Here is a 72,089-nt window from a genome sequence, read left to right as displayed (position 1 = left end):
CATTTTCTGCAGGTAACACATACTGTGGGGTCTGATTGTGTGGAGCCGAACCCTTAAAAGTCATATCTGGAGAGTAGTATTGGCCATCATAAGCATGAGATAGCGGCTCGATGTTTGGCCTCGTCATAATATTTGGTCGGGGGATTGTATACACAGGCGGACCAGAAACGACGAGAGGTGTGTTCCTAACCGGTGCGGCAGAAGGCTGCGCATTAGAGATACCAGGGACGGTATGGAAGCTGTAGTTTGGCATATACCCTGGTGGTAGAATGTGATCGCTTGTTGCAGGGAGCAGTCGTTGAGTAGCCTGAGGTATGGTGGAAGTTCCCTCAGAGGGACCCTGAGGCGGAGGCTGACCAGAGACCCAAGCCCGATACAAATAACACAGTTGATGTTTCAATCTTCTTACTTCCTCCGACTCTTGATCAACCGATTGACCTAGAGGGTCATCACTAACCAACTCAATTTCATCATTATTAGCCATCGCTACCTTCCCCTTAGATCTGGTCAAGTAATGATGTGTTGCCAGTTTCACCACAAACCAACCACCTTAAGCTTACTGGATAAGAGGCAACAAATGTGTTAGGGTTAAGCATTTTATAAATACGAATCACACGTAACTATGCTATGCTCCTAACATTATCACGTCTCTAACATGCTTTTGGAAGGCTTCATGTTTCATTCTGGCTTATAAGGTTGCTGCTTATTAACACTCTTATTTATTCCTCTCTTCTTCTTCTTTTTCCTTTTTTTTTTACACCTTGCCTTATTTTAGAGCCGTTGAAAAATATCTCGATCGAACCTTTTGGGGTTTGCCTACGTATCATGTCGCCGCATGAATCAGATCATTACGTAGTTCAAGGACATGACCCCTTTTTTTTTAAATTAACAAAACAAAGTTTTCCTTTTTTTTATGTACAAAAAACAACATTTTTTTTTGTGGTTCATTTTCGAATTTTCCTAAAACAAAATCTTTTTCATTGATTTTTGATGTTTGATTGATTTCTTTTTTTTTGGTACAAGACAAAGGAAAATTACATAAAGATACAACCCAAAAGACGAATATTTAAACAAGACCGGACTTGACTCAAACAAGACGAATATTTAAGCAAGACTCAAAACACTAAAAGACTCTTACAAACTTGATGACTACAAATGAACAATCAAAGTGGACTGCCAACTAAAGAAGACTCTAATCTCTGAATGAGAATCCACCGGCATCACTGTAGTTAGGGTGCTTATTCCTGCGGCTGACCTCCCATATCATGGTATACGCGCCTTAAGTCTGTGGCAATGTGGCGTGCGAAGTTGGGCGCTACCGTAGCAAATTGCTCTCGGGTCAAACCCTGACAAGTCACACACCCTCGAGCGGTATAAGTAGCCACCTCATAGACCCTCCTTCTAACATGCTCCTGGCTCCGACTTAAAAATTGGATGTCGCTCATGGTTATTGGCTATGTCTGATATATCCGCCTCGCGTTGTGACGCCAGATTCAGCTGGTTCTGGACCCTTGCTAGCTCATTCTCTAGCTGGTTCTTACTTGATTCTGCAGCCTTGGCCCGAGCCCTTAGATCATGGATGATAAGGTTGTAATGCATTTCTTCGTGCTTTGGAATGGCCGTTTGTTGCTGAGTAGCGCTTCTATTCTCGCTTTTTGAAGTTGTGCTTGAAGCGCTTGAACCTCATGTATTAATTTGGTTTTCTCCTCTTTAAACTCAGTATACTGCAAATCCCTATTCACGTTGGTGATACTTATATCCCTACGTAGTTCGCGGATGATGGATTCATAGTCTCTTGCTATTTCCTCCTTGGCCTGCCCCACTCTTGTTCTAATTTCAGTCTCCCATTCTGTCGTGCTCTTCAGAATTGTCTCTTGCCCAGATCCAAAAGCATCTTGGTCATAGAACCACTCAAAATATGCGGGGTCTAACTCTCCTTGATCTTGATCTTCTATCATAGTGTGAAATTCAAGCACCTTAATTTCATCCCAAACCTGCTTAGCATAGGCCTCACGAACAGGATCCTCCGATGTTACCTCCCACATGAATCTTTGCATGTGCTTCACTGTGGGCACGACTTGTTTTCGAACTGATTGGCGTAGGGCTCTCATAGGCACATACGGCTGGAAACCTCGAAGACCCATAAAAATAAAAAACGAATGGTGGTAAGACCTGTATATGACCTCTTTTGGTGAGAATGAGTGGTATTTCCATGTGATTCTAGTAGTAGTCAACTTTTGAAGATACCGTCTCCATACTTCGACGCCCTTTGGGAAGTTACTATCTTCGGTCAAAACTTTAGACCTATCTTCAAGCTCATTGTTGCACCAATGGATGCTAAAATTTACCCGTACGGGGTGAAGGAGAAGGTGCTCTAAAAACCATATCTGGAGTATGATGTTACAACCTTCAAAGAAATCTTTCCCTTCCTGACATTTGGTTAGGGCACGGTAAATATCTGACAATACCATAGTAATGATAGTGACATCCTTTCCACGCAATAAAGCGGTAACTATGCCAGATAATCGAATATTAATATTTTTGTTATGCCTCGGGAAAACCATCATCCCTAGAAATGCCACTAGGAAAGCTCTCCGCCCATGGCTTTGCCAAGCTTTGTATCAAATTTTATTATCAAGCTCTTTCCCGTGTTTTGAAAATCCACCCGGACACCCATACCTGTCGTACAAGAAATCTAATCGAACGTGCCCTCGTTCCACACTTGCTATTTTATTTTGGCTGATTGTCATCTGCTCAAGGAACTTACTGCCAGTGACATCCCTCGGGGCCAAGAGTCTCTTCTTTCGAAGCTCATCGCCTAACTTTGTGTATCCAGCAAACTCCTCTAAAGTGGGAGTCATTTCGAAACCATTAAAACGGAATACATTGTTATTAGGATCCCAGAAATGCACCAACGCCTCGATTAAGTTCCCCCTTGGGTTGATCTCCATAATATTCACAAAGTTACCCAGATGGTCCTTTTATCTTTTCCTGCTCACAAACGCCCATATTTTTCCACCATTGCCTCAGCAATCGGGGTGTTTTATGAACAAGCCAAATCTGCAAGGGCTCATCATCTTTTGGATTTTTATCGGGTCTTCCACTTACTGAATTCATATCTTACCTGGATAAATAAAAATGTGAGGTCAAGTCCTAATATAAACTCGAAGAAATGACACCAAGCATACTTTTGGATAAGACAATGAACAAACTTCTTAGTGGAGAATTCCTCATATTGAAGGATCGGTCAACTAAGACCCAACTGATCAGACTTGATTGATATGCCAAATTTGGACGAAAAGGACCAGACTCTAGGATGACTAACCACGTATCTCACCGAGGAAACAAGACATGATAAAAACCGGCCGACCGAGGACAAAACGATAAAAGGTGACAAGAGGGACAAGATGGTTATTCTTAAGAAAATGGTTCTTCAGTACTTCGAAGGAAATTACTATGGCTGTCTCGGTAAAAACATCCGTACACATGGATAAACGGGTAAAAGCAGACAAAAAATTCATTCTTTTACAAAAACAGCCATTGTGGTACTCCAAAAAAAAGTTTTAAAGTTGACTCGGCTAAGATGGCCGGAAATAAGGGCAACACGGTAGAATATGAAAATAAATAAAGAAAATGAATATTTTGCGAGAATAGCTCCTCGACGCTTCCAAGGAAGGCTGTCCTGGCTAAACAGCCGGAATACAAGGGCAAAACAGTAAAAGGTGACCAATAATAGCATTTTTTTTAGTATTTTTTTTTCGAAAATTTTATGCACATGCGTAACTTTTATGCTTTTTTTTAAAATAAAAAAAAATATGGGCTAAACCCGATGGAGGTTACGTACGTATCTCACTGGGTAGTGAGAATCAAGCCCGCGTAGTTCGATGAAACCGACTATTTATTTTTCGATTTTTATGAAAATTAATCATTACACCTCACTTCAGACTACTTCAAAATTTTAGTAAAAAAAGGATTATTTATACTAAACTAGGAGAATTTTTTTTTTGTTCTTATTCCGCTCAACTAATTTTCTAAAGCCAGTCAACAATGCAAGCAAGCCTTCCAAATGATGTAGCAAATAGCACATAAGTGAGCATGATAGTCTCAAAGAGGATACATGTCCTATACGGACCCGGCTCCTATGCCAAGCTCCGCTAAGTCAAATATACGTGATGCAAAATAAGGCAAACCTACTAGGGATATCCGGCATGAGGTTTAGTTTTCTGGGTTTAAATCCTAGTGGAGAATGTATCTAGACTGGCTCACTCGAGCAGACAACTCGAGTCGAGGAGGTTCAGCGTACCGGTAGCATTGCTTTCCGGCTTAGCTGGTGGTGCTCCCCGCCTAAAACATGTGTGACTAAAATCCTTCACCGGGTGACAAGCACCTCGGCTATCTCAAAGAAAGCAGGCTATGTCAAGCAAATGCCTAATTTTTAATTTCAAGAAGACTCAGAGGGGGTGCGTGAGAAGACAGTTTATATGTACAGTTCAGCAATATAAAAGCGGTAAAAAGCAAACAAGTAGCACATTATGCCCAAATAAATCACAGTATATACAAATTAATAAAGCCAAATAAAACTCAACATGTACAAGCTCGAATTCTGGTTTTCCCCAGCAGAGTCGCCAGAGCTGTCACACCCCTTTTTCTACCCCCAAAAAATAATATGTGTATGGGTTTGTGGGTTAAAAAGTTTTTTCAATTAAAGTGATAAATTTGAGTAGAGATTATTTTATTTACAGAGTCGCCACTTGGAATTGGTTTTCGGTGTTCCAAGTCACCTTTTATTTGAATCCCTAGTCAAAGGAAAGTTTGACTCTATTCTTATCGGTCCGCGAAAACAAAGTACGGGTAAGGAATTCTGTTGACCGGGGAGAAGGTATAAGGCATTACCCGAGTCCCGTGGTTCTAGCACGGTCGCTTTATTGACTTAAAACTTGGCTTGAATTAATTTTGGACGAACTGTGATTTATATGTATTTTTATGTTTTACCTATCCGCTTTTAATTATTAAAGTTGTTAAACAAAAGTATGATATAAATAGTATAAAATTGTCCTGACCGCGCTATGAAAGCGAATGTGGGACCAAAACGAATTTTATTAATTTTGTCGTAACAGCGCTACGCAAGCGTATCCGCAGTTATGACAAAGGATTATTAGCACGCTATTATTTTCAGAAAAAATTACTATATTTGTGCTTTCAGAAAATTATTTATTTAAAAGGTTACTATCGCTATTAAAAAAGTTACTATCGCGCTACGCAAGCGAATCCGCGAGTATGGTGAAAGGATTAGAAATTTAACTAAAACTATAGATATAGTATGAGATTAGTGAATTAAATTATTGAATGTTAAATATCATGCCACGCAAGCGATTCCGTGAATGAAAAGATTTAAGCGTGCCTACTAATTGCCTAGCGCTTCAACTAATAAGAAAGAAAATGTGTTAATTAATTAGTAACAGAAATTTGATTTTATTATTATCTTCTAGCCTTATGGTTGGTAAAATTATGCAAATGAATGTTGGACCAACTCAATCTATTTTAAAGAAATAGGCCAACTTCTTATTAAAAAGGAGAAATAGGCCAGCTTATGGATTTTAGAAGATGGGCCAGCTATTTATTTATTTCTTAAAAGAGAAAAAAAAATGGGCCACCTAGCTTAGTTTTGCAATGGGCCTAAAGAATTGAGTTTTTGGCCCAACTTCTTTGTTTGCTGAAACATTCAGCCCTTTCCCACACCCCTTTATCTTTTATTCAGTTTTATTTATTATTTGACTCCTAATTAGTTTACTGATTCATGCCCGCTCATCACAATGACTAAAGGTACAATAACAACATAAACACTTAATAAAAATAAATAATAAAAGGAACTACATATGAAATAAACTTNACTTCTTTCAACTTTTAATATAAGAAACTTACTTCAAACACCAATTCTAAGAAAAAGATAAATTAAACTAACATTACTTTATTGCGACTTGTAGCCAAGTAGACATATTTCGGAATTCAAACCACATGTCGAAATTGAAAACTAAAGCATTTCTTGACATAGCCAGCATTTATACACAATGCGCACTTACCATTTCATAAACTAGAAAATATGCATTTTGTAATTAACAAAGAGCTCAAGTTAAAGCTTTGAACTTTATTACATCAAATTTAGGATAATCTGAGTGCTACATAATTGAGATGAATACCTTGATAGCAAAAGAATAAACAGTAGTGAGGTGGGCAGAAACAACGGCAGAAATAGCAGAAAAAACAGCAACAACCAGCAGTGAATCCGTGTTAAAACAGCCCAGAAATCTTACTAACAGTAGTGATTCTTTGGGAGAAGGAACTCAAGAATCAAACTCTAAGACTCTTATATGTTTTTTGAAAGATTTTCCACTCTAAGACTCAACTACAACTCATGATTTTCAGCTTACTATTCATGTGTTCAACTGCTGAAATTTTTATGTTTTTGTGTGTTCAAGCAATTCTAAAAAATGTGTATGGAAGTGTGATGGAGTCCCCCTAATAATGAAGAAAGGGCAGCCCTTAAATAGGCAAAGAAAAGCCAACTTTTTGGACAGATTTTGGTTCACCAAAAATCTGTCCAAAAGAGGCTGAATTTGTGTGCTAAATGTTGTCCAAAAGGTGAAAGGATAGCCTGAAATCTGCTATGGCAGGAGCCAAAGGGTCACTTCAGCCACCCTACTAAAAGCAAGCTACTAGTACCCTAGTTTATGATAAAAATATCTAAATTTCAGATTTTAACAACACAAATATCAACCTATTGATTCAAATTAAACCAAGATAGAAAAACACAAAACTAGACTTAGAAATATGAACTATAAATCAACTAAGGGAAACTCAGAATCTAATAACTAAAAATCAAACAAAAACAAGTATATTATCTAGACTAACTAATTGAAACCATCAACTTAATATATCACATACCAACTAATTGTTTCATTATAACAACTATGACTAAACAACATACTTGAATAAACAGAAAATCAACACATTAACTACTAAATAGCCCTAATGACCAAGAGACAAACAACTGTTAATCAAACTAATAAACAAGTGATTACACGAGATTACTACGAACATAGACGAAATAACAATGAATTTTATACTATAATAAAAACTAAAATCAATCAGTAGGAAACAACAAGAATAACCAAAGAAAGAAAAAAAATCAGAAACATGGGGAAAATATTAGGGGTTGAGTTTACCTAATTTTAGGGATATTCGAGGGCGAATCGAGCGACGAAACGATACCGGAACCTTCAATTAGCGGCTGCCCGACCCCGAAACGCGCGTTTCTTTTGAGCGGACACTAAAACAAATGAGTTTCGGCGTCTTGCAAAAAAGAAAAGGGCGTCTTTGAGTCGAAAAGTGGACTGAAACGGAGACGTGGTGGATGGGTGCTACGGCAATGGTGGTTTTGGGTTAGAGATAATAAAAGAAGAGGAAAAGAGGAGGAGGAAGGTATAAATTTTAAAGGAGTTGGGGCCACCGGCCGACGATGGAACGGCGGCGGCTGTGGGGCGGCCGGCGATGGTGGACGACGTCGTTTATGGGTGAAATTAGGGGGGGAAGTGTATGTATCATGGAGCTCTAATCATCCATGTATGTGTTGTAGGGTGATGGCGACCGGAGCTTCAAGAATTTGGGCAAACAAAGTGGCAGCTAGGGTTTCCTAGATCTAAAATACAGGGAGTTTGAGCGAGTTTTGAGGGATTTGTGTTGGAGATTTGGAAAGAGGAGGTTGAGGGGATTGTATGGTGAGATTTTGGGGTGATTTGGATGACGGCCGCCGGCGGCGGCGATTTCTGGCCGGCGGCGGCGATTTCCGGCCGGCGGCGATGGGCGGCGGATGGACGGTGCTGGCGGAGCTGAGAGGGAGAGAAGAGAGAATGATGAGAGGAGAAGAAGAAAGGAAATAAAGGGGAAAATGGGGAAAAAATTTTGGGGTTTTAGGCTTTAAATACCTAGGATGAAGATCAAACTAGGACCGTTGGATCAAGTCAAGATGGGTGGCCAAGATTAAATCTTGATTCACTTAACGAAACGACGTAGTTTTGAGGCAAAACTACGTCGTTTTAAATCCTTTCAATGGCAGCCCTTTATCTTGCACTCTTGGCCACTTTTTCTTTCAAATTTGGCCAAATTTCTTTCTTAATCCTACTTATTAAACTATATTTATACAAACACATAAATTAATTAAATAACTTATTCAAATGATCAATTAACTAGATTGATTCACCAATTGAAAAGTTAGTCGATTCCTAAAATGCACAAATGAAGGAAGAACTATTATTTTTTGATATTTTCATGATAAAAATATGCAATTAAAGGCACAAAATTTGAGAAAAATAATTAAAATAACAAAAATACTAATAACTTTAGGAGGTGTGCTCGATTTATTATCCAACTATCATCAGATCAGAGTTAGGCCTGAAGACATTGAGAAAACTGCTTTTCGCACTCATGAGGGACACTGCGAGTTCTTGGTGATGCCCCTTGGGCTATCCAATGCTCCCTCAATAATCCAGGCTACTATGAACTCGGTCTTTCGACCTTACTTGCGTCACTTTGTGCTTGTTTTCTTTGATGATATCTTAGTTTATAGCCAAACCTGGGACCTTCACATAGAGCATCTGACTAAGGTGCTCAATTTGTTACGACAACATCAGTTGGTTGCCAAAATGTCCAAATGTACGTTTGGCCAGGAACGAGTGGATTATTTGGGCCATGTTCTGTCGTAGTAAGGCCTATCAGTGGACCCTGCTAAAATTGCTACTATACAACAATGACCAGTACCACGGAACGTGAGGGAAGTACGTAGTTTTCTTGGGCTTGCTATATATTATCGACAGTTCATTCGTCATTACACCATGATTGCCAGCCCTTTAACTGATCTTCTCTGACATGAATCATATTCTTGGACAGCTCAAGCTCAAAAGGCCTTAGAGAATTTGAAGCAATGTCTCAGCTCCACGCCAGTGTTGGCACTTCCTGATTTCGCTCAACCCTTCCAAGTTGAAACAGATGCTTCTGGAACAGGCATTGGAGCGGTATTGTCGCAGAAGGGTCATCCAGTTGCCTACTACGACCAAAAGCTATGCCCTAGGTGCAGCGCACGTCTACTTATGTTCGTGAAATGTTTGCTATCACCCAATAAATTGGGAAGTGGAGTCAATATCTACTCGGTCATCGTTTTACTATCATCACTAACCAGCAAGCGCTAAAGAATCTCACTAACCAATTTATACAAACTCCGGAGCAGCAGAAATGGTTGGGGAAATTAGTGGGTTTCGATTTTCATATCGTGTATAGGCCAGGAAAACATAATCTCGCAGCTGATGCTCTATCTCGATTACCTACTGCCTCATACATGGGCTTATCCAGTCAGTCATTTCGTTTGTTTGAGCAACTGAAGGAGTTGAACAAGGTCCATCCTGAATTACTTGCTATCCACCAAGGGTTGCAAAATGATCCTAATACATTTCCTGACTATCAGCTCCGAGATGAGATGCTTTTTTTAAGGGTCGCATTGTGCTCCCATCAGATTCTCCATTGCGACTCCATTTGCTTCAAGAGTTCCATTCCTCACGCTTGGGGGGACATTCCAGCACTGTGCGCACCTTCCACCAGCTGTCCTCGAACTTCTTCAGGAAAAATATGCATCATGATGTCAAGACCTTCATATCTTCTTGCCCCACCTGCCAGCAGATGAAGGATGTTCAGCATCATCCCGTCGGGCTGCTTCAACCATCATCAATTCCAAAGCAGGTATTCGAGGAGATCACAATGGATTTTATCACTTGTCTTCCTCCATCACGATTTAAGACCACTATCATGATTGTGGTTGATAGACTCTCCAAGTACGCCCACTCCATTCCCTTACCAGCCATGTTTTCTGCCATCACTGTAGCAGAAGCATTTGTTGCTAATATTCTGAAGTTACATGGCCCTCCTATATCCATCGTCACAGATCGTGATCCTCGTTTCTTTCACTCTTTCTGGCAAGAGCTCCATCATCTTCAGGGTACTACATTGGCTATGAGCACAACCTATCATCCTCAAACGGATGGGCAGTCCAAGGCTCTCAATAAATGTGTTGAAAAATACCTTCGGTGTTATGTGGCTGATTCTCCAAAAGATTGGGTAGGCATGCTGCCTTGGGCAGAATACTGGTATAACACTTCATTCCAGACTTCAGCGGGGATGTCACCTTTTCAAGCGTTATATGGTCGTGACCCTCCAACTCTTGCTCTCTATACTCAACATAGCAGTTCTCATGAGCTTGTTGAGGCATACTTCCTTCGCAGAGATGAGGTTCTGGAGAAGCTTAAGCGGAATTTGTTACAGGCCCAACGTAGTACGAAAAAGATTGCTGATCGCAAGAGGACTGAGGTCACATTGCAAGTCGGGGATTAGGCTATGTTAAGCTTCAGCCATATCGTCAGCATTCACTGCGTCATTAGACACCCCACAAGCTGGAATGCAATTACTTTGGGTTCTTTAAGGTTTTGAAACAAATTGGACCTGTTGCATACAAGTTGGAATTGCCGGGAGCTGCACAGATTCATCCTGTGTTTCATATTTCAGTGCTTAAGAGATGTATGGGATCCACATATCAATAGGTCACGCCACTGCATTTACGCGATACTACCCCATCATATGATAATCTGAACCTTGAGGACAAGGATTTTTTTGGGGACAGAAGTAATGTTATGAACACTTCCGATACCCAATTAGCTATCCTAGTCAGCAGCCACGTCATGGATCCTCAAGAAACTGGAAACGTGAGGCGCAGCACGAGAATTCAAAAAATGCCAAAAGCTCTAACTGGTTTTGTTTGGCAACCTGGGCAGAGAACGTGTAAGTAGGAGCAAATTCTAGAAGAGCAACAACTATAAATAAGAAAGTAGTAGTTGAAATATGATAGACTATGATCTCTGATTTCCTCTCATCCCCCTTCTGTATCTGTTCTTCTCATCTCCCTTCTGGTCTATATCTTTAGATACTAATTTGTCTCAGTAATTCCTATTGTAATTCCATTATTGAATATTGAGTTTGTCACCTAAATCAGAAATTGAGATTGTTACTGTCATATTGAGGAGTTGGGTTTACTAGTTGTCACATTTACACTAAAGTCATACAACTTTATTTTGTCAATAAGAGTTACAACACCATTCTCATGGTCACCAAATGATCACAATAGCCAAAAATGTACACTTTTGGTGGGCTTAAATAATTTTTTGTTTTATATTAAATAAATAATATGCTATAATTTTTAGTTATAGAACTTAGTCGCATTTGAATTTGATTTCTAAATGGAATTTAAGTTATATACACAAGTAGTGTAATATAATTTTTATATTATCAAATCACCTTGACCTATTATACGTAGCACGTAATTTTTAAATGGAGTTTAAGTTATCTCCTTATTAGTTCTTCCATCATGTTTTGCTTCTCTATCATATTGTCAAGATCGGCCTAGAAGCAAATGACAAGCTTGCATTGGCACTACATCACACCAAACTTCATCATGATACTTTCCGATTGAACTTTATCAATACTAGCTTTGTCAGTTTGAGTTCCCCACACTTATTTAACCATTGTAGTCTATATGGTGTATGATGCTTCCTTATAGGAAAATTCAACTGCTCCACTACTTGCCACGTTTGCACAACTTTCATTATCAATTATCACTGAGCAAACATCTCGCATAATCTTGCATCTAGCATGAAAAAGATTCTCCCTTTGATTTAGTTCTTCCTTAGCCAGTGCACCCATAAGTCTTCTTACTACCAAGTAGTGCTTCGGGTCTTCTTCTTCACACTCTCCATAGCCACTTTCACTATCCTCTTCAACATATTCACCATGGTCACTATCTCCCGTTTGATATCCTCCATCTTTCGTTGCAATGATAACTCTCCGGTTTGGACAATCTCTCATGTAATGACTAAAGCTATGGCACTTATGGCACTAATATTAGTAGGAGACTTGTATCGAGCATTATTTTCTCCTTCTTTAGCCTCCACCTTAGGTTTGGATTTTTCAACTAGATTTTTGAAATCTTGTTTAGTCTCTTTAGGCTTGTCCTAATGGCTTGAAGATTTTCAAGTCTCTTTTCTCTTGCTCCATGAAGAAATAGTGTTCTTGGACTTGTAGCTTTTCTCACTCTTAAGCCCCTTTTTAGCTCTCAAAGTTGCTTGGTAAGCATCCTCTAAGTAATCATACTTGTGCAACTTCATAGGAGAAGAAATTTCCTTGTTCAATCCCGTAAGGAATCTTGGAACAATAAGATCCTCTCTATCATGAAAGTTGGCTCGCAGCCTTTTCTTCTCAAACTCTTCAAAGAATTCATCAATATTCTTACCACCTTGCCTCAAAGTGTAGAATTTTGAAAGAATGTCTTCTTGAAAGTAATCTGGTACAAACCTTTTCTTCATGACACCTTTCATTTCATCCCAAGTAGTAATAAGATTAGTAGTCGTTGTTCCCTTTGCCTCTAGTAAGACTCCTACCAAGTAGAGGCAAATCCCTCAAATTGGGTGATAACATACTTGATCTTCAAGGCATTAGGCACATTGTTAACTTGAAAGATGCTTTCACTCTTGATTACCTAATCCAAATATTCTTCTGGGTCACGACTTCCTTTGAAAGGTGGAAGGGTGATCTTGATGGTGTTCAATCCTCTTTCATGCTCATCATGGTTGTATCTTAGTTGCTGATAACCTTTCCAAGCTTGTTGCCTCATTGCATTTTGAACATGGTCTTCTTCTTCCTCAAGATTGATGTGCTCTTCTTGTGGTGGTTGCCGATTTTGTGGATTGACCCTCCTTTGTTGCAGTTGGGGTTGATTTTCATGGAATGGAATCCCTCTTTGTGCATAAATGGCTTGATCATGGATCCCTTGTTGCATTAGATTAGGATCCAAAGGAGTAGAAGGAGTTGATGGAGAAGCACTAGTTCCAATACCTTGTTGATGTGGGGGAGTTCCATTCACCAAGGAGTTCACTTTTTCCTCTTGAACTTGCATCCTATTCTCCATGTTTGTGAACCTTCCATCAATCATATCAAATCTCTTCATCACGGCCTCAAACATTTTTTCCAAGTTGTTGGAAGATCCCTCACCCATATTGAACTTTCCTACAAAATGAACAAACAAGTTAGTGATTAACGTCCTCAACAAGTCGCTCCCTTAGTGTATACACTCAAATTATATGTCACCCAATCACTCGTGTTTCACTCTTGAAAATTGACTTTTAATTCCCTCTTTTAATCTCACTCTCTCTAGCCTTTTTCCGCTCAAAAGGTAAAACTCAAAGTTGCCTCCAAACTAGTACCCGCGACTTTACAACTTTCCGTCTTCGAGATTTTAAGCAAATTCAGACTTGAGCCCAGAAAATTCACAACGAAATAAGAAAGAAAAGCACAAAGAAATTAGCACGAATTAAGTAAACAGACACAAGAATTGGATTAACTATTAATATGAACTAATATTAATGTTATCTAATCAAAGAAGTTAAAACAAAAGTAGAAATGAATAAAAGAGATTCAAGTTCAAGGTTGCAAGAATTTTCTTTACACCGTTCACTGTTCTTATTTCTTCCCAGCTGCAACTTTCTTTGTCAAACAAATGGTAGCTCAATTTTCAATTCAAAAGAAAAACTTAGAAACAATTTCCATCAATAATTTCGTCCAATAACAAGAAATCTTAGCATCCAAAGGTGTTCAATTTGAAACTGTGGATAGTGAACTCAGAGACCAAACAAATGGAACTCTTTCTTTCTTTTTTTTTCTTCTTGGGAACGTTTTTTCTTTTCTTTTTTTTTTTCTGTTTTTTTTATGGTTCAAAATCAGAGAAAAAATTGAGTATTAGAATACCCAATTACGCAAAGCTCTTGATACCAAATGATAACAACCAAAATGCAAGAACAAGAAGTGGGACTTGAAAAGCAAATAAAGAAAGGGGAAGCAAGACACAAATATTGATGAGATATTAGTAATAACTAGAATTAAATCGTAATCACCCCTAATACAATCAATAAAAGCACCTACACTAATGCCCCCAGGGCCTAGCTCAAGTGGCAAAGGGTGGTGGATTTGTGTCTTAGTCACAGGTTCAAGCCCCCACGCCATGCAAAGCAAAGCCTAGTATTTAAGTGGAGAAGGGTAGAGGGGCGGGCCATTATCCATCGAGTTTCGAAGGTTGCGGTTGGTCCAAAGGATCGGCCCCAGACGGATTTCTCGGTCATCAAAAAAAATAAGCACCCACACTAATAGAATCCTCAAGAGGAAAACAAACCTCTTGCATATTCTAGGGCTAGTTCAAAGGCAACCACAAGTCTATCTTCAAGCTCACAAAATACATAGCAATATTCAATATAGTCTAAGAAATGAAAGATGACCTAATATTTTCTATTTATACTAAGGTCTACATAATGACTAAAAAGACCCATAGGTGCTTGGGCTCTCCACTTGTAATTGGCCTCTTCACATGAACTCGGGCCACCATCCTTGAATATCACTTGGATGAAATTGTAGATTCTAATAGGCTTTTTCAAAAGATCATCCAAATCTTCCAACTTCATTAAATGCATCCCAATAATTTGAAGGTCCCTGGCTTGACTCCTTGTGAACGGTCTTGAAGGCATAGGCATAATGTGATCATGTACTTTTAAAACGAAAATATTTTGCATTTATGTATGGACGATTAAAAAATCTTGATTCTTAGATGATTGAATCTCTCATTATTTTTATAAGTATTATTTTACACCATCTTGATAGTTTTATTGAAATAAACTTGATTTGTTAAGAGACATATTTTAGGGGTTGGAAACTACGTTACAAAATTAGCTAGTGGTAGCCAACATTTTTTAAACATACTTAATAGTCAAATCAAGTGCACAACAATTTGGAAGTTTATTAATTAACTAGTGAAAACCGAGCAATTTCATTTTCACCATAAAGAGAAATCCTGCACTTTATGTTAATCAACACCGATCAACAGAAAACCATTGCCTGACCATGATACTTCTAGAACATCTAAAAAAGATATACGACTCAAGCTATCGCACTTCAAATATATAAGAAGTATTAAACATATTTAGGAGGTAAATTTTTATAGTAAAACTTTCTAATGAGGTATTTCACTTTTGTCTTCACCATCACTGATAATTTCAAAGACAAGAGATTTAGGAAAAGAATGGAAACTAAAATCAACTTCTAGCATTATTTTCGCGTATTGATGTCTTTCAAGGAAAAGAGTTGGTGGAATTTGGCAACAAAGGGTCTTTAGTATATTAGATTGAAGTCTTCCAGGGAAAATAGTTAGGGGTCAAATTTCACAGTTAGTTATATATTTATATATATTTTACACTAAAATCATACAACTTTATTTTGTCACATACAAATTACTAACAATATTCCCATGGTCACCAAATGATCACAATAGCCAAAAATGTACACTTTCGTTGGGCTAAAATAATATTTTGTTTTTGTTATGAAATATTATTTTGTAGTGGATGTCTATAACTCCTAAAGAAGTTACTCCCACTACTCTTCTCCATTATGTAGATAACTCCCACTACTTCTCACCATTATAGTTGTAACTCCCACACCTCTATAACCTCCCCATGATCATGATCTCAATAGTTAGTACCATGTTTATGATATCCCTTTGTATACCTCAATGTCATCCTATAAATAGAGGGCTTTGACATCACATTGTATACACTTGAATACATGGAAGAAATAGATTCTCTCCTCTCTTTCTCTCTACATTATTGTCTATCTTCTTGTTTTATATTATTACTTTGAGCTAAGTTCCGTAACACGTTATCAGCACGAAGCTTTAATCAACCTAGAAGATATGAATGGTTGACAACCTTGAACCAATGGAAATATGGGCATTATTACGTATGCCATATTAATGTTTAGTTTGCCTCTATTGTCCAGGGAGTATTATTTTTCAAATTATACCATAAATTGTGTATTTAGCTTATGTTAAAATTTAAGATTTGTAGTTGCTTTGTTTAGAAAAAACTAAGCTTTGATTTTAAGTTTTCATGCTCGTATAACTGTATATGTCCACTACCTTTGTTCCTAGTTCTAAAATTGATCTTATACAATTATAACATCATGCTATAATTGATTTTCTATGATATTAAAAGATCTTTGTGAAACATTAAAAAGCATTCTGGTCATGTTATGTATTAACGAGGACTTTTAAGATCGATGGCCTAATCTAATTAGATGCAACATTTTTATGCTGATAATTGACAAAGTGATATCATTATGTTTTACTAGCCTATTTTGACATCATCTATATTAAAACAGAATATGCTAGCAATAGTTATTACTTAAGATTATTTGTTTTTCTAAGTTAAGTATATTTAGTTATGTGTTTCAGTTCTTGTGTGTATTTTATTTAATCATCATGCATTAGTTTACAGTAATACATCACATAGTAATAACGCTATATGGTGACTCTCTTATTGACATGTTTATATATAGGATACTAGTACACGAGTTTGTACTCTATCATATTTTTATTGATAATAGTTCTTATCATTTCTATTTTGCTTATTTTTATGATAGATTTTACTATGTGGCTAGATAAAATTATATTCCATTCCTGATGTGAATCAGACCATTTGTGATAAATATTATATAAGGATAAGACGGTGGGTTCAAGTCCCAACGCACCATGTAAGACATCGGATTTTGAGTCCTGATGATCCATGATTGTAAAAGTTGGGTTCGAGTCCCAACTCATTATGGCCTAACATGTTTTTATATGAGCCAGGCATTGGGTTTGAGCTCCAATGCACCATATGGATGACATAGTGATGACTAAAGAAAAATAATATATTTTTCACGGAAAAGCATGAATCTTGTCCCACTTGATTTGCACCATTTTTGAAATGTGGTAGCAATGCATAATAAGTAAATGAAGACAAGTGGTTGACCAATGAACATGGGCGTGCCATTGATCAAATAATAATAGTCATCATTATGGTAATTGTAAAAATGAGAACAATAAGGGTTCTCGAAGTAATCCTTCAATAGGTGAAGGAAATATTTACCATCAAATTGGTATGAAAAATTTATAAAGCACGTCGCGATAATTATACTCCATTCTTTGAAGAGAATGTGACTTGTGCATTGAGAATGCAGATTCATTCCTGAAGGTTAATGTAACAATATGTGATAAAAGTAATGAATAAAGACGTGCAATGCATGATTGGATACACACCACAACTCACCTCTAAGAGAGGTTTGAGAGAAAGAGAGATAATGAATATTAGTGTGTGATTACATGAATATATCATTGGTCGCGTACATGTGGTACGCCAAAAATAATTTGACATGCCTTATAAAAAGTTATTAAAGGCAAAAGTAAAGCAAGAAATGATTTTGCTTATGATGATTTTGACCATGACAATTATTATGATATGATTTTCTCCGTGAATGAGACATTCACCATATGGATGGTATGACAAAAGATATTATAGTGCAAAATCAATTAAGAGCTCCGGAAGAGCTAATTTGTTACTACCCGGATGAATGAAATTGTTCATGACATTGATATTGTAGTAAGTCTCAAACGGAATTTTTGAGTTTCAAATATATTAGCCAAAATGGTTGGCATATTGAGACTATAAATGAAAGGAATATTGAATATCTTCATATTACTATAATCATACCGGGTAAATATAAAAGGTTACCCGATTTTTCTTTTATTTGTACTACACAAGTATAAGCATGATGATGGAATCACATGCCACAAGTAAACTAGAGGTTTACTGAAACAAATATTAGTTGGCATGAACGGGTTGGCCATCCCGGTTCAATTATGATGCGAAAAATGATTGAGAATTCACATTGACATAAATTGAAGAATAAGGAGATTCTTCGAGAATTCTCATGTATGACTTGTTCTCATGATAAATTGATTACTATACCAGCTGGGGTTGAGATTGTATTATCTGATTTTTGGAACGTATAAAAGGTGATATATATATGGGCCCAGTCACCTGCCATGTGGACCGTTTACTATTATATGATTTTAACAGATACATCTATTGTATGGTCACATATGCGTTTGTTGTCAACTTACAGTTTGGATTTTGCAAGATTGATTGCTCAAATTATTAGAGCAGAGTCCAGAATATAAATTTATCTTGATAATGCTGGTTTAAATCCAAGTTGGTTTAGCAGAAATTGTATGCCTCCAATTATAGCTAAACCATTGGTTATGAGAACAAAATTCGCAAATAAAAATTTGGTATGAGGTATATTATTTAATATACAACAGCACTTGTACGCATCTAGCCAACAAGTTATGATAAATTCTCCCCATCACAATTGGTTCAGGGTCAGGAACCAAATATTTCCATCTACAAATATGGATGTACTATATGATTTAATTGTGCCACCACAATGCACAAAGATTGGTCCTCAAAGAAGGTTGGGGATATGTGTTGGTGATCCCAACATTAGGGGGAGAAAATGAGCAGCTGAGAAAAGTAATACATGGAATGAATTATCATGAGTATACTTAGATCCTCGTACAAAAAAATATGAACTTGAAGTTCAAGTGATAATTCATTTGCAAAATATTTTCAGGCACATTGCTGACCCAAAGCTAAATGTCATATTCCAACTGCTAATGCTCCAAATAGAATAACGTTCATGATGGATAGAGTTTATGGCACGCATGAAGCGTAATAGACTAATCGGTTCCAAAGATAAAACTCCTTGAAGAAGGAGGGAGCAAATGTTCAAGATGGTCATAATAAGGAGGCAAGTGCTTTATAAGAGCACCATGACATAACATTTTATAAGACCTCATGGGAGAGGCTCAGGTACCTAAAAATAATGAGATCTCGATAAGTTATGTCTTTATTGTGTGATAATGGAACCGATGTAAAATGATCGTCGACGATGTTGTTAATATAATGTAGCGCTCAATATTATTAATATTGACGAGAATCTTGAGCTCAAATCTGTCATGGAATTTGGACAGATAAATGATTGGCCAAATGAAAAATATGCAATGAAAACTGACTTCATCTAAAAAATATGAAGTTGGAGGAATAGTCCCAACAGCTGAAAGTATAAAGGCTATATGGAGATATTGAAATTTGATTAGTACTATATTGCAAAAGGAATCCTTGATATAGATTTGTTTATTCTAACAAATATTGTCAAGGTTTTGTTGTTTATGCAAATGCAGGCATTTATTGAAGTATGTTCTTCAAACATTCTATTTGTATGTGAGGAATTGTCATATTATCATTTCACAAGATGTGTGACTTTTCTTTGAAGAGAAGATTCCAATAATAGTGAAGACGCTGATGTTTGCTTATCTCAATTGAAAGAAGAATATATTGAAGGAGACGGAATAAATCATATATTTCATCAAAGTTCTTTGTCAGACATGATCTTCAACAGAATGATGAAACAGATGTTCAAGAAATCCGTTCAAGTGATAATTTGGCGGAATAATTCACCAAGGCATTGCCGATCTCAATATTAAAGAAGTTGTTAGACAAGCTTGGAATTCATCATCTCCGAGAAATAAAGTGATATTTTCATCAGGGGGAGGCAAATACGCGTTGTACTCTTTTTCTCTTAGCTAAGGTTTTATCCCACTGGGTTTTCCTGGCAAGGTTTTTAATGAGGCAGCAAGTAATGCGTATGACAAGATATGTGTACTCTTTTTCCTTCACTAAGATTTTTTCCTCCATGGTTTTTTCTTAGTAAGGTTTTGACGAGGCACATTATCTATGGACATCCAAGGGGGAGTGTTATGAAATACATATTTATATGAATGTCCACTAATCAAATATAACTCCCACTACTCTTCTCCATTATGTAGATAACCCCCACTACTTTTTACCATTATGGATGTAACTCCCACACCTCCATGATCTTCCCCCATGTTCTCAATAGTTAATACCATGTTTATGGAGTCCCTTTGTATTACCTATATCATCCTATAAATAGAGGGTTTGGGCATCACATTGTATACACTTGAATACATAGAAGAAATAGATTATCTCCTCTCTTTCTCTCTACATTGTTGTCTATCTTCTTGTTTTATATTATTACTTTGAGCTAAGTTTCGTAACAAAACTTATGATTACGTTACCCCCAAAATATCCTATTTTATAAGAGGTAGTGCAAAAAAGACTAAAGTTTTTTCTATATTTGAAAACTATGTGGTCTTAGCCTCTCCATCTAATCATGCAGATATATGATTTTATTACGATTCCATTTTAATAAAATACTGGGGATTACTTGGACAGAGAAAGCTGGACGAGACAAGTAAAAACAGAATACAACATTGTATACAGTTGAAATCGGGCTCACCCGATTTTCTTAATTAACCGAGACCAGGATGGTAGGCCGAGGATCGGCCCTGTGTTATATTAGACCGAGATATGGAGGTCTGATACCAAGCTCGGGATTCAAAGCACCGATCAAGAACGAGACCAGCTATGATCGAGACCGAAGCAAGAAAGAGATAGAATGAGATCTAAGAGAGCCTGCTAGGTCGAATAACAGAAAGCCGAGATATCTGTGATCGGGCAAGGATCGTGGCGGAAATCTCGGCACGAATCGAGTCAGGACCGATTATTTAGCCTATCACGTGATTTGCTTCTGTAATTAGAATTATACCATAAATAGGATTCCTCTACTATATAAAGAGCGTCCTAATCATTTTATAATGATGATATTCACGGATAATCAAGCAATATACTACATTTTTCCCTCTTAAAGCTCTCTCAAGCTCTGCCGTTTAGTTCATACTTTTTTGCATAATCTGTTGTTTGAGAGCGATCTAGCTCGAGGGCCACAGTTGTTCATCACATTATTTTGCTTTATTTTGTTGTTAATTTCTAACGTTAATTTTTTTATTTATCAGCTTGTGCCAAGTGAAATCACATATCCTTAAAATCGCGTATAAATTGTTGGACTTTAAGCATTGGGCTTAAGACTTTAAGGATATGTGATTTCACTTGGCACAAGCTGATAAATAAAAAAATTAACGTTAGAAATTAACAGCAAAATAAAGCAAAATAATGTGATGAACAACTGGGGCCCCAACTCTCTCAAATTCAAAAATGACGAATGAAAACCAAACTAATGAAAATGTTGCGGGAACGGGTGCTACTGTTACGAATGTTGCTGCCTCGTCAAGCCGTTCAACTCCTGCTTATGCTATGGCACCAGTAGAAAAACCCGAAAAGTTTTCCGGTATCGACTTCAAACGCTGGCAAATGAAGATGCTCTTCTATCTTACTACGTTGAGTTTGCAGCGATTTATCAAGGAGGATCCTCCGGTCCTGGCTGAAGGCACTCCGGATGACGAACGATTTGTTGTAACCGAAGCATGGAAACATTCTGATTTCTTGTGCAAAAACTACATTTTGAGTTGTTTGGAAGATAGCTTGTACAATGTCTATAGTGTCATGGAAACTTCAAAAGCGTTATGGAATGCGCTTGAGAAAAAGTACAAGACTGTGGATGCCGGACTTAAGAAGTTCGTGGCTGCAAGGTTTTTGGATTTCAAGATGATTGACACTAGGTCGGTCATAACTCAAGTCCAGGAATTACAAGTCATTGTGCATGACCTCCTTGCTGAAGGTATGGTCATAAATGAGGTCTTTCAAGTCGCCGCTTTCATTGAGAAATTACCTCCGATGTGGAAAGACTTTAAGAACTATCTAAAAAACAAGCGGAAGGAGATGACACTTGAAGACTTGATTGTGCGTTTGAGGATAGAAGAAGACAACAAAAATGCTGAAAAGAAGTCACGTGGAAACTCGACAATAATAAGGGCTAACATTGTTGAGGAGGCACCACAAAACAAGAAGAGAAAGAAGGCTTCTGGACCAAAGAATTACCCAAGCAAGAAAAAGTTCAAGGGTAATTGCCACAACTGTGGAAAATCTAGGCATAAGGCCGTGGATTGTCGTGCACCAAAGAATGATAAGAAGAAGAAGAATCAAGCTAACATGGTTGAAAATGCTGAAGAAATGGAGGACTTGTGTGCCATGTTGTCTGAATGCAACTTGGTAGGAAATCCTAAAGAATGGCGGATAGATTCTGGAGCCACCCGCCATGTTTGTGCTAACAAGGAGTTATTTTCTTCTTATGCCCCCACAGGACCCGACGAGACAATTTTCATGGGAAATTCGTCTACAGCCAAAAGTGAAGGAGTTGGCAAGATTGCGTTGAAGATGACGTCGGGAAAAATAGTGACTCTAAACCAAGTTCTCCATGTTCCAGAAAATCGCAAGAATCTTGTGTCTACCTCACTTCTTGTCAAGAATGGATTCAAATGTATTTTTGTTTCTAATAGTGTTATACTAAGTAAGAATGATGTGTATGTAGGAAAAGGTTACCTGAATGAGGGGATTCGGAGACTAATGCTGCTATCGTAAAGATGCTCGAGGAACTGACAAAGCGAATCGAGATAGGGGAAAAGAAGATCGAGGAAAATGATAAGAAAGTGGAAACTTATAACTCCAGGGTCGACCAAATCCCAGAGGCACCACCAGTATTGAAAGGGCTTGATTCCAAAAGTTTGTCCAAAAACCTTCCCTCCCCTTCCCCCTCCCCCCCTCGAGTGCAGCTCCGAAGCCAATCCCTAAGAAGTTTCGTATGCCCGAGATTCCAAAGTATAACGGGACGAAAGATCCAAATGAACACGTCACCTCATATACGTGCACCATTAAGGGAAATGACTTGGAAGATGACAAGATTGAATCCGTGTTGCTGAAGAAATTTGGGGAGACTCTATCTAAGGGTGCTATGATATAGTACCATAATTTACCTCCTAATTCTATTGATTAATTTTCTATGCTTGTAGATTCCTTTGTAAAGGCGCACATCGGAGCCATTAAGGTTGCAACAAGAAAGTCGGACATATTCAAGGTGAGGCGGAAAGATAACGAGATGCTCAGAGAATTCGTATCTCAGTTCCAAATAGAGAGAATGGATTTGCCACCAGTCACCGACGATTGGGCTGTTCAGGCCTTCACCCAAGGTCTCAATGTTCGGAGTTCCATAGCTTCACAACAATTGAAGAAAAATTAGATCGAGTATCCAGCTGTCACTTGGGTTGATGTACATAATCGATATCAGTCGAAGATCAGGGTCGAGGATGATCAACTAGGAACTCCCCCGGGTCCGTTTATCCTAACAGGCCAATGGATAGAATTAGGAGGGATATCGATCAAGAGCCATGGTCGAATAGAGATCGATACCAACCGTACAACGAGGACCGTAGAAGCAGCGGGTCTAGACGAAACTTTGCACGAAATGAGAGAAGAAATGATCGAGGTCAAAGTTCATGAGGTCTCATGAGCAAAAATGATTTTGACAAGGATGCTGGGCCTAAAGAAGCTCCACGATTGTCGGAATATAACTTCAGTGTAGATGCATCAGCCATCGAACGTATCAAAGATACTAGATGGCCTCGACCTCTGCAGACCGATCCAGCCCAGAGAAAACCCAATCAAATATGCAAGTATCCTGGCACCCATGGTCATAAAATGGAAGATTGTAGACAACTAAGGGAGGAAATAGCCCGATTGTTCAACGAGGGGCACCTTCGGGAATTCTTAAGTGATTGGGCCAAAATTCACTTCAAAAATAGATATTCAAATAGAAAAAACGAGCAAGAAGAGCCACAGCATGTGATTCACATGATCGTTGGTGGGATCGATATTCCTCAAGGACCGGTATTCAAACGCACCAAGGTGACGATCACAAGGGAAAAACGAACTCAGGACTACCTACCGGAAGAGACCTTATCTTTCAATGACAAGGATGCAGAAGGGATCGAACAACCTCATAACGATGCACTGGTAATATATGTCCTTATGAACAGAAATCAAGTTAAACGTGTGTTGATTGATCCAGGTAGCTCGACCAACATTATTCGATCAAGGGTCGTGGAGCAGCTCAGCCTATAATATCAGATTGTGCCTGCATCCCGAGTACTTAACGGTTTCAACATGGCAAGTGAAACCACCAAAGGAGAAATTATTTTGCGAGTAAATGTGGCTGGGACCATCCAAGAAACAAAGTTCCATGTGATCGAGAGCGACATGAGGTACAACGCACTGCTTGGAAGGCCTTGGATCCATAACATAAGGGCAGTACCCTCCACACTTCATCAAGTTCTAAAGTTCCCAATATCGGAAAGAGTCAAAACGGTGTACGAGGAGCAACGCGCCGCCAAATAAATGTTTGCAATCGACGAAGTGATACCGAAATCGGCACTTTCACCAGCAAAGGGATAAGAGTCGAAGGGAAAACTGAAGGCCAAATAGCAACCACAGTCACCAGTTTCGACCCAACCAGAGGAGCAGGGAACTTACGAGGATGATGATCTCGGCAGTAAGATCGAAGCCACGAGCGTGGATTTCCTCGAGAGTCTCCCTTCGTGACTGGCACTTGGCATGCTCGGCAATTGAATACGCTCGAACCTGAGCAACATCGGCAACTTCCTTTGCTCGAGCTTGAGCGGCTTCGGCGTCGGACCGGTAGACACCACGGTTGCCTCAACATCGGCCTTGGCCGTATCAGCCTTAGATTTGGCCGCTGCAAGTTCCGTGACCAACCGAGCCTGGAGCTCTTCAATTTTCTTGGCTTGTGAAAAGTTCTTCTCTTTCATACCTTGGAGTTGGATTTCAGCCGAGGATAACTGAGCTCGAGCACCCTCCTTCTCTAAGGCAAGTCGTTCCATGTTTTGCTTCCATGAAATGGTCTCCGCCTTCACGCATCCACTTCTTCACAAAGTTTCCCGATCATCTCGAGCTTTTGCTGGACCTGTGGGATCGAACTGTTAGCCGTCACCCCCGAACCGATGTCATAAACTTCTAATATTCTCATTACCTGCTCGACCAGGTCGCTTTGTTCTTTCTGAGCCACAGCAAGCTCAGCTCGGAGGCCCTTTGCTTTCTCTTATTTTTGCTCACCGAGAAGCTTGAGGGCGTTTTTCTCCTCAGTGAGCCCTTAAATTTCGGCTTCATATCGGCTCAGTTCCCCTCGAGACCTAAAGCTTTATGATAAAGCACCGAGGCCTACACAAATAGAAGAAAAGGAATTAGGCAAGAAAAGAAAAACACAAGTATGGCAAATGGTATTCACAAAGGGAGTTAGGGCTTACCCGATTCAAAGCCTGTTGGGCCACATTGAAGAGACACGATGCTCCCACCTCTTCCATCAGAGCTTGGTCTTCCTCCGTGACCAGACTCCGAAGGTAACTATCCTCCCCTACGGGGTTGGAAAGAACTCGTGCATCCTCCGGGATCAAGATGATGATTGTTCGTTTGCACCTGGGATTGACACTGGGGGCCGGAAACTGGCTGGTCAATCTGAAACTCGAGGAAGTTTCGCCTGAGCTCTTCCTCGGTACCTTCAAGTCACTCAGGCCAGCGTGTGACGACCCAAAGGGTCATCACCTGTTTTCTTACCCATTCTGTGCTTCTGAGGCCTTGAAAACCTCATTTATAGTTGCCTCGTTTTGCGTGCGCAATCCGGGCGCGTTGCCGGAAAGCTTAAATATGAAATTTTGTGAAATATGCTAAATTTTGATATTAAAATGAGTAAATTTGACTTCGGTTAACATTTTAGGTAAACAGACCCGGACCCGTGATTTGACGGTCTGGAGGGTCCGTAGGAAAATATGGGACTTGGGCGTATGCCCGGAATAAAATTCCGAGGTCCCAAGCCCGAGAAATGAATATTTGAGTAAAAATTTTTTATGAAAATAATTAAGGAAATTGGAAATGAAATTTGATTAGAACGTGATGGCATCGGGCCCGTATTTTGGTTCCGGCACCTGGTACATGTCTTATATATGGTTTAAGCACTTCCTGTAAAGTTTGGTTGAAAACGGACGTCATTTGACGTGTTTCGGACTTAAAGTGAAAATTTGATGTTTTATGAAAATTTGGAAGGAATCATGGATTTTGAGGCCTAATTCGATGTTTATAATGTTATTTTGGCAATTTGATCGCGCGAATAAGTCCGTAGGATGTTTTTGAGGTTGTGTGTATGTTTGGTTTGGAGCCCCGAGGGCTCGGGTGAGTTTTGGATAGGTCGTGAGTGCATTTGAAACATTTGAGAAAATCTGGCATGATCAGTTCTGCATTTTTCGCATTTGCGAAGTAGGTCTCGCAAATGCGAGCCTGGAATCGCAATTGCGAAGAAAGGGAATCCTGCACTGGGGTCGCAAATGCGACCATTTGGTTCGCAAATGTGGGGTTGAGCCGGTCGCAAATGCGACTTTAGGCTCGCAAATGCGAAGTCAGAAATTTCTGATAGAGTTCGCAAATGCGAACTGTTCCTTCGCAATTCCCATACATGCAGGGTTCGCAAATGCGAACCCACGTTCGCATTTCCCACATCTGAGGCCTGCATTTTTCATACTTAGCCGAATTTTGAACACTTTTCATCATTGTTTCAAAACCTAAGCACACTTGGGTGATTTTCCAAGAACAAGACTTCTTCCAAATCATTTGTAAGTTGGTTTTTGCTCAATTCTTTCAATCATTAACATCATTTAATATGTTTTCAACTTAAAATCAAGGATTTCCAGGGGTGAAATTGGGGGTTTTGGGTAGAACCTGGGTTTTTCTAAAATTGGAGATTTGGACCTCAATTTGAGGTCCGATTTCAAAACAAGTTATATATTTGGGTTCGTGGGGGAATGGGTAACCGGGTTTCGGTTCGAACCTCGGGTTTTGACCACGTGGGCTTGGGGGCATTTTCGACCTTTTTGGGTAAAACCTTGTAAAACTCATTTTCAAGCATTGAGGTTGATTCATTTAGTGTTTATTAATGTAATTAAGTAACTTGTGACTAGATTTGAGCGGATGAAGGTGGAATCACGGGGTAAAGCTATAGTTGAGGCTTGAGTTGAGTTCAAAGCATCGAGGTAAGTGTTTGGTTTAACCCTAGCTTGAGGGACTAGGAGTTGAGTCTTATTTGCTAATTGCTTCTTGTTGAGTACGGCGTATAGGCATGGTAACGAGTATCTATACGTTGGTGTCTAGCATGACCGTGGGTCTTTAAATTGTGAATATCTTGATTTCGTTGTATTTCCCTTGCCTTAGTGATGATTCCTATTTGTTGTGAAAAGCTTGTGAAAGAAAATTGTGACCTATGAACAACGAGGATCATTGGCTCAAGTTATATTTCAATTGTGAATATCTATGAAATGGTTGAACCCTTTGGAGCATTGGCTCAAGTGGTAAAGTGAGATATGAAATAAAAGTGAAAGGAAGAGAAAGAGTATTTAAATTTTTCCCTTGCCGGGACGTTGAGATTATTGATGTTGTACCCTTGCCGGGATTTAATTGTTTAATTGTGTTCCCTTGCCGGGATTTCTTTTATTATTTGTTCATTCCCTTGCCCCCTTCCTTGTGATTGTTGTTTGGGTGAGGAAGAGTGTTAAAGCACGAAGGGTGATGCCGTGCATTGTTTGTTCGTTGTGAGGAAAGAGTGTAAAGCACGAAGGGTGATGTCGTGCATTGTTTGCTTATGGTGAGGAAAGAGAGTAAAGCACGAAGGGTGATGTCGTGCCGCACGATGTACCATTCCGTGCCGATTCTATTGATTATATGTGAGGAAGGAGAGTAAAAGCACGAAGGGTGATGTCGTGCACAGTTTATTATATCATTGCTTGGTGAGGATGAGAGAAAGCACGAAGGGTGATGCCGTGCACTTGTTGCTTTCTGTCTCTTTATTAATGTCTGAGTTGTGTTAATTCCTTCGTTGCTGGACGACTTTTACTTGAAATTGTTATTTCCCCTTAGCATGCTCCCCCTTCCCATATTGATTTCTTGTCTCTGTATTTCGATTCCGCTGTATATGTATATATAACCGCACAGGTTTATGTGGTAGTCCGGTCTAGCCTCGCCACTACTTCGCCGGGGTTAGATTAGGCACTTACCAGCACATGGGGTCGATTGTGCCGATGCTACACTCTGTGCTATTTTGCACAGATCCAGGTTTCGCACAACAGCAACAGTAGTGTGGGAGCAGGCCTTCAGTCCAGCGAGACATCGAGGTAGCCCTGCAGGCGTCCGCAGGCCCGGCGTCTCCTCTATCCTTTATTTTTGTCTGTTATCTCATTGTATTCAAGACAAACAGTTTATGTTCTCTTTCAGACGATTGTATTTAGTATTCTTAGTAGTTCGTGAGTATTGTGACACCAGTCTTGGGTAGAGGCTTATGTTGAATTTTTCGCATTTCTATTAAGTTTTCTATAATTTAAGACTTCCGCTTATTATTTAATTTCGTTGTTTTTTTTATATCATTGCCGATAATTGTTAAAAAGGGATTATGTTATTAATGAAAAAGTAATTAAAATTTGGCTTGCCTAGCTCTCATTAGTAGGCACCATCACGACTCCCGAGGGTGGGAAATCCAGGTCGTGACAAGTTGGTATTAGAGTTTGAGGGATCGGTACGGAGACGTCTGTATTTATCCCCCAGAGGCTACTGAGTTACGAAAAGTTTCACATTTGTTCTTTCTTGTCATGCGGTTTGGTTTCTCAACGCTAATTGAATTTCTATTCTGTTCTTTCGCAGATGGCATACACTCGCTTCCTCATCTTCTGATCAGCAGTCCGAGCCCCAGGCAGCTCCCACTAGGGGCAGGGGACGAGGCCGAGGCCGTGCCAGAGGCCGAGGTAGGGGCAGAGCTCAGGCCAGAGCTGTTCGGCCCCAGCCCCAACAGCTCCGGTGGGCCCAGCTCAGGTCCCAGAGGGGTTTGTTGCTACCCCAGTTCTTCAGGACGCTCTGGTCCGATTGGTGAGTCTCATGGAGAGTGTTACCCGAGCAGGTTTTCTTCCTGTAGCACCAGCCGTCTCTCAGGCTGGAGGAGGGGCCCAGACTCCTGCTACTCGCACTCCGGAGCAAGTAGCTCCCCAGACTCAGACTCCAACAGTTCAACCGGTTGGAGCAGCTCAGCCGGGCATGGTAGCCCAGGCCGGTGATGGAGTAGCTATGTCTGCCGATGCTTTGTGGAGATTGGACAGGTTTACCAAGCTCTTCACTATTACCTTCAGCGGAGCATCTACTGAGGATCCCCAAGATTATCTGGATAGTTTCCACGAGGTTCTTCGGAACATGGGTATTGTTGAGACCAATGGGGTTGATTTTGCCAAGACTTGGTGGAGGGATTATTGTTTAGCTAGACCAGCAGGATCTCCAGCCTTGACCTGGGAGGAGTTCACACATCAATTTCTGGAGAAGTTTCTCCCTATTACACAGCGAAAGGCCTATCGGAGGCAGTTCGAGCGTCTCCATCAGGGATCCATGACAGTCACCCAGTACGAGACCAGGTTTATTGATTTGGCTCGCCACGCTCTTGTTATACATCTCACCGAGAGGGAGAGAGTGAGACGGTTTATTGATGGACTCATTCAGCCTATTCGTCTCCAGATGGCTAGAGAGGCTAGGAGCGAGATATCCTTTCAGGAGGCGGCCAATGTGGCCCGGAGGATTGAGATGGTATTGTCACAGGGGGGTGGTCATAGGGCAGATAAGAGACCCCGTCAGTCAGGCCGATTCAGTGGTGCCTCATCTGGAGGCAGAGATTCGTATGATAGGGGTCATCCCCCTAGGCCCTTCCAGTCAGCGCTTCAGGTTTCCCATGGTGCATCAGGTGATCGTGGTTTTCGTGGGCAGTATTCTGACCAGCAGTCCTACAGTGCACCATCAGCTCCTATCAGTGCACCGCCGCTCTAGAGCTTTCGGGGTGGTCATTCAGGCCGCCAGGGTCAGCCTCAGTTTCCTTAGCCACAACGTTCGGATGGATGTTATGAGTGTGGTGAGTTTGGTCACATCAGGAGGGCTTGTCTGAGGCTGAGGGGTACTCAGTCGCAGCAGCAGGGTTCCCGTCCTATGATTCAGGCACCAGATGTTCCACAGGCCGCCCAACCAGCTAGAGGCGGGGGTAGAGGCACTAGAGGTGGAGGTAGAGGTCATAGAGCTGGAGCTCAGACCGCCAGAGGTGGAGGCCAACCAGCAGCAGGTCGTCCCAGAGAGGTAGATCAGAGTGGTGGGTCCTAGCCCCGATGTTTTACTCTTCAGGCCAGGCTCGAGGCAGAGGCTTCAGATGCGGTTATTACAGGTACGGTTCTGGTTTGTGATAGAGATGCTTCAGTGTTGTTTGATCCGGGGTCTACGTATTCGTATGTGTCATCCTATTTTGCCCCGTACTTGGTCATGCCTAGTGATGCATTGGGTATTCTTGTTTATGTGTCTACATCGGTGGGTGACTCTATTGTGGTTGATCGAGTCCATCGTTCTTGTGTTGTGGCGATTGGGGGTCTCGAGACTCGTGTAGATTTGTTGCTTTTAGACGTGGTTGACTTCGATATTATATTGGGGATGGACTGGTTATCACCCTATCACGCTATCTTGGACTGTCATGCCAAGACTGTGACCTTAGCTTTACCGGGTATGCCTCGTTTAGAGTGGAGAGGGACTCCTGGTCATTCTACCCGCAACGTTATATCGTATGTGAAGGCTCGGCGTATGGTCGAGAAGGGGTGTTTGGCCTATCTAGCCTATGTTCGGGATTCCAGTGCTGAGGTTCCCTCTATTGATTCTGTGCCTGTTGTTTGTGAGTTCCCTGATATTTTTCCTTCAAACTGCCGGGTATGCCACCCGACAGGGATATTGATTTCTGCATTGATCTGGTACCGGGCACTCAGCCCATTTCTATCCCACCATATCGTATGGCGCCGCCGGAGTTGAAAGAGTTAAAGGAACAGTTGCGGGATTTACTTGAGAAGGGTTTCCTTAGACCCAATGTCTCACCTTGGGGTGCGCCAGTGTTATTTTTCAAGAAGAAGGATGGGTCAATGAGAATGTGTATTGATTACCGGCAATTGAACAAGGTAACGATCAAGAATAAGTATCCACTGCCGAGGATTGATGATTTGTTTGACCAGCTTCAGGGTGCCAGGGTATTTTCCAAGATTGACTTGCAATCTGGCTACCATCAGTTGAGGATTAGGGCATCCGATGTCCCTAAGACAACTTTCTGCACTCGGTACGGGCATTATGAGTTCTTGGTTATGTCATTCGGGTGACAAATACCCCAGCAGCTTTCATGGACTTGATGAGCCGAGTGTTCATGCCTTATTTGGACTCATTCGTGATAGTTTTCATTGATGATATATTGATATATTCCCGCAAGCCAGGAGGAGCACGAGCAGCACCTTAGAGTGGTTCTTCAGACTCTGAGGGATAGTCCAGTTATATGCCAAGTTCTCCAAGTGTGAGTTCTGGCTGAGTTCAGTTGCATTTCTGGGTCATGTTGTATTAGTAGAGGGTATTCAGGTGGACCCAAAGAAGATAGAGGCAGTCAAGAACTGGCCTAGACCGGCATCAGCTATAGAGATTCGGAGTTTCTTGGGATTGGTAGGCTACTATCGTCGTTCGTGGAGGGTTTTCATCTATTGCAGCCCATGACCAGATTGACCCAGAAGGGTGCCCAGTTCAGATGGTCGGATGAGTGTGAGGCGAGCTTTCAGAGGCTCAAGACAGCTCTGACTACGGCATCGATGTTGGTTTTGCCCACGGGTTCTGGGCCTTATACAGTCTATTGTGATGCTTCCTGTGTTGGGCTTGGAGCAGTGTTGATGCAGGATGGCAAGGTCATTGCCTATGCTTCGAGACAGTTGAAGATTTATGAGAAGAACTATCCGGTCCATGATTTGGAGTTGACAGCCATAGTTCACACATTGAAGATTTGAGGCATTTATCTATATGGCGTGGCACGTGAGTGTTCACGGATCACAAGAGTCTTCAGTACTTGTTCAAGCAAAAGGAATTGAATTTGAGGCAGAGGAGGTGGTTGGAATTGTTGAAGGATTATGATATCACCATTCTGTATCATCCGGGGAAGGCCAATGTGGTGGCCGATGCATTGAGTAGGAAGTCAGCCAGTATGGGCAGTCATGCTTATACTCCGGTAGGTGAGAGGCCGCTTGCTTTGGATGTTCAGGATTTAGCCAATCAGTTCGTGAGGCTGGATATTTCTGAGCCCAGTCGTCTGTTAGCTTGCACGGTCGCTCGTTCTTCATTATTGGAGCGTATCCGTGATCGGCAGTATGATGATCCCCATTTGTGTGTCCTTAGAGACATGATGCAGTGCGGAGGTGCCAGGCATGTTACCTTAGATGATGATGGAGTTTTGAGATTGCAGGGTCGAGTATGTGTGCCTAATGTGGATGGGCTCCGAGAGTTGATTTTGGAGGAGGCCCGTAGCTCCCCGTACTCTATTCATTCGGGCGCCGCGAAGATGTATCAGGATTTGCGGCAGCATTATTGGTGGCGTAGAATGAAGAAGGATATCGTAGCATATGCGGCTCATTGTTTGAATTGTCAGCAGGTTAAGTACGAGCATCAGAGGCCTGGTGGTTTATTCCAGAGGATTGAGCTTCTCGAGTGGAAGTGGGAGCGGATTACTATGGATTTTGTTACTGGACTTCCGTTGACTCGGAAGAAGTTCGATGCAGTATGGGTCATTATTGATAGGCTGACCAAGTCAGCGCATTTCATTCCTGTGGCAGTCTCCTATTCATCCGAGAGATTAGCTGAGATTTATATCCAGGAGATCGTTCGCCTTCATGGTGTGCCGGCATCTATAATTTCGAACCGGGGTACGCAGTTTACCTCGTGCTTTTGGAGAGCAGTTCAGTGAGAGTTGGGAACACGGGTTGAGTTGAGCACAGCATTTCATCCCCAGACGGACGGGCAGTCCGAGCGGACTATTCAGATTTTGGAGGACATGCTTCGAGCTTGTGTTATTGACTTTGGAGGTTCGTGGGATCAGTTCTTGCCTTTAGCGGAGTTTTCCTACAACAACAGCTACCAGTCGAGCATCCAGATGGCTCCTTATGAGGCTTTATATGGTAGGCGATATCGGTCTCCGGTTGGATGGTTTGAGCCGGGAGAGGCTCGGTTGTTGGGTACGGATCTGGTTCAGGAGGCCTTGGACAAGGTCAAGATCATTCAGGATAGGCTTCGTTCAGCTCAGTCTAGGCAAATGAGTTATGCAGACCGCAAGGTTCGAGATGTGGCATTTATGGTTGGTGAGCGGGTATTACTCCGAGTGTCGCCTATGAAGGGCGTAATGAGGTTTGGGAAGAAGGGCAAGCTTAGCCCTAGGTTCATTGGTCCGTATGAGATTCTTGATCGAGTGGGAGAGGTGGCTTATAGACTTGCTTTGCCGCCGAGCTTATCCGCCGTGCATCCAGTGTTTCATGTATCCATGCTTCGAAGGTATCACGGCGATCAAGCCCACGTGTTAGATTTCAGCACTGTCCAGTTGGACAAGGACTTGTCTTATGAGGAGGAGCCGGTAGCTATTCTAGACCGGCAGGTTCATCAGTTGAGATCCAAGAGTTTCACTTCTGTTCGTGTTCAGTGGAGAGGTCAGCCTCTTGAGGCATCGACCTGGGAGTCCGAGTCTGATATGCGGAGCCGTTATCCTCATCTTTTCTCCGACTCAGGTACTTCTTTCTTTTGTCCGTTCGAGGACGAACGGTTGTTTTAGAGGTGGAGAACGTGACGACCCAAAGGGTCATCACCTATTTTCTTACCCATTCTGTGCTTCCGAGGCCTTGAAAACCTCATTTATAGTCGCCTCATATTGCGTGCGCTGTCCGAGCGCGTAGCCGGAAAGCTTAAATATGAAATTCTGTGAAATATGCTAAATTTTGATATTAAAATGAGTAAATTTGACTTCGGTCAATATTTTGGATAAACGGATCCGGACCCGTGATTTGACGGTCCCGGAGGGTCCGTAGGAAAATATGGGACTTGGGCGTATGCCCGGAATCGAATTCCGAGGTCCCAAGCCCGAGAAATAAATTTTTGAGTAAAATTATTTTCTAAAAATAATTAAGGAAATTGGAAATGAAATTTGATTAGAACGTGATGGTATCGGGCATGTATTTTGGTTCCGGCGCCCGGTACAGGTCTTATATATGGTTTAAGCACTTCGTGTAAAGTTTGGTTGAAAACGGACGTCGTTTGACGTGTTTCGGACTTAAAGTGGAAATTTGATGTTTTATGAAAATTTGGAAGGAATCATAGATTTTGAGGCCTAATTCGATGTTTATGATGTTATTTTGGCGATTTGATCGCGCGAATAAGTCCGTAGGATGTTTTTTAGGTTGTGTGTATGTTTGGTTTGGAGCCCCGAGGGCTCGGGTGAGTTTTGGATAGGTCGTGAGTGCATTTGAAACCTTTGAGAAAATCTAGCATGATCAGTTTTGCATTTTTCGCATTTGCGAAGCAGGTCTCGCAAATGCGAGCTCGCAAATGCGAACCTGGAATCGCAACTGCGACGAAAGGGAATCCTGCACTGGGGTCGCAAATGCGACCATTTGGTTCGCAAATGCGAGGTTGAGCCGGTCGCAAATGCGACTTTAGGCTCACAAATGCGAAGTCAGAAATTTCTGACAGAGTTCGCAAATGCGAACTGTTCCTTCGCAATTCCCATACCTGCAGGATTCGCAAATGCGAACCCATGTTCGCATTTGCCACATCTGAGGCCTCCACTTTTCATACTTAGCCGAATTTTGAATACTTTTCATCATTGTTTCAAAACCCAAACACACTTAGGCGATTTTCCAAGAACGAAGACTTCTTCTAAATCATTTGTAAGTTGGTTTTTACTCAATTCTTTCAATCATTAACATCTTTTAACATGTTTTCAACTTAAAATCAAGGATTTCCATGGGTGAAATTGGGGGTTTTGGGTAGAACCTAGGTTTTTCTAAAACTGGGGATTTGGACCTCAATTTGAGGTCCGATTTCAAAACAAATTATATATTTGGGTTCGTGGGGGAATGGGTAAACGGGTTTTGGTTCGAACCTCGGGTTTTGACCACGTGGGCTCGGGGGCATTTTCGTCCTTTTTGGGTAAAACCTTGTAAAACTCATTTTCAAGCATTGGGGTTGATTCATTTAGTGTTTATTAATGTAATTAAGTAACTTGTGACTAGATTTGAGCGGATTGGAGGTGGAATCACGGGGTAAAGCTATAGTTGAGGCTTGAGTTGAGTTCAAAGCATCGAGGTAAGTGTTTGGTTTAACCCTAGCTTGAGGGACTAAGAGTTGAGTCTTATTTGCTAATTGCTTCTTGTTGAGTACGGCGTATAGGCATGGTGACGAGTATCTAGTATTCTTAGTAGTTCGTGAGTATTGTGACACCAGTCTTTGGTAGAGTCTTATGTTGAATTTTCCGCATTTCTACTCAGTTTTCTATTATTTAATGAGGGACTAGGAGTTGAGTCTTATTTGCTAATTGCTTCTTGTTGAGTACGGCGTATAGGCATGGTGACGAGTATCTAGTATTCTTAGTAGTTCGTGAATATTGTGACACCAGTCTTGGGTAGAGTCTTATGTTGAATTTTCCGCATTTCTACTCAGTTTTCTATTATTTAAGACTTCCTCTTATTATTTAATTTCGTTGTTTTTTTTATATTATTGCCGATAATTGTTAAAAAGGGATTATTTTATTAATGAAAAAGTAATTAAAATTTGGCTTGCCTATCTCTCATTAGTAGGCGCCATCACGACTCCCGAGGGTGGGAAATCCAGGTCGTGACACAGCGACATCATTGACCCCAGCGAAATAACCACGGAAAGGGTCCTCCCCTCCGTGGGCTCCTTCTACGTGAGGAGTCTTCATGGACCGAGCCTCCCGAATCATTTCCTCGGAGAATGAAGGAAGCAACAGGGAGTCTCCGATTTCTATTGCCCCAAGTGGGTCTCTTGAGGCGTTCTCTCCATCTCGAGGAACCTCGATACTGTCCTCCACAACTATTTCCACCACCTTCTCACCCTGAGGTGAGGCCCCTTCGGCTCCAGTCGTCTTAGGGACTGCAACTGAATCCCCCTCTTGGACCCCGTCAGATCGAGGCAGAATATTTCCAGTTTCGACCGACCTGGTGGTCTCTTGACCCTTAGTATTAACTCGTGCTCGAGCTACCAAACCGGAATCCTCCTCCTCCTCCTCCTCCTCCTCCTCCTCTTCTTCTTCTTCTTCTTCTTCTTCTTCTTCTTCCTCTTCTTCTTCTTCTTCTCTTAGGAGTTTAACTGACTCCGTGGACAGGGGAATCACATTCTCCTTGGGATTATGAGCCGCTCTCTTCTTAGGCTCTGGCCCCTAGGAGGTCGAGGTCTTTTTCTCTCCTTTGCCGGCTTCGAGACAGGGAGTGATTTTTCTTCTTCACCAGATGGGGGCCTCAGCATCACCTCCTTCCCAAGACCTACAAAAGAAGAGAAACATATAAGTTTTGAAAAATGCTCGAATAGTGGTCAAATCGTTAAGTTGAGGAGAGGAACTTACCATGGCTACTAGCCTCCTATCAACCCCTCACCAAATCCCGCCATGCACGCTCAGCGTGGGTCGATTGCATCAGGCTCCTGGCCCAGTCCTCGAGTTGGGGGACCACACCCAGCATCCAGGCAATAGCGACATCTAGTAAAACACTAATAAGAAAAGGAAAAAGAAAAATGAAGTTAATAAGCAGGAATTAAGAACGGAGTCATACTTACGTTTCATATTCCATTTCTCAGGAAATGGCATACTTTCAGCCGGGATCAAGTCCGAGGTCTTCACTCGAACAAATCGGCTCATCCAGCCCCTGTCTTTGTCCTAGTCTATGCACGAGAAAGGTGCCATGGTGGCTCGACGCTGAAGCTTTATTAGTCCCCTTCGATATAGTCGGGGGCTATATAAGCATATAAGTTTGTCGAAGGTGAAGGGAAGCCCATCGACTTTACTAAAGAAGAAACGGAGTAATATCACTATCCTCCAAAAGGAGGGATGAATCTGACCGAGGGTCACCTCGTACTTCTTGCAGAAATCTACGATGGTCGGATCCAAGGGACCCAATGAGAAAGGGTAAGTGTAAACACTTAAGAACCCTTCCACATGAGTGGTGATTGCCTCTTCTGGAGCAGGCACCACCACGTATTTTTTGCCCCAGTTGCAATCTTTTTTAACCTGGGAGAGAAGTTTTACAATTAACGAACATATATATCTCGATACCGGCTTGCATCGGCCTGGCACCGAGGAAGCCTTTTCAACCTTGAAATCAGAATCGAGAACACACCCTCCGGGGAAAAATTGTTCAGGGCGTGGCTCCGCCGCCGGTTCTTCGCCGGCCGACCGTGACGATGAAGCAGTCTCTTTTCGCGGAACGGTTTTAGATGTTGTTGCCATTTTAAGCAAGGAAGAAGAGAGATTGGAATATTTGGTGTTTTGCGATAGAGCAAGTAAGGAAATTTAGAGATCTGAAAATATAGAGCTCTGAAGAAGGCAAAGATTTTGGAAATTAGAGAGAAAAGATTTGTAAGTAAATTTGAAAGATGAAGAAAGATGCATTTATAGGTTGAAGACGACGGTTCAATACAGGTGGTGGCCGACCATCGACTGACAAATATTAAATGCCTAGAGAATTGTACCAACGAGATATTCCAGTCACCTCTACCGCTTACGTCATGATGTTTATGCCATGATAAACCGAGGGGAAGACCGAAGACTCAATTCGTTTCTTGTCGTTGCACTCCAAAAACGAGGGAACTATCTGTATACGGTCGAAATTGGGCTCACCCGATTTTATTAATTAATGGAGACCAGGATGGTAGGCCAAGGATCGGCCCCGTGTTATATCAGACCGAGATATGGAGGTGCGGTACCAAGCTCGGGATTCGAAGCACCGATCAAGATCGAGACCAGTTGTGATCGAGACCGAAGCAAGAAAGAGATCGAACGAGATCGAAGGGAGCCTGCTACGTCGAATAACAGAAAGTCGAGATATTCGTGATCGGGCAAGGATCGTGGCAGAAATCTCGGCAAGTATCGAGTCAGGGCCGTTATTTAGCCTATCACGTGATTTGCTTCTGTAATTAGAATTATACCATAAATAGGATTCCTCTACTATATAAAGAGGGTCCTAATCATTTTGTAATGATGATATTCATGGATAATCAATCAATATACTACATTTTCCCTCTTAAAGCTCTCTCGAGCTCTGTTGTTCAGTTCATACTTTTTTAGCATACTCTGGTGTTTGAGGGCGATCTAGCTCGAGGGTCACAATTGTTCGTCACATTGGTTTGCTTTATTTTGTTGTTAATTTCTAACGTTAATTTTCATATTTATTAGCTTGTGCCAAGTGAAATCACATATCCTTAAAACCGCGTATAAATTCAATTGTTATCTAATTTTAAGGGTAAACAAACATACTTATCATTTTACTTTAACTCATGTTAACAGTAAGATCTGGTTTAATATTTTGCATATATTTAACTTATATATCAAAAGTATATATGTTTTTGTTCTTTAAATTCGCAAACTTACATATATCTTCACATAGAATGAAATGGATAAAATACATTTTGTGATCTTTTTAATATAAAAGCATTCACTAAACAGGCAAAAATATTAACTTCTGAATTCACACAAAATTAAATATGTTAGATCCTAATATTCCCAATTCTATTGCTCTACCCTTACTATCCATAACTACTTCTAAAACCACTAAAATAAGAGAATTTTTTTTCTTTTTTTATCTGATGTTTGGTATCTGCTTTGGAATTTGATTAGTCCAAAATAAATTGAAGATCCCACTTTTTGAAAATAAAGCGCTTCCTCTACTGATTTTATTTTTAAGATTCAAATTTGAGACTTCTTATTAAGCATAGAAGGATACTTTATTATCCGTCACATGCAATTTTTGATGGCAGAGAACCGTTAAACGTATCTTCTTGGGATAAAAAGACCCCGGGAACGTGCATATCTAAGACTCATCACCTAAATGTTAGTAACAAAATACTCATTAATTTAGTTAATTTTCAGTCGTACACCAATTATAAAAAACTTAATTGGATAAAATTGACCAGCAAAGAGCACGCAGTTGGTAGGGTTAGAACGAAACAGATTCCTCAGGTGTCGGCAAAAAGAATTCAGTTTTTACAATTATTCATGGCTTAAATTAATCATCCTGGTGTACTTGTAATGCATTTTGGATTTTTCTCGAATTTCAAAAAATACTCTCATATTTTCAAATTTTCATTGGAGTATGTTATAGTTTATGCTTATTTATAAAAAATAAGCAACCTATATTTATTATTGTTTCTACTCAGATCTCTAATCTCAAGGACAGTTTCACGTACATTTAGTTGGAAGGCAAATTTTAAAATGCTAATCTTTGGGAAAAAACAAATGCAATGCATGTGAATTGTATGAAGTAGTGTGAAGAATTATTTGAGAGCTTTTGTACTTATTATTCATGATAATGGTGCATGGAATATGATGTGACATCATAAGCAAAGGGTTTAATAGGGAAAAAAAGCACATGAAATCTGAAGGTATCATATGGACAAGAGGAGGGAACTAGTAATCAATGATAAAAGTAGAGGAAGGGAAATAATCAGTACTCCTTTTAGATCTAACATTTCTATTGTACAATTTTGGAGCTTCTTGTTTATCAAGAGTTAATTTTATTCATTTTTAGAAGTTATTTCAGACAAGCTTAATTGATTTTCGAAATTAATATTCAGATTTTATGAATTACAAGAAAGTAACAATATATTGCATTGTCGGGCTAAAACAACTCATGAATATTCTAAATATGGTATGATATTGTCCGTTTGGGTCAAGTCTGCACAGTTTAATCAATTTGCCATTGTCATACTTGTTCCTCCTGAACCTGGGTTTTGATACCAATTTGTTGTCGGCTGAACTTGGCTCTGATATTAGTTTGTTGGGCTAAAGTAGCCTACTGATACTTTTAATATGGTGTGATATTATCCGCTTCGGGCCAAACTCTCACGGTTTTTTTCAAAAGACCTCACACAGTTAGGATATCCTTACATTTTATATGTCGGTTCCCAATATTTTTAGCTACCACTATGAGCTTGTATTCGCACATCCAACATGCATTTTTCCTCGTCTCAAAATAATGAAATAACCTTCTTTAAATTATTGGTCAAAGCTTATTTAACTTGATTCTCGAAAAACTAACAAGTGGAGAATATTTTGGAACCAATGGAGTAAATTTAATTAAGAGTCAATTCATGCTATAAATTATGAAACAATGACTCACTTTTATGTAATCTAAATAGGATTTAATTTTCACTTGCAGTATAATAAATATTTTTAGTTGTGTCAATTTAACATGTTATAGAAGATTATTTACTCGACTAGCTATAGGTAATGGTGCAAAAAGTTTGTATATAGAAATTAAACTCATATGTTCAAGTGTAGCTTCCGTGAGACAAGTAAATTTGAGTCACAGTGTTTTGAAAAGTATACCTTATTTTTTTTTTCCTTCAACTTTTTTTTTTTCACTTTGTAAGGCCATAGAGAACATTAATTAAACAGTACGTATATGGAGTATGGACATTGCAGACAAAAAAGAAAAGCAAAAGAAAAAAAAATGTCAGGAATTAATTGTATGTAAGATATACGTTGCTTCTGCTGGTGGAATATGTGCAAGTCACTTTATTGAAGTAGAAGCTCTCTCCATAATCTCATATAGTATAATCTTTCAATTACTACTTACTATTTTGGTTTTGGGCCATGCTGCCATTTATACCACCTAAATTCTTGGCATGGTGGCTGCTTTCTGCATGTGCTCCCATCTGCTATTGAAAGCGCTATTTCAATATACATTGTACATTAAATTGGAGTAATTCTCTATATATATTTTTTCATCAAAGTATGGTGAAAGAGTTGGTCTATTCCAATATATATACATTGTACACGTATCATATTTGACTTGGAGTTTCCCATATTTCTCATCAAGGTAAGAAGGATGAGTAAAATGAAAGAATATATATATATTTATATATAAGTTAGTTTTTATATTAATAAACAAATGATACCAATATATTGGTTGATAAAGTTATCAAGAGTCAACTCGATCGATCCAATAAGATCATCTTTTGGGAGTACTTGTATTTTGGAAGGGAAAGAGATGTGTATGATAAAAATAGGAACCGATGTTAAAAATTTTCCTTCATAAGTGTTCACAACAAATCAATAAATGCATATTATACGATTTATGTAATCATCTAGTACTGACAATTTCACGCATCTTCTTAATTTGACGGTTTTTTTTTGCACAGAGAGTTATGCTAATATTCTCTATATCTTTCCAATTTTATAGGATGTCTACCAGAAGATATTGTTTCACTCCTGAGATTAATGATACATGTAGAAAAAATTAAATCTCAAGTAATTTACATAGAATAAGCTTTAATCAATTGATGTTCAGTTGTACGCAATTTACTACTTTGGATTATGAATGGAGTTGGTACATTAACAGGTCCACTAATTAATATATGTTTGGTGAATTGTAGCGAGGAAATGAATCACACCAAAAAGAAAAAAGAAAAAAAAAAACTTCAGCTGGTCCAATTATATTACCCAAGAATCATGTGATGGAAGGTGGTGATTAAGGTGGTCTACCTATGACTATATATTATCTGGCTGCCTATGGTCTACACTATACAGCCAAGATTCATGTGATGCAACATGGGTATTTTCTCATCAAAGGAACAAAAGTGTACAAAAAGAAACAATCAGATCAGAATTGGAAAAAAAAATTAAGTTAAAGCAAAAACATATGGAAGTTTTAAGCGACAGAAATATGTCTAAAATTAGTAACTGCAGCCTATAATGTGAGAAAACAAGATGAGTAAATACTCATTCTCACATAATATCAATTTTTTTTTGGGTCCGAAAGACAATGAAACAATACTTATATTAAGGTAATAAAAGCTATAAAAATGAAGGTTATAAAAATGCAATCCTGTGACATTAAATAAGTAAGAAATAATATATATCAAGGTTCTGTGACATGTTCCAAATGATCAAAGCTACATATTTCTGAACGAAAATTGATCCTTGAAGGCGTCCAAGGTGAAAGTAAAATCTCCTTAATATTATTCACAACTCCTTTGTCAAAGGGATTTTTAGTGCTTCCGTACAGCTGCCTAAAATTCTCATAAGCTGTCTGCGACAAAAAAAACAAAAAACAAAAAAAGGAAATTAATTTTCTTTACATAGACTTTAAACTCTGGAGAATGATTGAACTTATACATACAGTGACACTATAAAGATTTCATATAATCAATGTATTTTACCGTATTGTAACAGATAATATGTCTTATTCTTAGGCTACTAATCCTACTTTGTTGGACGGTTACATGTAGTTATTTTTTAAGGACCCAATAGAAGTTAAATTCAAGTAACATATAGAGAATGTCCCATTGAACAACAGTAACCATGAGACTATTAAGATTTGAACTCGTGCATTGTACGCAATGTTAGTGTTTTGCTTTGAATTTCTAATCTATTAGGACAATCTTTCTTGAAGGAAGGGAAAAGGGACTCCTAAAAGGAATAAACTTTCTTCATATATATGTCTTATCCTTTTCTAGTGGGAGAAGTTTCGTACTTCTATAAATTTAAGTTTTCTTCTCACAACAACAACATTCATAATATAGTCTTTTAGAGAGTTTTGTTAAGGGGAGACTATTCTCTCAAAAAAAATTATTGTCATTTTATATTAGTGATAAATCATATATGTAGGTCGGTTGATCAAACAATAATAAATATTATGCATAATTTAACATCTTTTTTTTTTCCGTCTGATTTAGCGTCATCAAAGTTCTATTTGTTAGATTCCGCATGCACCATTGAAAATTTGAAATATTCTAGTAGGAAAAATTTATTTGATATTGGTATATGAAGCTGAAACTAACCTGATTTGTAGCAATCAGATACACATGGTAACTAGTCAATCCCCCAACAAAAATCGCAGCAGCAAAACTGAAACATGTCAATGCCAATGTCTCAGGACAATCTTTTACCAAACCAATCAATCCCATGCCATTGCCAGCGTACTTATGTTGAATCTTTTGGCATGAGAAGGCAAATATGTAGACGAAGTAAACAGTTGCCATAAGCAATAGCAATACATAAAGTCGATAATTCCTCTGCACAAATCGAAATAAAAAAATTAGTTGTTATTAATCTATCTTCTTTCACAAATTCAGGAAATATTGCTTTCTTTATAATTGTACAAACCAGTCCAATGCATTGACCAATCCAAGGGCAATGGTGGTCAAATTTCTCAACGCAATTGTTACAAATAACGCAATGGCAACTCCTAGGCGGACGAAATATGTTACAAATACGGCAATATTTCAATTTCAATTCCACCTCATTTATGACAACTCTTTTGCTTCTAATTCTGCCATTTCTCGTCGACTCAGTGGCTGGTGATTCATTATTTCTCGGAATAATGCCAGGATCAATGACGCTAACCATTATTAAGTTGGCAAGAACCTGTTATATATATAAAGAAAAATATCATACAACAGTTGAACAAAAGAAGAATATTAACCTAATAGATTATATTGAGTACAAAGTTTAGTTTAGTGACTCACAATTAAGGTCAATAGCACACAGAAACTGACTATGATGCTGTAATGTTTTGATATATCCTTTGCAACATAAACAGCAAAAACCCAACTTGATAGACAAATAGAGACAATAGTCATGAGCAAACCTCTTGCATCTGGCCCACAGATCAATAACCCTTTGAGAAAAAATACCTGGACTTGCAACAATGAAAAGGCACATTTAGAACAAATAAAATTAAACCAACTCCTCTATATTTGTCAAGTGAATATAATCGAACACAAGCAGTAGCATACATTATTTCCTGGCCAAACGTGATATAACCTGACTCGTTCGACTCGATCTCCACGATGATTTTGTGTTACATTCTCTTCATTATGTGTTTTAATCCCCACAACATTTTTCCATAAGGTGAATAACATTTTCTTAATTTTTGCAAGAAAATAAATCTCAGCAGTCTCCATCGACAAATTCTGTGATTCCATTGTTTCAATAACCGTATCGACTTGTGCAACTACTGAAATCGTGTCATTTTCTTCAATAGGTTGCTCCAAAGAAGCCATTAAGGAAAGTTCATAGGCGGGTGTCGAGAATTTGAACGCATCATCAGTAACCAACTTCGAGAAAACTGAATAACTTTGGGCTTGGGCCTATTCATCGGGCCAAATTATTAATGAGAAACTTTCAGAAACCATTATGTTTTAGTGGTTATTAGCTAGTTGTAGCTACCATTTACTATATTACTTCCTATAGCTATATTTTCAGGTTTTTTAGAGTGTATTCGATGTATTTAAGCTGCTGTATTCATGAATACAGTAGCATTTCTAGGCGTGAAACAGGGAATTACAGCTAGACAGATTTTTGTATTCGACTGTATTCACGGCGTGAAACAGGGGATTACAGCTATACAGATTATTGTATTCGACTGTATTCACAATATGTATTTGTGAATACAGTAACGGGAATAGCGCAATTCATGGTCTATTCAGCTGTTTTTAAACGGAAAGTGAATCAATTAACATAATAGACTCCTAATATAACTCAACAAACTCAATTATAACACACAAAATTTGTATTTCCAGTTATAAAAAAGATTCTCAACCAGAAAACACCACAAAAACATAGCAATCTTCAGAGAAAATATGCTGAATATTTTCCTAGCCGATAAATACAACAAAAATAGAGCAATTTGAACACATATATACATCTGAATACATAATTATATTAATTTAAAAAATATATGAATACATTCATGGAATACAAAGAGACAGTGAATACAATGAAATACATGAAATACAATGAGATACATTGAAATACAATGAAAAAAAGACAATGAAATACATGAAAATATAGCGAGATACATTGAAATATATTAAAAGAAAATTCAATTGCTCAGCCCCAAACTCCGTCGTCTTTGTTCAAGAACAACCCTAATGTCGTCTCGTCGAGAGGGTCGCGATTCTGACTCGAAACGCCACTGTTTCTGAGATGGACCAAAAATTCGAGTTCCACCTTGTTCATTCCCACCTTTAGCTGGTGCCCATGTAGGTCTAGCTGCCGTTGTCATGCTTCAAAATTCTCCTCCACCAAATCTATCAATAAAGATAACTTCTTTAATCATTTTAAACAAAAAAAAAAAAGAAGGAAAAAAATTAAATGCAAAACAAACTAGGGCAAAAGAAACACTAAGTTCAATGCACTGGATTCCTTGAAAACAACATTGATTTGCCGCAGTGCATGATGGATGAGCCCTAAAATTGGAATTTGAAAATCGGATTTTTCAGAGAGATGGGTGAGTTGGGGACTTCGGATTCAGTTCGACCCGATATGCATCGGAGGGAGAAAGGAAGAAAGCACAAAAATTATTTTGATCTGTATTTGGGAGAAGTGTGGTTGTATCCAGGGAGAAAGACTGGAGTTGAGAGAGAGAGGGTGGAGAAAAATCTGAAAGAATGAGAGAGAAAAGTAATACAAGGCGTATTTTATGGCTTAAGAGTAGGAGGTGACCATAAATAGATATTTGGCTATAAAAATCAAAAGGTAGCTATGGAATATAATTTTTTAAAAGAGTATTTATTTAAAATAAATAAGGTATGAATCTTTGCTATAGGAGGTAAAAATTCCATTATTAATCCACAAAGTATACAATTCAGTACTGTTAGAATGAGCCATTTGCACAATGGTCAGAAATAAAAATTAATGCAACTTCCGCCACAGCCAAACTTTAGACTAGTAATCGTATTGTCGCCAAGCAGCTCAACTTCAAACCAATATCTGTACCAAACTTTAAACCAAAAAGAAGAATAATAAGGAGGAAGAGAAGAAGATGATGCGTGCGCAAACAACTTATTTGACTAAGTTTGCAACATTTTTAAAATTGTGGCTACATTTGAATATGAGTCACAAAAGTGACTACCTAGTGCAAAAGTCTCCCATAACTTTGGGTTAGGACCTAATATTGGGCCAAAGTGAGTTTTGAGATTGAACCAGAGCCCACGCCAAAACATTTTCTAAAACGAAGACAAGCCGCCACAACCAGTATAAGACTTGGATTTTGTAATGTATCCATATTTATCAAAGGAACATATAATGTGATATTCAACCAAACTGAGGAATTACAACTGATTCATGGAACAAAAAAATGAAAAATAAGAAAAGGGAGGTTCCAGACTGCTATTACAAAATAGCTAATGAAAAGAAAAGACCAAGTTCTAGCTTGCCTAACAACTACACACACTCCTGCTATTTATATCTCCTCCATTTCCTTCAGCACCCTAATATTTTGATGGATTTTCTCAACCCGGATCCCACATCACATATTGGTATTTCCTCATTTTAACAACTGGCCCAAATACCAGCCCAATAGTATAATTGGTAAAGGACCTGTTCATAATAATACTCCCACCCTCAATAAGAACCTTGTCCTCAAGGTTCGAGCTAGGAAATTTGCCCTCAAGAATTGTCTTTGCTTCATTGGGCATAGGAAATAGATCACTAGAATTCATTTCACTCCAAAGATGCCTCAAAGCACCATCTGCAATAATTTGCCTACAAGGCAAGATTAAGCCTCTTACAGTGAAATTCATATATCCTATGTCTTCCAGATTCAAAGCAAGCTTCTGTCCGTCATTTGTAAAACCAGTAAAGATAGTTTGAAGCAACAAGACTCCAACATATGCTTTTAATCCTTGTAAGAGAAATAGTACAGTGAAGAACTTCAATAATGGAGCATTTACAGCAACAGGCTCTTCCCACACAACATTCATTCCCTTAGCCTTGCATACTGTAGTATGAATATAAATGGTTTTCCTTTGATATCTGTTCTGAAGGAGCATTGTAAAACCTTGCATGAAAGCCCATTTCCAAGGTGATGTAGAAGTATCAAAGAAATTTAGCTCTTGTCCATAACTCTGCATATTTTCCTCATTAGTTCCACCACAGCAGCAACTCATCCAATCAACAAGATACTGTTGATCTTCACTCAATTTACACAAAACACAGTAACCCCAACCTGTTGAGCTTGTAGGTAGTAAAAGCAACACACAGAAAATGACACTAAGGAGGAAATTAGGAAGACCCAACTTTCTACTAAACCAGGTGGTATAAACTCCGGAACGGTTGACGAAAATGGGATCATTCATGGCAAAGATAAGAAAGAAAGCACTATGGACAACTTGTCTGTGGTAAGGGCTGCCATATCCCATCATGCAACTTGTGGCTCTTGGGATATCTCCTAGAATGTAGTCCACGTCAATAACAATATCGAGCGTTGGTAATGTTTCCAAGAGCAAAGCAGCAAACGATAAAGCTTCTGAGAAGGCAGGGCTAGATATGGCAACCATAACTGGGAAAGAGGCCATTGAGCAGCACCAGTTTCAAATAAGTTGCACAAAATCCAACAATAAAAATATTGATCACTATCATAACCTTCTGTAATTGTTCAGCCACAATAGACAAGATAGCGATGCCCAAAGTAAGCTTTCCAGCAGGCAATGTCCACAAGGGCTCTGCATAAGTCAGTAACGAACAGAACTCTTCAAAAAGTTCAGCAACCACAATTATGTCAGCATGACATGAGGTAAAGCACCGAAGTGCAAGAACAATCTCACGACAAATAAAGTGAGGGTGGAAAAGGTTGTCTAGCAGGCATGATTCTATAGCAGACCAAGCATGACTTAAAGCTTCTCTGCGCTTCCTATGACATAAACCATGTATTAAGGGGTGTACATCTCCCAGAAGTTGGAGCACAGGTTTTGGTGCTTCTAGTCCTCATGAACTGCGGTCTCTATGAGTTATCAACAGATGAATCTCAGATTCAGATTGAAGAAAAAATAAACTGAGGATTCGAGAGGCATATCTTGCTTTGTCTTCAACTAGCAATCTGGGAAGCCCTCCGCCATCAGCAACAAACAAGTTAGTTAATATGTTGTGGTCATCGTCATGATCAAAATCAGAAAGCGCACATGAAGGACCACCATCTAGTAACATCCAAACAAAACTATCCAGAATTCTGTAAGATGCACAAGAATTTGTAGGATTAGCACTGTTTTGACCACCCATGTCAATTCCCCTTGGATCAACCTTATATCCCTGCCCACTATCGAACCAATTGTCCACACAACAACAAATAGCAAACATATAGTAATGGTTCAAGCAGATAGCAGTATGCCCAACAAGTATTCGAGCAACGGGCAACTTCTTACTTGGAAACTCAATTTGGCTGCATTGTCGGATATCAAAGGAATCACTTACTTGACCAGTATCTACCCACTTGCAATTGGGTAGTCCAAAATCAGCTGGAAATGAAGCAATAGCTCTATTATAATCATAAAATATTACAGATATTACCCAATCCAATAGTGTATCGAAAACCACACAGCCAAACTCCATGTCAAGCTCCTGTATAAATTCGCTGACCCATAATTTTCCTGCAACTTTGCTCATGCAAATAGCAGTATGGCCAGCACAAACTCCTATTGCACTGTTCGCGATAGTCTCAATACTACCCCAAGGCGACTTGGTGTCAATTCGTCGAAAGCTTTCAACAAATACCTTGTCCGTAGGGCTTGAGTTTCCATTTTTCCTCTCATATTTAACCATAGGGGTAAGGATATTGGCAGCGGATAACTCATGGAGGAACATCTTGGAATGGTCACACGGTTGGGACATTGTGTCTAACAACTGGCCTGCAGTAGGAAGCATGGATTTTGCTCCCAATGCCATTATTGATAGTGGTGTAATACATGAAAGATTCAACTGAAGACTATTATCAAACACAATTTCTATACTGTCAAGCACACGTCCAGCTACTGAACCAGGATCAAATGGAAAGTGAAGTAACATATATTGAGCAGCCACCTTTTCAGAGATTAGACTATATGGAAACGCTCCACTATGGTCGAGCATTTCATCGAACAGTGAGGAAGCAACTCCAGATTTCTCAAGGTCCGAGAAAATAGGGGCAACGGACAGAGATTCGTGCCGCTCAATTTCTGGCTTTGTGTCCCAAGTAACAATCGCAAGTGGCTGCGAATTAAAATTTGTCTTCCTCTATTTTGTCATCGTCCGAACCAGAGTTCAACTCAGAGGAAATGACGACGGCATCCGAAATATTTACAGATTCAACAGACAAAATGACAGCAGCAGTAGAGTGCTCAAACTCTAATAGGCTGGGATTTTGTTTGGTTTGTGGATCAGCAAACACCTTGGAGAGGCTATGAGGCATTTTGTCGAACACCAGGGTTGCAGTCATGTCTGAATTGATATGTACTGAAATTGGAACAGCCATATTAGTCTCCTCATCGATCATTTCAGCAAATATAATAGAGTCGCAACTCATGTCCTGCAGTAGTGATTTATCTGNGCAAGCTACTCGATTTTTTTTCTTAGCTGCTCTGGATTCTATTCTAGATGCTACTTACTTACATATGATGTTTTATTTCACACGGTAGCCCATCTATATAGCATAGCTGAAAGCGGACAAAAAAGGCTGTTCCCATTAGCGTTACGTAGGCTTAGCCCCTCTCTCTAACTAAGGATTCAATCCAGGGACGCTTGGGACTGGATTGAATCTTCCGCTTTTTTATATCAGCGAGCTAGACCCCTAAAATGCTCGGTACTTTAAGGTGGGGAAACCAATCCTCCTTGCTCGTTCCTAGGTCTTTTCTTTTTTTTTTTATCGCCTTATTTCATTCACTGATTTCTTTAATTCATTTCTCTTTTATGAATAGTTGGTTGTGTTGGATGATTGATGGGTAGTTTGAAGGACGAATGCTGGAGGGCAGCTTTTTAGAGCGGGCGCTCTGTGCGGTATTTTTGATGTTTATGTCTGTATTTGTTCTGTAGTTGGATCAGCCGTTTTCCTAAGTATGTCGAGGGTGGATTAATGAATGACTGCTTTAGCTCTATCGACAAGGAAACGCTCCACTATGGTCGAGCATTTCATCGAACAGTGAGGAAGCAACTCCAGATTTCTCAAGGTCCGAGAAAATAGGGGCAACGGACAGAGATTCGTGCCGCTCAATTTCTGGCTTTGTGTCCCAAGTAACAATCGCAAGTGGCTGCGAATTAAAACTTGTCGTCACGAAATCTTCTTCCTCTATTTTGTCATCGTCCGAACCAGAGTTCAACTCAGAGGAAATGACGACGGCATCCGAAATATTTTACAGATTCAACAGACAAAATGACAGCAACAGTAGAGTGCTCAAACTCTAATAGGCTGGGATTTTGTTTGGTTTGTGGATCAGCAAACACCTTGGAGAGGCTATGAGGCATTTCATCGAACACCAGGGTTGCAGTCATGTCTGAATTGATATGTACTGAAATTGGAACAACCATATTAGTCTCCTCATCGATCATTTCAGCAAATATAATAGAGTCGCAACTCATGTCGTGCAGTAGTGATTTATTTGGAGCTGGAGGTGGAAAAGTGAGGCACGGGGGCGGAAGTAGAGTCAGAAAAAATGGTTGTTAAAATGGGCATGGAGGAGGTGGAAAAGAAGCCACCCAGTTGGTAGAGGAGGGACAACGAGAGCACCAATGTAATGTATCCATATTTATCAAAGGAACATATAATGTGATATTCAACCAAACTGAGGAATTACAACTGATTCATGGAACAAAAAAAATGAAAAATAAGAAAAGGGAGGTTCCAGACTGCTATTACAAAATAGCTAAGGAAAAGAAAAGACCAAATTCTAGCTTGCCTAACAACTACACACACTCCTGTTATTTATATCTCCTCCATTTCCTTCAGCACCCTAATATTTTGATGGATTTTCTCAACCCGGATCCCACATCACATATTGGTATTTCCTCATTTTAACAACTGGCCCAAATACCAGCCCAATAGTATAATTGGTGAAGGACCTGTTCATAACAGATTTCAAATTGCACAGTAAAAAACAATGTACAAAAGGGAAAGAAGAATCAGAGAATCAAATTGAATCGTTAAATGGAGAACAAGGAAAGTTTGAAGCTTGCAGTTAAGCTCACTATAGCTACTTGCCTCACAGTAGCCATTTCCATATTCATAGCAAAGAGCTTCCAGAAAGTTCGAAAACACAACAGGAAAAAGCAACAAAAGAAACACTCCTGTTATCTAAATGCAGAAATCAAACCTCAATCTTCATTCAAACGAGTTTTTGCCGATAACTCATATTCTCAATTCAAACACCTCAAGCTTGTCAACAGCAATGGTACAAATACAATTTATTTAATTACAATTTTTGTTTTTTGAAACCCTAGCTAAATGATTGGGAATGTATGTGACAGAGGATTGTACAAATTTTCATCCGTATAAGGCGGAGATTACGGAGTTGTTGAAGAGTTCAAATGTTGAATTTTTGGAGCTTTTTGGTAGAAATTTTGAAGATTTGACGATGCGCGAATTGTATGTATGGGTTGAGAGTGAGTCTCAATTACGGGAGCTTGCGGAGGTTTTGAGCAAGGAGAGAGTGTTTGCAGTTGATACAGAGCAGCATAGCTTGAGATCATTTCTCGGCTTCACAGCTCTAATTCAGGTTTTCAAAATGTTTTTTTACAGAAATTCATTTTATATTATTGTTATGTAAACGTAACTTTTTCATGTATTGAGCAGATATCAACTGGAAGCGAAGATTATCTTGTGGATACCATAGCTTTGCATGATGTAATGGGAATTCTTCGGCCCGTATTTGCTAATCCAGGAATTTGCAAGGTGACCTTGTTAATTTGCGCGCCAATCAGTGATTTTCTTTCGTACTTTAATTTGGATGCATAATGTGCAAGCAGCTAACTCCACGTTGTTGTTAGAAATTTTGTAGTATGCTAATTTCATAATTTGCATCCCCAAATGACTCCTATAAGTTGTTTCCGCTGTTGTAGGTATTCCATGGTGCTGATAATGATGTTCTTTGGCTTCAAAGGGATTTCCACATTTATGTTGTTAATTTATTTGACACTGCAAAGGTAAGGTATCATGTTAATGTATATTCTTTTATCTAAGTGAAGATTTTTACTTAAGAAGGGCAAGAATATGCCTAGCATATTTTTCTTGTGTATGGTTGACTATGATGTTTCTTATTTACTTTTATTTAAGCCACTGTTGTTCTTGTTACATTCCAGGCTTGTGATGTGTTGTCTAAACCACAAAGGTCTTTGGCGTATTTGCTGGATTTGTACTGTGGCATTGTTGCAAATAAACTATTACAGGTATAGAAAGAAGCTTGCTGGGGATACATTCTTCTGCTTTCCCGTAATCTTTCTTTTCCTCCCTAGGTATCTGTTTGCTAACTTTTCCGTTGGTGAGTTGTGATGGATGGATTTTCTTCTTTTAAGACAATCTATATTTGGTTATAAAAAAATCAATATTTACAACGACAACAACAACATACCCTGTGTAATCCCACAAGTGGGGTCCGGGGAGGATAGTGTGTAAGCAGACCTTACTCCTGCCTTGTGAAGGTAGAGAGGTTGTTTCCGATAGACCCTTGGCTCAAAGAAAGCATGGTCACAACAGACGACGAAGAGATACGGAAGTGCAACCGACAAAAAAATCTATATTATTATTGATTTAATTTTTTTGGTGGTTTTGGATTCTGAACGGAACCTCTAACCTCTACAAAAAAAGTTAGAGGTTTGATGAATATGGATAGGTGGAATATGCCTGTTCTTTGAAGGTCCAAATTGAAGAAATCAAACATAGCCTTTGAACCACCATGATCATCATTTTGTGTACATGTGTAGGGGTACTAACTATTAGAGGACCTTATTGTATAGGTTGGAGTCCTCATTTTCTTTTTTTACAATGTTCTTGCTTCCCCCTTCCAAATGCATTTACCTCATTTCAAAATGTTATAAGATAGTTGATTCTATCTTACAAGATGAACTAGGGAGGAGATATCGTATTTTGACTCCCTCAGCTCAATGTACCTTTTCTTGGAGATGAATAAAATGCTCAGTTTCTATTTATCTTTTTTTATAAAAAAGACGGAACTTAGTGAAGGTGACAGCACCCAATCTTCTATAAAGTTGGAACTTATGGGTGCACTTAAAAGAAACTAGGAATAACAGGCTATTCCTCAGATGTACATCATCGTTCTCTGTCCCATCAAAGGCTCTCTTATTTCTTTCCTTTCACTAGACCTACATGAGTGCTAGTGGGGCAACATCCCAAGCTCTCTGACTTCTGTTCTTTCTTTTGGATTTCCTGCTGGGGAGTGCCTCATTCACCAAGCCCTACATCAGCCAAGCATCCAGAACCATCTCAAAATTCCACGGGTCAAGCTAGTTGCCATTGGACAACGTAGGATGAGGTTATCCACATTTTCACTTGAACATTTGCTCATGAAACACCAATTTACATAGAAAGCTCACATTTTGCTCAAATTCAGTTTTTAATATAGCTCCCCTTGCTGCAAATCAAGTGGAAAAAACAGAAAAAAGAATATCATAAAAGGTGATAGATTCTCTCCTCCTTAAAAAAAAGGTGATAGATTCCTTACTTAAAAAAAGGGATAGATTCTCATAGAATTTCCTAAAGGAATATGATAAAAACTATGTGGGGGTTCCTTATAATAAAAATAAAAAAAACTATGTGTGGGTTCTACATTGTGTTTATCTCTCTCGAAATGTTATTTTGATCTTGATTTTCTTATATTGAATTGATAAAGACTACTATTAAGAGGGTCACTTGAAGTAAGGAATTCCTTAAATAATGGAGCTATTAGATAAAGCTGCAAATTAAGTGAAGCTGTTGTATTATGATGTTGTCCTTGCTTGCTACCATCTCATATTTAAGATTGTTAGTGAATCAAGATTTGTATTTATAATGTATATGATCAGACCGGACAATTTAAATAGGCATACAAGACTCTGGCTATTTCTCTTTGAATACGTGGCACTGTTCTTACCTATAGTCAATGAACATGATTTTCAGCGGGTACATGTGGTGATTTCAGCATGTAAACAACAACATGCTACACCGTAGTGCTGGTGCACCTCTCTTATAGTTCAGCTGGCAAGATCTTGATCTAAATTACAGTTCTATTCTTTATCAAAATTTTAGAGAGAAGACTGGAGGCAACGTCCACTACCAGCTGAAATGGTGCAATATGCTCGAACTGATGCACACTATTTGTTGTACATCGCGCATCGTCTTTCTTCCGAACTCAAAGAACAGGATACTGGTATGACTCTCCACTTATAGTTCAACAAACAGAATGATTATTAGTCTTCTACTTCCATCCCACTTGACTTATATGTGAGTGTATACACTTATTATCTCTATGATTAGAGAGATTTGCTGAGATCCTCTATTGTCGAGTAAATTATAGCATAGTATACGCATGTGCAAACTTGTTGTCTTGCTACAAATTACAGTTTATTGAGAGTCGCTGAGCTGAGAGAAGTGTATGGTACTATTTAACTACTTTTCTATACCGTCAAACCCTTGTAGGGAGTTACCATAGAAAATATTTGGTAATTGTGATCGAATCCATGCCCTTTTTCACTTATGAAGAGTTATATTTACATTCATCTATCTATATTATTATAAAAGTAGGAAGCCCTTAACTTAAAGGTTGAATTACTAATATACCCTTCTTAAAAGCTTAACTACCCTTCATAAAAAACAAAAAATTCAACGTTCCCAATAGCAACGTTTTGTGCTCTATTACTAATAGTCACAACCTTTCAAATCTATCTTCCTTTTTAAGTTAGATTAATAATTAATATTATTTTCTACATTATAATGTCCTTCCATTCACTTTTGAAGTTGTCAATTATTACCGGATGTAAGATGATGTTTTCATGCAGTTTTCTATTTTACTGGACAAACAAGTGAATTGCCGCGCCCAATAAGTTGATTGAAAAGCGATAAGGTGCATTTAATATTTGCCCCAACAAAGATACTCTTTTTTTCATTGAGAAAATATTAATAAATTATGTTATTTTGTTAAGAGGATTATTGAAAATCACCAAGAGTTTGACAGGTTTCTCCTGCATCTTCTGACGTGTTTAAAAAATTCATCTTATATTATTGATTCTGTAGGTTTAGGAAAAAATAAATTAACTATTTGGGTAGACTAAGTTATATATGGGGTTAAACTAATAATTGATGATTGAGATTTTGGGCGACTAGAATTTCATGATTTGGGAAAGATAGAAAGTTAATATTCATTATATTATTAGTGTAATTACTTGTATCATGAAAAATAAAACATAGTACTTGGCAGTCAAGGTTAAGAATATTAAATTTTATCCTTTAAGGTACATGAATCACTTAAAATCATTAAATTTAAGTTAACTAAAATCGCTGACAACTTTGAAAATTTTATGTACAACGAACACGTTCTCATCTTACTCTTTGTGAGCATAAAGACACATCAGAATGACCAATTTGATTATTTATATTATTTAATTGGAGCCCTTGTTTAAGGACAAATGTTTTATGGTAATTTTAGCGAGTTTTTAAGTTAATAAATGAGTAATGGAAATGCTTTTTCGGTCAGACTATATTTACGAATTTGTTATATTCACTCTCTTCTTTGTCAGCAACAAACTATTGTTTAGCACTAAGTTAATATTTATCTGAGCACTACTATTGTCTCTCTTCTTTTAAAATATTCTATCTTTTCTCTTTAGTGTCGATTCTATTGAAAAGAATACCCCTAACGCATAGTTTATTTATTACCTGACACTGTATAGAAATATAAGAGTAGTATATGATTTATTTGCTAGCCGGTAGTTTCATATTTTTTCCATATCTTAGTAGGAGTGATCATACACCTCTTAAAAATGATTGAACACTCCCAATTTCTTGATAAAGTTAAATATTTTCAGTTTGAATGACATTGGTTAATACTTTTGATTTATTGGATAAGAGTTCGACTCATTTTTTATAAAATTAGAACATTCTCAATTTTTAAGTGTCTGATCTTATTAATTTGGGTGAGTTTCATACAGAGAAAAATATTTTGATGTAAGTTTTTGTAGAAATATTTTATATTTAAAAATCAAGTTTATATTATAGTCACAATGTTGATCGAGGTACTGGTCACAAACAGGTAGTATATTTCACATATTTTTTGGTGTTACTTAATACTTCTAATTTATTAGATGTTGGTTCATAATTGATTTATTTTTTCACAAAATTAGAATATTCTTGACTTTAAAGTGTCCAAGCTTGCAAATTTCAGTGAGCTTGGATTTGTACTTTATTCTTTCATGTACAATCATTTACTCAAGTTTTTTATTATAATAATATTCATATTATTTTAAAAATTCATGTACTACATGACTCGGCATACACGTGCAACGCACGTGTCGAGAAACTAGTTAAATTAAATTTGTGAACGTAATGCGTGATGAAATATGAAGGAGCTTAAGTAGTTCCACCATTCCAATTATATAGCATTCTTTCTTTTTTGGGGCATCTCAAAATATTTAATCTCATTTCACTATTTTTTTTCTGTATATATAAACTTCACAAGGTTCAAAAATTCAAATCTATTTAGTTAACCAATTTAAAGTTGTATTGATATTTCCTGATCAAACTTATGTTGTAACTGTTTAATTCTTTCTTCCATTACGAACTTGTTTAATGTGCAAGTTAAGGTAATACCTTAAAAGTCCATGTTGAGTCTCATAAAATGGAAGAGAGCACATCAATTTGAACCTTTATGCAGGACCTAATGGTTTGGGGTGGCATGCGTTTTTGAATTTTGGTAAGGCTTAGCAATATCTGCAATGCCTGATACTCTGAGATGAAGGATAGTGGGTAATAATTTTCTCCGTTTCTCTGTTAAGGGGTTGTGGTGCTGGAGAATTCTGTTGGAAATAGATTTCTATTACCAATGTTCATAAGAGGTTGCCCTCAGGACATCATGCCAATGGGAAGTTTGTTCTTCACAATAAGATCATAGAATTATAAGTTTTATTTGCAAAAGTTGTTAGCAAACATGACAAAGCTTTGATATAACTGTGTTGAATGGCTGTTTTTCTATTATTCTAGTGGTGATTGTTATGTAGTAGTAAAATTAGGGCGGATGAGGTTCCGTGGTTTTTGTTGTCTAGCAGATGAAGAATCAACTTTTAGTGTTAATTTCCAAAGGCTACTAGTCTTTTCAGTCTGTTAAGTGATTTGTGTATTTGTAGAAAATGGAGAGAACTAGTAGTATTTTCTATTCGCAAATTTTTGAATATATTGAAATGAAATGGGCCAAACAAAATCAAAATGAGTAGTGATGTTTCAGATAGCTGGCCAAACTAGATTGGACTGAGGTGTAGTTGTTCTTGTTGTTACTGCATTTGGTGATCTTTAAACTAATTGACTCATCTGAAGTATCAAAATCCTGAAATATTTGTGTAACAGAAAATTCATCAAGTCTCAGAGAGGACAAATTTAGCTCTGTGCTTGAGGCCAACCGGCGTTCCAATGCAATTTGCTTACAACTTTTCTCAAAAGAGACTGATGCTTACCCAGGAGAGTCTGTTGCATCATCTATAATCTCTCGTTATCAGAGTGATCAAGGAAGTTCCATGTCAAGTTCTGATGAGATGAAGGTACTATGCTCTGTATACTCTTTTTCTTTATACAGCTTTGACTTCTGAGTGCTGATTACTTCTTTTTTGGCTTTAGTTTCATGACCTCGTGAGAAGATTGTGCACTTGGAGAGATATAATGGTGAGTGGAATTTGGATCAGAATGTCATCTCTTTATCATCATAAAGTCATGTGACAGATTTTTTTCAAATGAAGAAAAAGTTCAATATTTTGTTTATCTTTGAACATTTCTGGTCCACTACTGATGGATAGAAGGAGTTCAAATCTGATAGTTTTTGTGCACTTTTCCCCAATAAGCGGGATATTGGGTAGTTTGGCACCAGAAGGAAAAGTCTGTGACTGACTGGTGATAGTTGAGAGGTTTTTTTTAGACTTTAAAGATTACTCCAATTGGCTGGTAATGTGAGTAAATTGCGAGTATATTGGGTGAAACATTTTTCGTTTTTGATGACACTAAGGTCTCCCGTTGGAGTAGAAATATAAGTAATGATTTTCCAGCTGTTTATTGTGATCTTTTGTTCTCATACAGTGGCTTTCTAAAAGTAAGATTTGATCCTGCACCGCATGGTAAAGAATGGGGAGCGCACACCATGGTAGCCCCCCGACACCCATACAATGGCTTCATTTGCTCAACATTTAGAGATAACAACGAAGTACAATCTAAATAGCTCCTAACATTGAAGGATTACCATATATGCATTTCGAATGCTTTCTCGGTTCAAATGATTAGAAACTAATTTCAGAATTGCACATTATACTTGACTCTTTTTTGCAATATCCCGATCAGAATTACCAATCCGTGTTGTCTATTTGATCTTATGAGTTTCAACACTGCTACAAATGAGTTACCTGAATTGACACCCCTTTGGACTTTGGTGGAAACCCCTCGATGCATGAAGTTAAAAGCGCCGCTGGAGACAATTTAACATAAAGCATATAAGCTAACTTGAATGATATCCCAATTCAACCGGTCCTTGTCTTTCTTATTATATGGAGATTAACATCTTGAGTTGTTCAAGATTTCCATCTTCATTTGCTGTGGTTTAACATTTATAGGGTGCACTTTTTTCTTGAATTCCAGTTTCAGATTTTTGATTTTTTACATTATTTGAGCTCAATTAATTTAATTTACATCCTTCTAGGCTCGTGTACATGATGAAAGCTTGAGATATGTTTTATCTGAGCATGCCATTACTGCGCTTGCTGCTAAAGTTCCTATAACAGAAATGGGTTTATACAACACCATATCTGAAGCCGATCAGAATCCAGACTCTCCGAGTATTAGTAGTTCATTTCAATCTCCTTCACCCGTAGTTTGCAGTCACTTGGATGACCTCAAGTACTTGTTTTTAGATGAAACAGGAAAGGATGACGATGATTATAAGTTAATTATTCAAAAATGCCTGGGCTCTGATGGGAGTTGTCCTCTTTCTGTATACAACTATGCTCTACTATCCAAAACTAGCTTGAAGATGCCAGTTAAATCAGCTTTCAAACAAAATGGACAGAAAAATTCCAAGCAATTTGCTAAGAAGGCTTCTCGGCAGTTGTTTGTCCAAAAATTTTCGTGCAAAGCCCCCGTTTACCATAATTGTAGGATTTACGCAAATGATGGACGATTATTATGTTATTGTGATCGTCGAAAACTTGAATGGTTAGTGAAATATCATCTTTTTCCAGTCTTCTTCAGTGATTACAATTTAAGGTAATTTGGGCTCAGAAATTTGATTGCAGGTATATCAACCGAAATTTGGCGAAACTTATTGAAGAGGACCCTCCTGCTATAATGCTTCTTTTTGAGCCTAAAGGTCGCCCTGAAGATGAGGGTAATGACTTTTACATTCAAAGTAAGAGAAATATTTGTGTTGGCTGTGGTGAAGGAAATCACTATTTACGTTATCGAATCATACCTTCATGCTATAGAATGCACTTCCCTGAGCATTTAAAGAGCCATCGCTCTCATGACATCGTCCTTCTTTGTGTGGACTGCCATGAAATTGCTCATGCTGCTGCTGAGAAGTATAAGAGAAAGATAGCTACAGAATTTGGAATACCTCTTTTTGTTCGTCGAGTAGTTGATTCTAATCAAAATCAGAATACATCAGAGTCATCTGTGCCAAAGTTAAGTGTAAAGGACGAAGGAGTATCTCCTTTGCAGTTGCGTACAGCAGCTATGGCATTGCTACGTCATGGATCTAGAATGCCAGCTAAGCGTCGAGAAGAGTTAATAATGGTAGGAAGTTAGCATGTTTAGCACATACATGTACCTTTAGCTAATAAATAAATTTATTTCAATTGCTTAATTTTCTAAATGATGCTTTGCTTTAAACTGCTTCGAACCGTTAATATTTTTTTCCTGGCAGCCAGGCCCATTAGTTATGGTTAAGCATCCGGTGGATATCTGAATGTAGCACCTCAAATGGAATATATTTTCTGATAAGAAACTAGATGTATTTAATAATAAAAGGCAGGCTATAGCAATTTAAATTTTAAGCAGAGAAATTTGACTTAACAGTTAACACCCAGAGGTAAAATTGCCAGTTTGACTTTCTGCTTAGTGTTCATATTTCACTTCAGTTACTGTTTCTGTTGGTACTTTCACCTTGGAGCTTTAACTCTTTCGTTGGAATTTGCATCCTTGATTCTGATAATAACTGGTTTGATTTGAATTAATTGCTTTAGATGCACTTGCTGAATTTTTCATCATGCTATCACTTTCATATTTCTCCATATTTATCATTTTATCTTTTGATGTTTCAAGTTGTCTTAATCATCTGCTTTCTAACATCCACTTTCTCTCCATTAATTTAAGTAGTCCTTTCAGTTTTTCACCGAGTAACATAATTAAAAATTGTTAATACTTGAACAACTTTCGCTGTCTTTTTGTAGATTATCAGGAATTATTATGGTGGACGGGAAATTTCTGATGAAGATCTGGAAAGAGCTATGTTAATTGGGATGAGTCCTAATGAGAGAAGGCGATTTGAGAAACAGAGAAAATTAGCTTGCAAAGATTCTAATAGAAGTATAACACCAGATGGTGAGCTAGATAATAAGCAAGCAAAAGGGACATCTCTGCCAGAGGAAGTCTCAGATAACTCGAGCAATTGTGAAGAAAGTACCAATGTTTTAACAGTAGAGGACAATAATGTTAGCAATCACTCTTCATACCCGAATTTTGGGGTCAATAGTGAGTACTCTGTTATTCGTAAAAATGATTTCCCGCACGGAAGAGAATCCCTAGTGAAACATGATGATGTTCTTCCGGATTCCTGTGATGATGAAAGCTGCAATGTATCTAATGGAATGGCCAATTCTGTTGATAATATGAATACTAATGCATCATCCAGAAACTCGAAGCTCTCGCTATTAGGGCATGGACCACATGGGAAGCAAGTTGTTAATCATATACTCAAGGAGCATGGGGATGAAGGAATTAGTCAATTTTGTCAGCGATGGAGACAAGTTTTTGTTGAAGCTGTTCATCCACGCTTCTTACCTGGTGGCTGGGATATAATGCACAGGTGAGGAATCCATTTAAAAGCATTTCGATATTCTGTGATCTCTGTAAAATGTTTGATATTTTCAAGTGAAATAAGATTCTATACTTCGATGTAAAATGATATTGATGATCTAATAGGCAGCGTTAGAAGTTATGTCAATGTTGGGCCCAAGGCTATTGTCATAATTCCTATTGTGTAGCATCTAGTTTGACCTTTCATTTTAATATCTAAGCATTTTAGCTTTGAGACACCCCCACAAGATGAGAGGTTAATTTTGTACTGTTTGTCAACCAAACACTAAGAAATAAAAGTATTTTCAGTTTTTTTATCAGTGCAAAAATAAGAAACTTTGAAGTAAGAGTAATTTTTAATTGTCTTGGTGTTTGGTTAAAAACTAGTTTTCGCCAAAAAAAAATGAAAACAATTTTTTAAAACAAAATTTTCAACATTTGAAACAAATGTACCTGAGTATGAATGTCTGCTAATAAAGCATTATTAGGACATATACTAAAAGAACACATTACAGAACAAAAATCAGTCCCAGCAACATGTGCCAAGCTTAAATATGCATCAGCAGATAAAACTGGTTGAGTATTGTCATCTTGGGGAAAAGTAAATATTTGGCCTGACTGAAATATTACCTCTCCATTCTCTTATCTATTTTTCGAGGACTAGCTCCATTCTCTTATCTATTTTTCTTTCCGTTCCTTATAATGGAAGGTACCAATGCTGTGTGATATATCTTGTCTGCTGCATCTTAAATCAGGATTCTTGGTGGTTTAGATCCACAGATTGTACAGATATGCAACTTTAGTTTGTTGAAGTAATTTGTGTTAGTCTTAGATTTCGGATAAATGAGAAGTGAATAATCTCTTTAGTGACAGCTACTTTTTCTATGTTGAAAGGCACTGATGTGGCACATATTTTTGCCAGTGGTAGAAGAGACTTTGGGGAGTTCAGCGTCTACAAACCTGGGAAAAGAACTCCGACATCTACTCCTGAGCAGTAGTGATTACGATATAAGGTAAGCAAACAGATAGTGCAACTTCCTCTGACGGAGTCTCTCCGTTTGTCCTTTGGTTGTGAAGGAGAGGGGTTATCATATCATGCTGTCTAATTGGAATTTAGAGCTTGACGCTCATAATAGATTGTACCATACGCCTTCTTTTCGTCATTACCTATACTAATAAAAAGTTCCAATCATTCGGTGTTTTAGTAATTATGTTTTTTTGTTTTTCTATTCCCATGTCACCCATTTATTTTCACTATGATTTAGTTGTTACATAGTCCCTTAAAGGCCCAAGTTGCTTCTGATATATTCTTGGGAAAAAAAAAAGAACTTAATTTGCTTTCTGTCCTCGACGTCCTAGTTCCTCCATCAAGTATCTTTTCTTCGTTCCTAAACAAATATTTCACTCAACTGGTATTGTGTTTAGTGTAGATTGCTCAAAATTTAGTACTAGTAAAGCCTACAGCTTAGGAAAACGATGTGATAGTGTACTAGTAACAGGAGTGTAAAGAGAGAACATAGCATGGAAAGTTGGAAACAGAGATTGGGGGCCAAACACTACGATATTTCGTCAAGTTGCTTTTTTTGGACCAGCATGAAAGATTCTTCCTTTTAAGCGTGTTCTAAACATTCCACATTCCGCCAACATTATTGGTATTTTATGCTTAGTTTGTTTTTATGGGTTCATAATTAGAAATTCATACAGTAATTAAATGTAAATATTTATGATAAACATTCATCTGATAAATATAATAATTGACCTGCTATAATAAGTTAATATATACTGATTGTATGAAAATAATAGTGTTAGTATATATAAATTAAATAAATTCTTTTGTGCATGTTTATTGTTTATGCATCGTTTATCATTACACCCCTTCACTATGTAGGCTTTTTTTTTCATTGGCCATGCATGTAGAAATTCATGTTTTATAATGGGTGGCGGTGATACTCGAACTCAAGATCTTTGTCTGCTCCGATACCATGTGAAAGTGTGTGGTCATCTCCTCTAAAAGCTTAAGTTATTAGAGAGAGAGCGCATTTTTATTTATTTAATTGTCTCTTTCAATAGATGATGAAGTGCAGTAATTTTTTTTCTAACCAGGGAAAGAAACAGTGTGTCATCGGACATATACATCTCTGTGTGGTAAACTTTTACTAATATCAAACTGCATATTCGTTGTTGCTTTGTGTATACGGTCAAAATCGGGCTTGCCCTTTTTTATGGCTAATCGAGACTGAAACATGACAGGCCATCCATGATGCAAAGTTAGATTGTCGAGCTCGTGACCCAGAGACCGATCAAGATTGAGATTGACCAAGATCAAGGAAAGCTTACCGAGCCAAATAACGGAAAGCCAAAATATCCGTAATAACGAGGATCACGGCGAAAATTCCGGCACGTATCAATAAGAGGCCAATCATGAGATTTCTTACCTCATATAGAATTGTGTCAAGAGTAGGACTCCCCTACTATATAAAGGGGGTCTAATTATTTGTAAACGACATCATATTCACGCAATACAAAGCAATATACTGTCATTTTCTAGCTTTCATTATCTTGTTATTATGTTCATAAGCCAGTTGAATCATCTTTTGGTTCAAGGGTGACTGAACTCGAGGGACAATGCTATTCAATTTGTGTGGTTTGCATTTATTCTTTTATCGTCAATTTCAGTACTAATTTATTCTTCTTAATTTGTACCAAGTTATATCACGTGTCCTTAAAACCGCGTATAAATTCAATTGTTATCCGATTTTAAGGTAAACAATTTGGTGCCCACTGTGGTGCTAAGGATAATAATGGTTACCTGGTACAAACTTTCGTAACACACTATTTTACAATGATCTCGGCCACCACGGCGAAATGATAACATAACACCAGGGAACAATGTACCTTCGGTTGGCCTCGACGGAGTTCCGGCCGTAGATCTAATCGATGTCAGTTCACATGTAGCCATCAACGAAAATTTGGCCGTCGATCCCGAAGGCAGCGTCCGGGGGGATGCCCGATAAACAGCTCAAAGCGCACGTGGTGGTGAAGATGGCGGGATCAGCCTGCGGGTGATCTTCGAAATGTTGCAGGCTCAACAGGCAGCAATAGCCTAGCTCCAAACCCAGTATCACACACCGAGCATAGTCCCGCCCGAGCCGTCCCAGGAAGTTGTACATAGGGTCGTATCGGTTTCAAGAAAATCGATCGGAGAACAACTCTGCGATCATGAAGATGCTCGAAGAACTGACAAAGCGAATTGAGTCAGGGGAAAAGAAGATCGAGGCAAACGACAAGAAGATGGAAACTTATAATTCCAAGGTCGACCAAATCCGGGGGGCACCACCAATATTGAAAGGACTGGATTCTAAAAAGTTCGTACAAAAATCTTTCCCCCCTAGTGCAGCTCCGAAGCCAATCCCCAAGAAATTCCGCATGCCCGAGATTCCTAAGTATAATGGAACGACTGATCCAAACGAGCACGTCACCTCCAACACGTGTGCTATCAAAGGGAATGATCCAGAAGATGACGAGATCGAATCCGTTTTGCTGAAGAAATTCGGGGAGTCCCTATCGAAGGGAGCTATGATATGGTACCATAATTTACCACCTAATTCTATTGACATATTTGCTATGCTTGCAGATTCTTTTGTAAATGCACACGCCGGGGCATCAAGGTCGAAACCAGAAAGTCGGAACTTTTCAAGGTGAGGCAGAAGGACAACGAAATGCTCAGAGATTTCGTGTCTTGATTTCAAATGGAATGGATGGACTTGCCACCGGTCGCTAACGATTGAGCTGTTCAAGCCTTCACTCAAGGTCTCAACGTTCGAAGTTCAGTGGCTTCACAACAGTTGAAGCAGAATTTGATAGAATACCCAGCTGTCACTTGGGACGATGTGCACAATCGTTATCAATCGAAGATCGGAGTCGAGGACGATCAGCTTGGGGCTCCTTCTGGGTCCGTTCATCCTATCAGACCCGTCGATAGAATCAAGAGGGATATTGACCGAGAACCAAGGTCGAATAGAGATCGATATCAACCATATAATGGAGACCGTATGAGCCGCGGATCTGGGCGAAACTCTACACGAAATGAGAGAAGAAATGATCGAGGTCCAAGCTCACCGGGACTCAGGAGCAAGAACGGCTTCGATAGATCAATCGGTCCCAAATAGGCGCCACGATTATCGGAGTACAACTTTAATGTTGATGCAGCTTCCATCGTACCGGCTATCGGGCGCATCAAAGAAACCAAGTGGCCTCGACCTTTGCAAACTAATCCAACACAAAGGGATCCCAACCAAATATGCAAATATCATGGCACACATGGCCATAAGACGGAGGATTGTCGACAATTGAGGGAAGAAGTAGCCCGGTTGTTCAACAATGGTCACATTCGAGAATTTCTGACCGAGCTAAAAATCACTTCAGAAACAGGGATTCCAACAAACAAAATGAACAAGACGAACCCCAGCACGTCATCCATATGATTATCGGAGGGGTCGATGTTCCTCAAGGTCCAATGATGAAATGCACCAAAGTGCCAATCACAAGGGAAAAACGGACTCGGGATTACCTACCAGAAGAGACTCTATCTTTCAACGACGAGGATGTAGAAGGAATCATGCAACCCCATAATGATGCACTGGTAATTTTTGTACTTATGAATAAAACTCGAGTTAAACGTGTGCTAATTGGTCCAGGTATCTCGGCCAACATCATTCAATCAAGGATCGTAGAACAACTTGGCCTATAAGACCAGATCGTACCTGCGACCCGAGTGCTAAACGAATTCAACATGGCTTGCGAAACTACTAAGGGAGAAATAACATTGCCGGTAAACGTAGCTGGTACCACCCAGGAGACCAAGTTTATGTAATCGATGGGGACATGAGATACAACGCCCTGTTCGGAAGACCATGGATCCACAACATGAGGGTCGTGCCTTCGACCCTTCACCAGGTATTAAAATTTCCGACACCATAGGGGATAAAGACAGTTAACAGGGAACAACCCGCCGCAAAGGAGATGTTTGTCGTCGATGAAGTAATTCCAATATCAACACTCTCATCGACAAAGGACTTAGGTTCGAAAGCGAAACAGGAAGCCAAATAGCAATCATCGATGCCAGCCTCGACCCAATCGTACACGCAAGGGATTGACGAAGACGATGACTATGGGGTTACTCGATTCTTTATCGCCCCCAATGATTCCGATGCTACCAAATCGACGGTCGGAGAGCTCGAGCAGGTCGTGCTGATCGAACATCTGCCCGATCGAAAGGTATACCTGGGCACGGGGTTAACTCCCGAGCTCAGAAAAAACTCGTTCAATTTCTTACAGCTAATATGGATTATTTTGCTTGGTCCCATCTCGACTTGACAGGGATCCAATGGAGATCACTACTCACAAACTAAGCTTGGACCCGAAGTTTCGTCCGGTAAAGCAAAAAAGGAGACCCCAGTCCGAGATCAAGTATGCCTTCATCAAGGACGAGGTAATTAAACTCCTTAAAATAGGGTCCATCCGGGAGGTCAAATACCCGAGATGGTTAGCAAACGTAGTAGTAGTTCCTAAGAAAGGGAACAAACTAAGAATGTGTGTAGATTATAAAGATTTAAATAAAGCATGCCCCAAAGATTCTTTCCCTTTGCCTAACATCGATCGCATGATCGATGCCACGGCCGGCCATGAGATTCTCAATTTTCTCGATGCCTATTCCGGGTACAACCAAATACGGATGAACCCGGGTGACCAAGAAAAAACCTCTTTCATCACTAAGTATGGCACATACTGCTATAACGTAATGCCATTTGGATTAAAGAAAGCCGGTGCCACTTACCAACGACTAGTAAACCGAATGTTCGAAGAACAAATAGGGAAGACCATGGAAGTTTATATTGACGATATGTTCGTTAAGTCCCTGCGAGCAGAGGACCATTTAAAGCATTTGCAGGAAACCTTCAGTATATTGAAGAAATACAACATGAAGCTGAATCCAGAAAAGTGTGCATTCGGGGTCGGGTCCGGTAAATTTCTCGGATTCATGGTATCCAATCGAGGGATCGAGATAAACCCCGACAAGATCAAAGCTATCGAGGATATCACGGTAGTGGATAATGTGAAGGTCGTACAAAGGCTAACTGGGCGCATTGCAACCCTAGGGTGATTCATCTCGAGGTCGTCCAATAAAAGCCATCAATTTTTCTCGTTGCTGAAAAAGAAAAACAACTTCACATGGACGCTAAAATGCCAGCGGGCCTTTGAAGAACTTAAGCGATACTTATCGAGCCCGCCATTGTTTCACACGCCAAGGGGAGACGGACGACTATACTTGCATCTAGCAGTATCAGAAATAGCGGTAAGTGGAATCCTAGTCCGGGAAGAGCAAAGTACGCAATTTTCGATTTATTATGTTAGTAGGACATTAGGTGAGGCCGAAACTAGATACTCTCACCTAGAAAAATTGGCACTCGCGTTGCTAAGTGCCTCTAGAAAACTGAAACCATATTTTCATTGCCATCCTATATGTGTTCTGACAACCTACCCTTTACGAAATATAATGCATAAACCCGAACTCTCGGGGCGATTGCCAAATGGGCCGTGGAAATCAGTGGGTACGATATCGAATATCAACCCCGAACAACCATTAAATCTCAAATTTTGGTTCGTAGCCGACTTTACGCCGGCCCTAATATCCGAAGTCGAAAGAGAGTTGTTGGTAAACTCGGGAACGTCTTCGAGAATCTGGACCCTCTTTACGGACAGTGTATCGAACGTAAAGGGGTCCGAACTTGGCATCGTTTTGAAGCCACCCACAGGCAACATAGTTAGACAATCTATTAGAAATGTAAAATTGACTAACAACGAGGCCGAATATGAGGCCATGATTGCGGGTCTCGAACTGGCCAAAGTCTTGGAAGCGGAGGTGATCGAAGCAAAGTGTGACTCCCTCCTTGTAGTAAACCAAGTTAACGGAACGTTCGAAGTCAGAGAAGACCCAATGCAAAGATACCTAGACAAGTTACAGGTAGCATTACATCGGTTCAAAGAGTGGACTTTGCAGCACGTGCCTCGAGATCAAAATAGTGAGGCCGATGCCCTTGCGAACTTAGGATCGGCGGTCAAAGACGACGAGCTCAACTTGGGGGCAGTCGTACAGCTCATGAGGTCGGTAGTAGAGGAAGATCATGCCGAAATAAACTCCACAAGCTTAACTTAGGATTTGAGAAATAAATACATGGACTATTTGAAAACCGAGAAACTTCCCTCAGATCCAAAGGAATCAAGGGCCCTACGCACAAAGGTGGCCTGATTTAGTTTGTCCGAGGACGGAACCTTGCTCAGGAGAATGTTTGGTGGTCCGCTAGCAATATGTCTGTGACCGGGAGATACCGAGTACGCTTTGACGGAAGTCCACGTAGGCACATGTGGGAACCACTCCGACGTCGAATCATTAGTTCGAAAGGTAATCAAAGCAGACTATTACTGGGTCGATATGGAAAAAGATGTGAAGGTGTTCGTGCAAAAAATATGATAAGTGCCAAAGACATGCTCCGATGATTCATCAACCCGGGGAGCTGTTGCATTCAGTTTTATCGCCGTGGCCGTTCATGAAGTGGGGGATGGACATCGTCGGCTCTCTTTCATCGGCACCAGGTAAGGCTCAATTTGTTTTATTTATGACTGACTATTTCTCTAAGTGGGTTGAAGCACGGTCATACTAGAAGGTAAGGGAGAAGGAAGTCATCGACTTCATTTGGGACCACATCATATGTTGGTTCGGGATACCATCCGAAATTGCATGTGACAACGGAAAACAGTTTATCGGCAGTAAAGTGACTAAATTTCTCGAAGACCATAAGATCAAAAGGATCTTGTCAACACCTTATCACCCTAGTGGGAACGGACAAGACAAATCGACCAACAAAACCATAATCCAAAACCGTAAGAAAAGGTTAACTGACACTAAGGGAAAATGGAAAGAGATCCTGCTCGAAGTTCTTTGGGCATATCGCACAACTTCGAAGTCTAGTACCGGGGCTACCCCGCTCATTGGTTTATGGCGCTGAAGCTCTAATACTAGTCGAAGTCGGGGAGCCAAGTATCAGATTTCGATATGCAACGAAGGAATAAAATGACGAGGCCATGAATACAAGTCTGGAGCTATTGGATGAAAGGCGTGAAGCTGCCCTTGTTCGATTAGCCTCCAAAAAGCAACGGATCGAAAGGTATTACAATCGAAGGGCCAACCTTCGATACTTCAATGTCGGGGACTTAGTACTAAGGAAGGTCACGTTAAACACCCGGAATCCAAACGAAGGGAAATTGGGTCCGAACTGGGAAGGGCCATACCAGATTCTCGAGATCACAGGGAAAAGGTCCTATAAGCTCGGAATGATAAACGGAGAACAATTACCAAACAATTGGAACGTAACTCATCTTGAACGATATTACTGCTAAGGTACGACCCCTTTTCAATTGTTTTTATTTTTGGACTAACATTTGCAGGTGATCGACAAGGAGCAGCATGATGCCTTTAGGTTTGAAAGCACGTGTTGTACTCTTTTTTCCTTGAACCGTTTTTGTCCCAATTGGGTTCTTCGGCAAGGTTTTCAACGAGTCAATAGTGGATCATGCTAACTTAGAATCAAAGGTAGATTACGAATCGGTGTCAAAGACAGCACTAACAATATCTAAGGTTCCTCAACAATCAACCTCGAATACTGGGGGGCATTACCCTCGGATGTCAACTTTTTGCGAGGAAATTACTTCGTAATAAAAGGGTCTCGATAGGTAAGATTTGTTGTAAGGACCAAACGGTCAAACGAACCGTGTCCACATAGGTTTCTCGAGCCCTGGCATAAAACATGTACGCATGTGTAACCATTTTTCACAAGAATAATGAGAAGTACTTTCCTTCCAATCATCTTATACCTTAGAAAAAAATTCCACTTTACAATTTCGTACTTTCAATCTCTTAAGTAAACGAGCTCAAGGGCCGATTATAACTAGAGTTCGGATGATCACCCATACACTTGGGGACTGTCGTCCGAAAAACAAACTCGAACAGATCAAACTATTAATTATCGGGGGCATAAGACCTCTCAGGCAACCCCCGAATTAAAGGCTACGGCCATACCCACTCGGGGACTGTTATCTTAGGCAAGCCTGGATAACTCGGGAAAGCAAGCTCACTGGGATACGGCCGAATTAAAAGGCTACGACCGCATTAACACGGCTCGAAGACGTTCGAGAATCGTAACAAATAATAGGCCTTCAAAATTTTCATAACCAGTTTTAAAGGCTACCCTCGGCAAACTACGGTCTGAGTTACTTACTTTGGGAGAAGGTTTCCGGTAACCCTGAACCTCCAAGAAGACTCCAAAACAAAAATAATGTGAAGACAGGATTGTTCGAACTTACACAACCTAAGCCATTTTATTCCAACCTTTGTGAATACAAGTAATAAAGCAAAGGATTATTCGAAAGCCAAAAAGGGAAAAGAAAGCCTTGTATATATTTACACGATAGTCTTTTACAGAAGCCAAAATGGCTTAATTCGAAAAAATTTACAATGGCCGAAATGGCCTAAAAATGATGCAAAAGAAAAGCAAAAGTTATAAAGGCCTAAGTGGCCTGGTCTTCATCAGAGGCAACATCTCTGTCGTCGGGATCTTCCCCGCCTTCAGACGCACTTAAACTATCTGAGTCTAACTCGGAAAAGGCTAGCTTTCGAGCCATGGCTTCCTCTGCTTTGCCATTCTCGAGTTCAGCCTGTATATCGAAGCCCTGAGAATGGACTCCCTCGAGGGCTTCCCTTCGAGCTTGCCATTTTGCATGATCCACCATGCTTTTGGCATGCGCCTGGATGGCCTCGACGTCGACCTTATATTGGGCCACTTTAGCATCGGCTTTGGTGTTGGCCACGACCACCTCAGATTTGGCCGCCTCAATCTCATTGCCAAGTTTGCTAGTTGGCAATGAAGCTCCTCGATTTTCTTGACATGCACCGAGGCCTTCTCTCTTGTAGCTCGGAGCTGGATCTCGACCGACTCCAGTTGTGCTTAGGCAGCTTCCCTTTTCGAGGCTAAGATGTCCATATTTTTCTTGAATTCCTCAGCCTCAACTCGAATAGTATCTACTTGTTTTTTAAGCTCCGCGATTTGTTCAAGCCTCTGCCGGACTTGCAGAATCGGATCGTTAATCGTTATCTCCAATTTGTCTTCACTATCGTGAAGCACTCGGAATACCTGCTCGGCCATCTCGGCATGCTCATCCCGAGCCGTTACTAGATCGGCCTGAAGCTTCTCACTGAGAAGCTTGTAGGTGTCACTTCTCTCAATGTGGTCCCGGACCTCGGCTTCGTGATGAGTTAATTCCTCCCGATATCGGAGGAAAGCCTCGTGATGTAGCAATGAAGCCTGCAAGTATAAGGGAAGAGTTATTACAACTTTAAAAGTTAGAATATATGAGAAGAAAAGACACACAAATTTACCCGATTTACTGCTTGTTGGGCTTCATTGAATAGGCAGGGGGTTTCCACCTCGTCCATCACTGCCTGATCTTCTTCGGTCACTAAACACCGAAGGTAACTAGCGACCCCCACAGGGGCATAGAAAACTTGGGCGTCCTTCGGGATAGAAAAAGCTATTGACCGTGTTCGGTCAGGATTAACACTTGGGGCCGGGAATCGATCCACCAATTTTGGGTTCGATGAAGACCCGGTTGCACCCGACGACGGCTCTTTCCTTGCTACCGGCAGGTCACTGAGCCCGGTGACGTCTTCCAAAGCAGCGGCTTCAACCCCATCCAAGAAGTCGTGGATATTAGTCACCCTTTGAGGACTCAACATACTAACCTCATGAAGCATGGTGTCCTAAATCTGAAGAGACCCGTTGATGTCGATCGCTCCAAGTTCGTCTATCGGGGCACTTTTCGCAGCTCGAGAACAATCGCCCCCGGTCTCTCTCTCGACCCCTGTAACTTGGGGCAGAATGGGCTCGACCCTTCCTGGCTCAGAAGC

At 39.4% G+C, this 72,089-nt stretch overlaps 2 protein-coding genes across 5 annotated transcripts; one reads left to right on the top strand and one right to left on the bottom strand.

The window, feature by feature from the left end:
- On the bottom strand, window positions 41,930–43,094 carry LOC109230175 (probable protein S-acyltransferase 6; the record flags this gene model as incomplete). Its single annotated transcript, XM_019395698.1, has 2 exons — window positions 41,930–42,100; window positions 42,852–43,094. Coding segments are annotated over 2 exons (414 nt in total), but the record flags the coding sequence as incomplete, so codon positions are not given.
- LOC109229332 (protein RRP6-like 3) lies at window positions 50,770–63,724 on the top strand. 4 transcript variants are annotated; one of them, XR_002068546.1, is made up of 14 exons: window positions 50,770–51,209; window positions 51,286–51,533; window positions 51,611–51,709; window positions 51,877–51,960; window positions 52,117–52,203; window positions 54,059–54,179; window positions 57,365–57,555; window positions 57,632–57,676; window positions 58,698–59,209; window positions 59,290–59,788; window positions 60,445–61,079; window positions 61,992–62,082; window positions 63,173–63,214; window positions 63,320–63,724. XR_002068546.1 is itself a non-coding variant. In XM_019394736.1 (13 exons), the coding sequence occupies exons 1-12, from the start codon at window positions 50,966–50,968 to the stop codon at window positions 62,065–62,067; spliced, it is 2,841 nt and encodes a 946-aa protein (XP_019250281.1). In that variant the 5' UTR covers window positions 50,770–50,965; the 3' UTR covers window positions 62,068–62,082; window positions 63,320–63,724. The 4 variants fall into 4 exon arrangements, 3 of the variants coding, with proteins under 3 accessions (XP_019250281.1, XP_019250283.1, XP_019250282.1); XM_019394736.1 differs by lacking the exon at window positions 63,173–63,214; XM_019394738.1 differs by lacking the exons at window positions 58,698–59,209; window positions 63,173–63,214 and having other exon boundaries at window positions 59,276–59,788.

Source organism: Nicotiana attenuata, chromosome 7 (genome assembly GCF_001879085.1).
Source record: "Nicotiana attenuata strain UT chromosome 7, NIATTr2, whole genome shotgun sequence".
Classification (NCBI taxonomy): Eukaryota; Viridiplantae; Streptophyta; class Magnoliopsida; order Solanales; family Solanaceae; genus Nicotiana; species Nicotiana attenuata.
This window is presented reverse-complemented; position numbering and strand designations above follow the sequence as displayed.

Bases quoted from the DNA above. Each gene is read 5' to 3' on its own strand.
- LOC109229332 (XM_019394736.1), top strand. From the start codon at position 50,966: ATGGAGAACAAGGAAAGTTTGAAGCTTGCAGTTAAGCTCACTATAGCT. The intron at 52,204-54,058 runs GTATAGAAAGAA...TCAAAATTTTAG, and splicing joins TTGCAAATAAACTATTACAG to AGAGAAGACTGGAGGCAACG. The intron at 57,677-58,697 runs GTGAGTGGAATT...ACATCCTTCTAG, and splicing joins GCACTTGGAGAGATATAATG to GCTCGTGTACATGATGAAAG.